The 72,089-nt window shown below is 38.6% G+C and overlaps 1 protein-coding gene across 1 annotated transcript; it reads left to right on the top strand.

Annotated features, from left to right (window-relative positions):
- The first annotated feature begins 42,796 nt into the window (after positions 1–42,796).
- On the top strand, positions 42,797–45,275 carry LOC104106576 (monolignol oxidoreductase AtBBE-like 15). The gene is made up of 2 exons (XM_009615150.4): positions 42,797–43,253; positions 43,853–45,275. Exons 1-2 carry the CDS (start codon positions 42,884–42,886, stop codon positions 45,142–45,144), a joined length of 1,662 nt encoding a protein of 553 aa, XP_009613445.1. The 5' UTR covers positions 42,797–42,883; the 3' UTR covers positions 45,145–45,275.
- Positions 45,276–72,089: the final 26,814 nt, after the last annotated feature.

Here is a 72,089-nt window from a genome sequence, read left to right as displayed (position 1 = left end):
AGAGTATAGTATACAGTTTGATTCTTTTGCAAGGTATGCTCCCCATATAGTGGCCGAGATGAGTGATAGGGTGCATCTGTCCGTGAACGGGTTGGGACCACATCTGATAAATGAGTGCACAACAGCCTCCTTGGTAGAGGGCATGGATATTTCCCGTATTCAGGCTTATGCCCAGACCCTAGAGGATCGTAAGCACCAGCAAAGGGCAGATAGGGAGCAGGATAGGGGCCAGCATAAGAGGGCGAGATTTGCAGGGTATTCTGATGAGTTCAGAGGCAGTATTAGGCCCCAATCTTCGAGGAGTTCGGCGCCACCTGTAGCTAGTGCTCCTCCAAAGTTTCAGAGGCCTCGGTATGATCGATTTACCTATTCTGGTTCAGGTCAGAGTTTGAGGGCATCAGGCTCACAATTTCATAGAGATACTAGTTAGACGAGACCCCCAACACCTCGTTGTGATCAGTGCGGCAAGGCTAACTTTGGACTGTGACGTCGAGGTTCCGATGCGTGCTATTCTTGCGGACAGCGTGGCCATATGATGCGGGATTGTCCTAACAGAGGAGGTGGTGGTATGGCTCAACCGACTGGATCTGTGTCTGGTTCTTCCTCATCAGTTCGATCTCCAGCACAAGGTTTTCAACAGTCGACAGGTCGTGGTAGAGGTAGAGGTTCAGTGCCGAGTTTGAGTGGTGCTCAAAATCGAACCTATGCTCTAATAGGTCGACAAGATCTCGAGTCATCTCCAGATGTTGTTACAGGTATATTGTCTGTGTTTTCTTATGATGTATATGCGCTAATTGATCCAGGATCTACTTTATCATATGTTACACCCTTTGTGGCTAATAAGTTTGGCATTGAACCTGAATTGATAAGTAAACCACTTGTGGTATCCACTCCGATAGGAGATTCTGTGATTGCTAGAAGGGTATATAAAGGTTGCACTGTGATAATTTGTAGTTGTCAAACCTCGGCAAATTTATTTGAGTTAGAAATGGTTGATTTCGATGTGATAATGGGAATGGACTGGTTGGCCTCATGCTATGCAAATGTTGACTGTCATACGAAGATGGTTAGGTTTCAGTTTCCTTGTGAACCCGCCATTGAATGGAAGGGGAACATTGCTACGCCGAAAGGTAGGTTTATTTCCTATCTTAAGGCAAGGAAGATGATCTCAAAAGGTTACATTTATCATCTTGTTCGCGTTAGGGATGCGGAGGCGAAGCCGCCTACTCTACAATTAATCCCCGTGGTCAATGAATTTCCAGATGTTTTCCCAGATGAACTCCCAGGCCTTCCTCCTGAAAGGGAGATTGAGTTTAGCATTGATGCATTGCCTGACACTCAACCGATCTCTATCCCTCCATACAGGATGGCCCCGGCAGAGTTGCGAGAGTTGAAGGCACAGTTGAAGGACTTGCTGGATAAGGGTTTCATTAGGCCTAGCACTTCACCTTGGGGTGCGCCAGTCTTGTTCGTGCGGAAGAAAGATGGGTCGTTAAGGATGTGTATCGATTATCGACAGTTGAATAAGTTTACAATAAAGAACAAGTATCCACTTCCAAGAATTGATGACCTGTTTGACCAACTCCAGGGTGCCAAGTATTTCTCCAAGATTGACTTGCGTTCAGGGTATCATCAGGTGAGGGTTAAGGAGAAGGATATTCCAAAGACGGCCTTCCGGACAAGATATGGGCATTTTGAGTTCTTGGTGATGTCGTTCGGGCTAACAAATGCCCCAGCAGCTTTTATGGATCTCATGAATAGTGTATTCAGGCCCTATCTTGATGTGTTCGTGATCGTATTCATTGATGACATTCTGGTGTATTCTCGTTCGGAGGCGGAACATGCGGGCCACTTGCGGATAGTATTACAGACCCTTCAGGATCATAAGTTATATGCTAAGCTCTCTAAATGTGAATTCTGGCTGAACTCAGTAGCATTCCTTGGCCATGTGATATCTGATGAGGGTATTAGTGTCGACACTCAGAAGATCGATGCAGTGAAGAATTGGCCGAGACCTACAACACCGTCAGAAGTCCGCAGCTTCCTGGGGCTAGCAGGATATTATAGGTGGTTTGTAGAAGGGTTTTCCTCTATATCAGCACCATTGACTAAGTTAACACAGAAAGCTACCAAGTTCCAGTGGTCTGATGCTTGTGAATATAGTTTTCAGGAGCTAAAGAATCGATTGACATCCGCGCCAGTGCTCACTCTCCCAGAAGGAACAGAAGGTTATGTGGTATATTGTGATGCCTCAGGTATAGGTTTGGGGTGCGTATTGATGCAACGTGGGAAGGTGATTGCTTATGCATCAAGACAATTGAAGAAGCATGAAAAGAATTACCCGACTCATGATTTGGAATTGGCTGCAGTAATATATGCTTTGAAGATATGGCGGCACTACTTATACGGCATCCATGTTGACATCTACACAGATCATAAGAGTTTACAATACATCTTCAAGCAGAAGGAGTTGAATTTGAGGCAGCGTAGGTGGCTTGAATTACTGAAAGACTACGATGTCGAGATATTGTACCATCCCGATAAAGCTAATGTTGAGGCAGACGCTCTCAGCCGTAAGTCAATGGGAAGCTTAATACATATTGAGGCAGGTAGACAAGGGTTGACCAAAGAGCTTCACCAGCTGGCCAATATGAGAATCAGATTATTGGACTCTGATGACGGAGGTGTTACTGTACAGAATACAGCAGAATCATCTTTGGTAGCCGAGGTAAAAGCATGGCAATATGAAGATCCTACCTTAGTAAGATTGAGAGAGGGAATTCAGCAGTGTAAGATTACAGCTTTCAAGATCGGAGGAGATGGGACACTGAGATACCAGGGCCGATTATGTGTACCTAGTGTGGCAGGGTTGCGAGAGAAGATTATGATTGAGATTCACCAGTCCCGATATTCTATCCATCCTGGCTCGACAAAGATGTATCATGACGTTAAGGAGCAGTATTGGTGGGATAACATGAAGAAGTCTATTGCAGAATTTGTAGCCCAGTGTCCTAATTGTCAACAAGTAAAGATCGAGCATCAGAAACCTAGTGGATTGATTCAGAATATAGAGATTCCGACCTGGAAATGGGAGGTGATTAATATGGACTTCATTATTGGATTACCTCGCTCTTATCATAAGTTTGACTCCATTTGGGTGATAGTTGATCGACTTACAAAATCTGCCCATTTTCTGGCAGTTAAGACAACTTACACGGCTGAAGATTATGCAAAGTTGTATATCAAGGAGATTGTTAGGCTTCATGGTGTGCCGGTATCTATTATATCAGACCGAGGAGCTCAATTTACGGCTAACTTTTGGAGGTCTTTTCAGAAGGGTTTAGGCACACAAGTAAATCTCAGCACTGCATTCCATCCGCAGACTGACGGACAGGCTGAACGTACCATCCAGACGCTTGAAGATATGCTACGAGCATGTGTTCTAGATTTCAAGGGGAATTGGGATGACCATCTGGCACTTATAGAATTTGCCTACAATAATAGCTACCATTCCAGTATTAAAATGGCCCCGTATGAGGCACTGTACGGGAGGAGATGTAGATCACCAGTTGGATGGTTCGAAGTCGGTGAGACAGAATTATATGGGCCAGATTTGATTCACCAAGCCATTGAGAAGGTGAAAGTGATACAAGAGCGACTGAGGACGGCACAAAGCAGGCAAAAGTCTTATTCCGACGTCCGACGCCGTGATCTGGAATTTGAGGTTGGTGATTGGGTTTTCCTGAAGATCTCGCCGATGAAGGGTGTTATGCGTTTTGGGAAGAAGGGTAAGTTGAGTCCGCGGTATATTGGGCCGTACAAAATTCTTCGACGAATTGGACAGGTTGCTTATGAGTTAGAATTGCCATCTGAATTGGAATTTGTCCACCCGGTATTCCATGTATCTATGTTGAGGAAATGTATTGGAGACCCTTCTCGGGTCGTCCCTATCAAAGATGTACAAGTTACAAAGGATCTATCATATGATGAAGTGCCAGTGGCTATATTAGATCGACAAGTCCGCAAGCTGAGAACAAAGGATGTAGCTTCCGTGAAAGTATTATGGAGGAACAAGAATATAGAAGAAATGACATGGGAAGCAGAAGAGGAGATGAAGTCTAAATACCCTTACCTATTCCAGAGTGAAGATAACGAGGATGCCGGGGGAAAGAAGGACGCATTATAAGGTGAAACGGCTCTATGAGGTAAGCAATAGCTTGTGAATACTCTTTTTTTTAATACAAAATGGTAATATGCAGATAATGTACATATCCATAATGCTTTGAATAGTCTTGTAAGGCCATAGGTTAGGTTTAACTGCTTGCAAGTTTGGCTAGTGTCCATTTTATAGAGGAAACTCAGCCGGAAATCTCCGTCGGAATCCACAATGAGTTAGATACCCCATAAACCCTTACATTCGAGGACGAATGTTCCTAAGGGGGAGAGGGTGTTACACCCCAAATTTGCATACCATAGATCACGCCGTAAGTTAGTCGACATAAATCCAAGAAGAGATTATCTTTGAGATGATAAGAAGTTAATCCTATTGGTCTTAAACGATACAAGGGTGTATAAGAGTGGTTAACAAGTATTTGAAGTTAAACGAATCAAGGATGTTGTAACCCGTATTTTCGGGTAACACTAGAGGTGATTAATTGTCCCAAGAGGTCTTGTTTTAATGTATTTGAATCATATAATATCCGCATCATAAGTCTTGAAGTCAAGCGAGTTATGAAACAAAAGTCGATAAAAGTTGTCGCAACCTAGGTTTATAATTTTACTTAAACTTTAGGTCAAATGTTACTGCATTTTTCTCCCAATTTGCTTGGAATTATGGGGTGATATACCTATCAAATTGAATATCTATGAGTCTAGTTTCCAACGCATTAAACCGTTCGTCGATACGATCTCGGAATAGAGAGATATTCGCATTTTCGCGAGAGTGCGCCAAGCTGCTCTCTATGGGGCCCACAAAGGCGGTTTAAGACATATGGACATATATAAGATACCTCAACCCCGTTTTAAGTCATTATTTTTCAGTATATTCAGACCTTATAACCCTAAAAACAGTCTCTCAAGGTTCTCTCATGATCCAAGACCCAAACAAAGGGCAAACAACACAAATCAAATGTCGGGAATCCCGTGGCGCTAGTAAGTTTCTTGTTCTTCTTGTTGTTGCTGATTTTTGTGTTGTTCCAGCTCGTGTGGGAGGTTGTTTTAAGTGTTTTATGTTCTGTAAATACACCTTAAAGTTTTTAATATCAACCCTAGGTGATTTCAAGTCTTCTAAAGTAATTCTAGTGCCGAAAAACCCGAATTAATTGCTAGTTTCGCTTCCTTGTTCTTGTGGCAGAATTGAAGGGATATTTCGTGGAAAATTAAGGTCAAATTGGAGTTGTTCTTTCTGTTTAAAGGTAAGGAACCTCTTACTCTATATATATTTAAGATTATCCAAGTTGCAGCTAAGTCGTTGAAGCTAGAACTTGTGAAATATATATATCGAAAGGCTTGGTAGTAATGTTGTTGGTTGGTGGACTGTTTTGGAGGCTCAATATGATTATTAATGATGTTGTTTGGGCTTTTTGGTGATTGTATTGACTTGTGGGAAGTCATATAAATAGGGGAGGTGCTGTCCGTTTCATCGTAAAATAGGTTGTGGTCGATACATAATAGTTACGACGCTTAAACGATAATGATAGTGTCATTTGTCTTATTGTAGACTAAGGAGTCGTGACATTTGCATAGCTTGAGGTTGGGCAGTATATACAAGGTATGTGAGGCTATCCCCTTCATTCTTTTGCACGACTCCGATTGTACATAATGTAATGAACGAGCTCCCAAAGATACTCTACTCTTAGAAGCTAGCAGTACTTACATTGCTGCCCTTCTTATGAAACGATTGATATTGATGTTACTTCTCTTATTCTTATATTATCAATGTTGTTGGTAGTTCCTGATTCTTATAAGATTCTTGATGAAGAGTTAATCCTAATAACGTGTACGAAGGATACCGACCTTACGTCACTCCGAAAGGTTCAAAATGTGATTCCAATGAGTCCAGCATGCATCATATATATGTATCTATTTTACTCTACCGAGCCGCGCTATAGTCGGCCGGGTATGGCACCTATTGTGCAACCACTGATCAGTTGGGTTTTACCGAGCTCCACGTGGCCGGGTACGATTCTACCGAGCCCTATGATGGCCGGGTACGTTTTACCGAGCCTATTATGGCCGGGTACGATATGATGATGGTGATGCCCACAAAGGCGTATGTTTTAAAAGTTTATGTATATATATGTATGTATCATGTATTTCATGTCAGTAGCCCTCAGAGGTACCCAGATGTCACAGGTTGTATATTCTCTATCCCTGTTTACATTACTGTTCTTACTTATGCTTTCTTGCCTCACATACTCAGTACTTTATTCGTACTGACGTCCTTTTTATTTGTGGACGCTGCATGTCGTGCTGCAGGTCCTGATAGACAGGTAGACGTAGCTCCCCCACCACAGTAGGCTGTCCAGTTCAGCGGTTATTGGCGAGATCCCTTCTCCGGACTTGCCGTGGTCTTGGTATGCATTTTTGTTATAGACATTATGGGTATGTCGGGGCCCTGTTCCGGCAATGTTGTAGCACTTATGTTCCTTTAGAGGCTCATAGACAGGTGTCGACTTATGTATGGTTTAGAATGCCTTTTCGGCTGATTTTTGTTGTATAGTCTTTCATGGCATCATGATAGCTCGTACCTTATATATAGTTTCTTGACAGTCTTGTCGTCCCATGTTATGTATGTTCATGACATTATCTTTCATTGTTGGATGTTCATGATCCATGTCTACTATTTATATTGATCTTGTCGGCCCTTAAAGATAATAAGGAAGGTTAGATAAAATGTACGTTGGTGCTCGGCAAGTATGGCCCGGGTGCTAGTCATGACCCTCCAGTTGGGTCGTGACATTAGTGGTCTAGAGGTTGCATTCGTGATGTGTGTTTTGGGAGTTGGAGATTTATTATTCACATTCCCACAATGTGTCTCGCGTTTGCGAGCTGTTTGAAGGACGACCTTTTCATTCGTGTATCACTTATTGCATTCGCATAGAGTTGGAGGAGGTTGGGTGGCTTGTTGGCTTTTGCATTCCCGAGATGGAGCTCGCGTTCGCGATGTATTGGCTCTTTGGCTTTCTCGACCACGATTCTCAGGCGTGATCACATAGGCTATTTTCTGGGGCAACAACATTTGTGCTTTGCGAACGCGAGGCTTATGCCGTATTCAGGAAGGGTACTTCTGAGAAGAATACATAAATGTTATATTTCGGAAGTTTTATCGATTCTTTCATATTTTGATCCTTAGACTTGGAGAAGGGAAATATTTCATGGGGATTTTAATAACGGGCAAGAGGGTAATTGATTCTATCTATCTGTGAGTATATTTCAAGAATCTACATGGTTTTCAGAAGGAAATTTGGGGTTTTTGTTTATACTTTAAGACAATATATTTTGGGGGGTTTTGACCATTGATTTGGACCCAGATTTGGAAACTAATTATATATTTGGAGTCGGCAGGTTATGGGTCATCGAATTTTGGTATTGGTTTAAGATTTCGGGCAAGCAAGCTCGGATTGACTTTTGTTTACTTTCTGGAATATCTTCAAAGATAGAAGCGTTATGGTTAGATATCATTTCATGTTGTATTGTTTGACTTCCTTGGATGATGTTTGGCTTGGATTTGCATGATTTGAGGGATAGAGCAAGGTTTTGATGATATTTGTGGTTGAATCTAGCACGAGAAGAGGTATGTCTCTTGGCTAACGTTGTTAAGAGGGAAACCCCTAGGATTTGACTTGATTGCTGGTGTATATGCGAGGTGGCAAGCGTATATACAGGTACCAAATTTATATCATGTCCGAGTTAAAATTGAGATACTTTATGTGTTGTTTTGATTATATCCTAATCTTTGATTCATGATTTGTTTGGCATATATGAATACGTTTTCTCTCTTATTCATGTTAGCGATCATGCCTAGGTTTATGGTTATTTATGAAGGCATGGGAACTTGTTCTTGATATGTTGAATTATTTGAATCATCCCTAGTCATATAGAAGTTCCATGAGCACATATCCACATGATTATTATTAAGTTCTCGTTCATCTTTTATCTATTAATACTTGGGCATATGCATATGTATTGTATTTTGATACTTGATTTAGACTGACATTGTGGCATTAAAGGAAAGGTCTTATGTTTGAAATATAGTTATGGCACAGGACATGATGAGCGAACATTTGACTATCTAGCTCCTTTTGCGCTTGGATTTGGTGCCATCCTTTTGGAGTTAGGTGATTACCCATGTTACTTTGGGCCCTGTGACCGTGGTTGATATTTGGTATTACATGGACTTTATATCTGGTATTAATGATACATGAATTTTGTATCGGATTGAAGTGATACATGGATTTTGTATTGGGGTACATGGATCTTGTACTAGTCATGGTAAAAGATAGAGTTTTGAGCATGCATAGAAATCATTGATTCATTTAGAATAATGCTAACTGTTTCATGTCACCTATATATTCTAGTTGGGAGCCTCGACTCCGTTGATTGAAGCATGCCATCATTAAATACCATATCTGACCAGCGTTATGATCATTTCTTGAATTGGAAAAGCATGCTTTATATCTTTCGGCTATCTGACATCTTTGATACCAGTTGTTCATGAGGTTATTTACTATTTCAATTTTAGGCTCTATTACATATATCTATTTTGTACGTATCTTGATGCCTATAGCCTCGCCACTACTTCTTCCAGGTTAGACTTGATACTTACTGGGTACTGCTTGTGGTGTACTCATAATACGTTTTTGTACATCTTTTTGTGTAGATCCTCAGGTGGGTCCTAGTTGAGCCTAGGCGATTGATCAGAGACTTAGGGTGAGCTGAACCTCACAGATTCGTTCTACAATTCCCGAGTCCCTGTCCTTATTTATTTCCTGTCAATTTTCTTTCTCATAGTCAGTTTTGATTATGTATTCAGACTTGTGCTTATTTAGTGGTTGCTCGTTTACTTGTGTCACCTAGTCCTTGGGGGTTGTACCGTTTTTGGTCGTGTTCGAATCATGTTATGTTTGTATCATATATTATATTTTTTTGAGATTATTCATGTCTTTATTTATGATAACTCTGATAATTAAAGGAATCTATATTATATTATGTTAATTGTGAGTTGGTTTGCTTAGCATGTACGGCTAGGCGCCATCATGGGATGAGGTGAGATTTTGGGTCATAACAAGTCAGTGTTAGAGCTATAGGTTTTATGGGCATCACATGTCATGCGCTGGTCTAGTAGAGTCATGTGGATCGGTACGCAAACATTTGTACTTATCTTCGAGAAGCTATAGGATATTAGGAAATTTCCTTTTCTTGATTCCTTATTATGCAATGTTATGTCGGCTTGATGCCCGTATCTTAAGTTCCTTCCTAATTGTTCATACATGATGTTGAGCAGTCGATATCAGTTGAGATCCGGCAATTTATGGTGATATTGCACCTGTGCTTTGAGATATTTTCCTCCTATGTTGAGGGCTGACTACTATCTTAGCATTATAGAGGGGTTTCCATCTATAGCCACCCAGTGTTGGAGTTACCCATGGCTTTGGGGCGTACATAGCATATTGTGATGCTTCACGTGTTGGTTTTATCAGGGTCTTAGTGCAGAGTGGTAGGGTGATTACTTACGTGCCGTGGCAATTGATGCGTCGTGAGGAGAACTATCTGGTTGAGCTACAAAGAAAGGTTCGACAAGAAGGGTTTGCTTGAGCTACAAAGGGGTTTGAATGCTTGATTATCATCTTGGTGCAGTATACGATCTTGAGTTTTGGATGTGCGAACAGATCTTTCGGTTGTTCATTAATGAAATAAATCAGATTCTTGCGGCCCGTGTAGGAGTGTAGACTTAGGAGAATCAATTGATGACATAGCGGTGGTGCTCATGTCAAGGTCATAGAAATATTTAGGGCTACACAGGTGGGCTATCTCCTGTGAGAAGGTTAGAGATTGTACAATTTCTTATGAGGTTGCTATGGAGAGTTTTACCTTCTATCTAATGGGATGTATGTACTATGATGTGAGTGTGGATCGCTTAAGATAGATGGGACGACTGTCACGAGGTTAAGTATGCATTTGGGCTGATAATTTAGGATGTGTTATGGTTAGTGCAACATGAGCTTATGAGAAATCTAGCTGAGTAATAGTGTGAGGTCATGTTGACTAAGGAGGAACAATCATTGTGATTTCTTCGATTATGTGATTGTTTATTAAAGCAAAGTGGGGGAGCCTACCATCGACGGTTAGATCACATGGGCATGAGTTATTATAGTTTTGTACTTCGGTGTGCTTGTGGATTAGTTATGGATTGAGGAGGAGGACTTCCAGATTGATTATGGCAGCGAATTTTCTGGAGGCGTGTTATATTTTTACCAAGTTGGTATCTAGTTATGGAATGGCTCAGGTTGGATAGCTCTTAATAGATGTAATGTGTAAAGGGAAAGGATTTGCTCAGTTGTTCTTTTGGAGTATTCATTTTCTATCGGAGCACTAGTCATTCAACATGTTTGGCTATGTGTTTGGGACAGGGCCGGAGTGGGTGACTCTCGAGGATGGTTTTAGTGAGTTCAAGGTTCAATATATGGTATCTAAGTATTTTCGAATTTTTTGTGTGACTAAGGATACAAGATTTGCATTGGATAGTGGAAGAGACTTGGGGGTATTTTTGTAACATTCCCGATTCTATAAGGTAATGTTTGAGAGATGGAAGAAATAACTTCAGATTCATAGAAGATCTTTTCAGAGCAGGTTTTTCGGTTTGAGGTACTATTGGGTGTATAAGAAAGAGTAATGTGGCTTACCAGTCTTAGGACGACGAGATTTCATGTTAGTATCACTTGGGATGAGTTTTGATTCAGGTCCATATTGTATTGGGAAAGAGTACTTCCGTGAAGGCGGGTCATAAGTGGTCTAAAGAAGTTGGGTCAATTGAGAAATGGCTTGGATTAGCATGGTAATAGAAATGATCATTTCCTTTGGTATAACAATGCTTTACAGATGTTTTGTGGCAATAACTTTCAGGTTTGGTAGTCTGCGTGACTTGGTTGATTAAGAGAGATTCATATCTGATGACTGAGTTATGTGCAAATGGATTCCAAAGAGTTGTGATGATTTGACAATGACTTGGGGTTGATGTCTTCAACGGGTTTAGGGAGGTTTTCGCGTGTTGTAATTTTCTTCTGAACTAAGTTAAGTGGAAGATGTTTGGTCGATATAGTGTGTGGATTATTTGTGATTCAGAGTTGATAAATGAGTTCTCATATTTTCATGTTGGGACATGATAGATGTAGTGAGTCGTGTGGGATTAAGATTGAATGGACAAGTTTGCGCTTCAATTGTTAAAGGAATGTCATGATTTCTAGATAGGATGAGGGATTTCAGATGCTTAAGGGAATGCTAACACTATCTTGTATCGCGAGAGTAGAGTGTGCCTTATTGAAGGCACATTGTGTTTTTATTTGTGGGTGTTGGTCTAGTAATATAGAGATTGAGTGTTTGGTAACCATTGATGTGCAGATTTTTCTACTTGATGCGGAAAATTTATAGGGTTTCTTCTTATAAGGTGATAGAGATTAGATTTTTTCATTATCGAGGTTTAGAGATTTCATCTTTGTGGAGGCATATTATTTCGTTGGATGCAGATGTTGAAACAATATTAAAGGCTAGACAACTTATTGTATGTGTCATTGATGAGGTCACAATGGATTTTGGGAGGTTATTTAACTACTTTGGGATGATCTGAATAGGGTAGGGGGACTATTGGTAGACCTAATGAGAATGAGTATTCTATACTGTATCGAATTTGCTTACTCAATGCAGCTTTTTCTATGGGTGTGACAGTTGGCCGAATGGGTGTTATTCTCCTCCTGATCTATTTCGTGTGTTACTCTCTTATGACATGATGGGTTGTGAGACGACTTGATTATTCATGTGCATGCCGTGGCCCTGTTTAGGCCTTGTGGAGATATAGCAACTAGATGGCTCTTGAGTTGCTGGCTTATTAATTTCACTGTAATTGTGCTTGACTTTTTGTAGTGCTCTATGCTATCCGCTTCCCATGGTCATGTTTATGCACAATATGTGTTTTTTGTTGATGCACATGTGTTTGGTGAGTATTTCCATGTGGAGCAGTATGATGATTGGATCGGGTTGCACATCGTAACTATGTTATGTTTGGATACAATTTCTGTTATTCCATATGTTTTGTTTCTACCTTGTAGGATGGATTCATAGCATTGCATTTTTGTGATTGTATTTGTCCGATTTATTGGATACTTGTCTAATTTGGTTTTGTCTCCATGATTGGCTACATTTAAGTTGTTGCTTGTTTGGTGTACGGACTGTGCTGTATGCAGTTCTAGTTGGAATTTTGTATAGCCTGTCAGTCGGGCAGTTTGTAGTGGTTGAGACAAGGTCATTTGACCTGGAATTAGTGCAATTGAATTTGATAAGGTGTGTTTGGAGGAAGAGTCTTATTAGTTAGCTCAAAATTTGGCAGTGGTTCTTGTCAGGCAAGAGAACTCCATGATTCGTTGATTTGATAGGTGGTTATAAGTTTCTACAGGTTTCTTTTATCATTAACAGTGTTGCGAATGTTTAGAACAAGGTTCTATCTAATATAAGTTAGATTACCGGTACCGGGTTTGGTAATGAACAACTATTGTGGTATAAATATATTGCTATGAATAGATGAGCTTTGGGGTACGTTGCATGGTTATATCTTGGGCGTACACTTTTGGTAGATACAACTCACCGGAGTTAACACAACTTATGTATGCAAGAATCGAATCTAAGAGGGAGTTCCAGATGGTCGAATCTTGTTCTAAGGATTGTAAGCTAAGGTGAAAGGAAGTATCTTTGGTCGGATTGCATTAATGGACTTATATTGATTGAAATAACTGATGGTAGGCTATAATCTTGTGTTTTAGTCGCTCATTGCACTCTAATTCACTGCACATTACTTGTGTTGAGCTTTAATTTATAGTATTTTGCACTTATTGCGTATTTTATGCCTTGTAGGAATGATTCCGAGTTATGTAGATATTGTGGAGCTAAATCAAATAATTGGAGCTTTGAAGTGTGAGTAAAAGCCCAAGAAATTAAGCTGGGATCATGTTCGGGGATTGAGGATCACTTCTGGACGTCAAAAATCAATGAAGAAGCAACACTCCGAGGAAATGCACTAATGCGACGCACCATGCGTATCACACTGCAACGCATCAGTGCAAATGTGCGTCAGAAAGTTGAGAAGTTCAGAGACTTATAATTTTTGGGTCTGACAGAAAAATACACTAATGCTAGGCATAGTGCGAAGCATCAGTAAAAAAATTTGTCAGACAAGCTAAGTTCAGAGAGTTTACAACCGAGAAAATTGCACAAATGCTACGCACCATGCATACCATACTGCTATGCATGAAAAGTAATAAGTTTGCAAGTTTCCTATTTCGGCTAGGAAAGGGAGGTTTCGTCTGGGCCCGACCCCACTTGGTATAAATACATGGAAAAATATTATTTTCTGGACTTTTGACACATATTCGAGGCTAAGGAGGAGTTGGAAAAACACGAGCACAAGGATTTCATCATTTTTTCCTCACTCAAGACCCGAGTTTGGATTGAATTTATGTTTTCCTATACTTTGATTAATTTTGTGATGAATTACTCCATGTCTATGGAGTAGTTCCATTTAGGGTTTGATGGATTTGGTGTATTGATAATTGCTTGTGGATTATAACTCTAGTTTTATGTATTGAAGTATTTTTGGATAATTTAATTGTTTCATCTATATTCACTTGTTCATGTAATCGAGAGAGGCATAACTTGTGATATATTTGCATTATATTGTTGGTTGAGTTCATTAATTCTTCTTAGTAATCGAAAGAGGCTAGTTGAATCATTGATTAAACCTAGTTAAGAGGATAATAGAGAGAGATTCTCCTAATGACCAACCCACTACGCATTCTTGCATATCTTCACAGAGCTTAAAGTGGTTCATTTCATGAGGTTCAGACTTAATCGAGAGAGCAATTTTCGCTAAAGGTGTGAACTAATAATTGAGTTAATTCGAGAGACTCACTTGAACATTAGAAGTGCATTATCTAGAGTTTGATCCCAAACAATTATCTTGCACCTATCCTATCAAAACCCTGTCTTCTCCCATTGATATCCGTCTTTGCTTATTCTTTATTTCGATTGTCATTAGTCAATAACTTAGATTCTTAGTTAATTTTAGTATTAATCATATAAATATCAATTGTTGATCCTCTTGGATAGCAATCAAGTTAGAAACTACGAGAATAATGTTTAACTCCAATCCCTATGGATACGATATTATACTATACTATCTTTGATTAGCGAGTACCAATTAAGTGTGTGTTTCGAGCTCGTCAAATTTTGGCGCCATTGCCGGGATTGGAAATAAATAGTGTTTGAAATATTTTATAGTGCTAATTCAGGAAAAAAAATTCTTTTTCTTTTATTTTTCTCTTTTTACATTTGGTGTTTTTTTAACTGTGCACAGGTTAGAGGTTAAGATTGGTGCATGACTCGAGCTTCTGAAAAAGAAGTACTACCATACGAGCCAGAGATTGAAAAACAACTACGACACCTGAGGAAGGAAAGAAAACTCACCGAGACAGTAGAAAAGGTTGGGCAATCCTTAACCAAAGGAACTATGGCTGGAAACAATGATGAAAATGTAGATTTGGCTGCAAGAGAGGCAGCCCAACAATGAGAAAAACCTGCACTGGATGTTGAGGAAGCAACTATTAGAGATGCACGGATTATCTATAAAGAAGAGAGGTCTTAGAGAATTGCTCAAAATCAACCCTTGGCTGCAGACCAGTTCGAAAATATAGCTCCCGGGCCTGGGTGATCACTTGACGATTATGCTAGACCGGTCCACAATCAGGGATTATCAAGTGTTAGACCATCTCCAATTGCAACCAACAATTTCGAGTTAATGCAAGGTTTGCTTCAAACCATTCAGAACTAACGTGTCTTCAAGGGAAAGATGAACGAAGATCCAAACACACATCTGATGGACTTCGAGGAGATTATGAACATCTTTTAGTACAATGGGGTATCACAAGATGCAGTGTACTTAAGGTCATTCCCCTTTTTACTCAAAGATGATGAAAAGCAGTGGCTTCGAAGCTTGACCACGAGATCGATTAGAACATGGGATGAGATGACCAGAAATTGTTTTGATAAATATTTCTCCTCAGCTAAAATGGGCAAGTTTAGAAGAGAAATCCATAACATCTTCTAGAAAGGGAGTGAAACTATTTTTGAAGCATGGGAGAGGAATGAAACTGTAAGGCCCCATAAAATTTTGCAAAGGAAAAATAATGTTTCGTGGTGCCGAATCGGTTTTTACCTGTTGAGGATTATAGAAATTCTCGCCGCGGCTCGGATTTTTAGGTCTAATAATGCACTGGAGAGTAAAGGAAAATTCTTGGCAAAAGAGGATATTTCTGCGGCCCACTATGCGGTCATAGAATCACTCTGTGGACTACATACTGGCCGCATAGTGAGGCAATGTGAGGCAGGGATGGGCCATTTTGGAGGTCAGGTTTGCGGCGCATTATGCAACCGCAGACCAGTTCAACTGTGCACTATGCGACTGCGGAATAGGTCTGCGGGCCGCATAATGGTCGTAGACCGAGTCAGTCATGCCCAGTTCCAGAGGCCAATTATGTGGCCTATTTTGCGGACCACACATCCATTATACGGTTGCATATGCGTCCGCAGATCCTATCCCAGGGCATCATTTTGGGGATTTTTAACTCGACCCTATTTCGTTAAAACATATGTCATAGTCCATTTTGAGCATAATTCTGGTATCTTTAGAGTGAGAAAGAGTTCTTAGAGTGGGGAAGTAACTTTCAACATAATATCCAACAATTCTTGCTCAATCCTTGAAGATGATCAGGAAAGTCCTCATCTTAAAGGTAAGAATCTATGTCCTAGCCCTTAATTTCGAAAATCTTCTAACAAGGAGATAATTAGAAAGACATTTATAAGGGTATGGAGGTTTTTTTCTTGCATGCATGTGCTATCAAAGAATGTGGGAAGGTTGTGAGCTAAAACTTGGTAGAGAATGGGTTGGGGAATGATGGAATCTTCACAAAAGGGCCTTAAAAATATTAATGCACACCTAGTGTTTGATAATGTGCTCAAATGAGCTTGAATCATGATCATCTTCCTAATTTTGGTCAACTTGATATATTTCTAAAATAGATCAAAGTGCTAAGAATTTCGGAACGTTTTAGAGTTTAAATAAAGCTCAATTGAGGTATGTTGGCTAAACCCCCTTCTTCTTAGAATCGAATCCCACGGTGTTCATGTAATTGGTGTAAGTCCTTGATCATTATTGAATTGGCTATTCCTAATGTGTTTGTGTTGAAGGATGTATGCTCAATATTTATTCTAAATACTTCATTATGTCATCTTGCCATTTGAGGATGTGTTAAAAATGTGGAATATGTGTTAAAAATGTTAAGACTTCAAGTCAAGGTCGAAATAAAGGTTGTTATGCCAAATTGTATGAAAAGTCTCTATGTGCCTAAGATTCCCAAACTGCTCATTTGTGAATTTAATATCTTGAATGGAAAGCCTTATTGTTGTTGATAATGATAATGATGTTTTAATGTGGAAAAGCGAACTAGAATTATGAAATATGGCCAAGTTCCAAGAATAACTTTATAATTATGTCTACTAGTGCCAATGAATCGAAAGGATGTGAAAGAAGTATGATGTGAGATGATTGACTGAAAAAGGTAATGTCTTGGGTGAGACAGCCAAGCCAATCGATATTGACTGTGCTGGAAATGATAATTGAAATTGTGGTTATGGTTGATGTCTCAAATGAGACGACCTAGCCGATCGGGTCGTGATCGGACTCCGTGTAAGAATACAGTGGTATTGTGAGTTATGGTATGTCGGCACTAAAGATCACCCAACCTAATAACATGGAAATTGGCTTGAAAACTTATGTGATCCTTAACTTGATGTTTTAGTATTATTTGAAGCTCTTATTGAATTCTTGATTGTTCCCCCTTGTATTATTATTCATTCTATTGAGATGGTGTTTAGTATTACATACTAGTACTATTTGACGGCACTAATGTCCCTTTTGCCGAGGGTGCTGCATCTTTAAATGGATAAAGGTAGTTCCATAGCAGGCAGTGTTGATCAGCGATAGTGGTACATCCTCTTCCCAGCAGACTTGGTGAGCCCCACTTCATCCCAGGGTCACGTATTGTATCGTTTTTTCATATTTTTATCACGTCTCGAGGTATAATCGGGTCCTTATTGTCGGCACTATCATAACACTCTTTTGTATCTTTTAGAGGCTCCGTAGACACTATGTGGGTTGTACATGGGTGCTAGAAAAGTCAAACAAATTATGTTGTGTTTTGATCGCTTGTTCCACTCTAACTATAAGAATATGTGTATTTTGAGACTTAAAAATAAAGTAACTAATGAAATGATTTAGTATTGTATGTATGAACTTCCTATTGTCTAATTAATGAAATCATGTCTTCTCTTGATCATGGGTGAGTTGGGTAGAAAGTATCTAACAGGCTTGCTCGACCAGGTTCACTCGGTTGAGCACCGGTCGCACTTCCCGAGGTTGGGGCGTGACATAAACCGAAATTGAACTCTGGATACAACTCCAGGACTTTTAGGATGGATTGACACCAGCCTCGCATAGAACATTGAACAATACAGCCGGAGGCCCCTTGATGAAGAAGACTGCAGAGGAGATAGTTACAATTCTTGATGAGTTATCTGAAGATGTAAATCAGTGGCCCTCTAGATATTGATGTTCACCAAGTTGATGCTAATACATCTATGCAGGTACAACTAGATGCTATGGCTAAAGAAATACGGAAGCTGACCTTAGCTACTATACAAAGTGAGCCTTAGGTAGTTTGTGATATATGTGGAAGAGGACACCCTAATCATGAGTGTCAAGACTCAACTAAGGAAGTGAATGCAGTGGGGAATTATAATTTTAATGCAATGGATCCGAAACACCCCAGTTTTTCATGGAGTTCACATGGGGGTACCACAAATGCATGGCAACAAAACAACCCCAGACTTCAGGGACAAGGAGATACGGGCTTTATGAATCAGCAGAGGCCGCAGTTTCAGCCTCAATAGCCCAATCAACATGGTCTAAAAGATTTAGTGAAGGCCTTCATTGTGAAAATTGATAAAAGATGTGAAGTACAAGGGGCATCAATTCGAAATTTAGAGAAGCAAGTGGGACAGATTGCAACGATATTATCTGAGAGGGTTCCAGGAACTCTCCCTGCTGATACTGAGAGAAATTCTGAAGAAACTGTGAATGATGTAACCTTGAAAAGTGGGCAAGTGTCGAAAGATCCCACCCCGATCCAAAAAGATGTGATACCTGTAAAAGAAAATGGGGAGCAGTTGAAAAGTGATGTGGATAAGAAGAAGAAAGGCCAGATGAAAGTTGAGAAAAATAAGAAGGGAGAAACTTCGAGAAGGGAGGAACATGATGAGAGCGAGCATATGCTTGCCTTACCTTTCCCTCAGAAGCTATATAGAGAAAAGCTTGAGAAACAATTTGAGAAATTTTTGGATGTGCTGAAACAGGTTCATGTAAACTTACCATTCACAGAAGTGCTCTCACAAATGCCGGCTTATGCCAAATTCTTGAAGGAGATCTTGACAAAGAAGAGGAAAATAGAGGAGACCTCAGTGATAAAGCTCACATAGCATTGCAGCAAAATATTGCAAAATAAACTCCCACAAAAGTGTGGAGATCCAGGGAGTTTTACTATACCTTACTCTTTAGAAACTATCAATTTTGATAAGTCCTTATGTGATTCTGGTGCCTCAATTAATCTAATGCCTCTATCTATTTATAGGATACTGGATAAGGAGATCGGAGAGATAAGGTTTGCACCAATATCTTTGGAGCTGGCAGACCAAACGACTCAAATACCCGAGGGGATAGTGGAAGATATCTTAGTTCGGGTGGATAAGTTCGTATTTCATGTAGATTTTATAGTTATAAAGATGAAGGAGAACAAGGAGGTCCCCTCATCCTAGGAAGACCATTCTTAGCAGCGGGAAGAGCAATATTAAATATACAAGAGAGAAAACTCATGCTTAGAGTGGGTGAGGAGACTGTAACTTTCAAGATGGATATGGAAAAGGGGGAACAAAAGCAAAAACCAGTTGCAAGTATTGAGTGGAAAGTGAAGGGCTCGAAAGAGAAGGCTGCAGTGAGTGAGAAAGATAAGTGTAGGATGTACCCAAAGAAATCTGAGAAGAAGTTGTCTACATGGATTTGTGCATTAGATCGGGTGCGAGGAATGGAGCCCGACTTCAACTCAGACCCCGGCTAGTTCAGAGAAGTTTCCTTTACCTTATGCTTTTTAATTATGTGTCATGAGGACATGCCACAACTTAAAGTGTGGGGTGGGAGATATTTGTATGTATTTATGTATATTATTTTTAGTTTTTCTTTTGTTAGTTGTAGGAGTTAGAGATAGAAACAAAATTGCAAAAATGCATAAATATTTGAAAATTTTTGATTTTTCCCGACGACGGATATCATTGACAGGTTTCTTGAAGGATTAAAGTCGAAGTAAAAAGACAAAAAGATTTTCTTTTATAGGTGGTGTAACAATTCCACCTTGATTTTTCTTTGTGCCGCGGTTCTTTTTCAAGGGTTTTGTTTGAACATGGTGTAGTTAATTTTTATTTTTGTTAGGATTAGGAAACCTTGTGCTATTATTTGAATTGCAAGAAATATCTCGACTTTATTATGCCTTGAGAATAGTGAGTACTTTAGGTCTGACGCTTAGGCTCAGTTTTTTACTCTTGTATAAGTATCTTAAATTGTATGATCCTAACTTTGCTTAACAGATTTGACTAGAGTGTCTTGATGAGTCTGATCCTGAGTGAGTTACGTGCCATATGTGTGTGAGGTTTTGGGTATTCTGTGCATTGTCGTTGATGTTTAGAAATTACCCCGTGTGTTTGCAAAGCGAAATAGTAGTTTTATTTAGTCTTGGAAGTGATATGGACGTTTCTTTGTTGATCTAGATATATGTTTTTACCCACCTAAGTGTTATGTATCTTAGTCAACCCCTTTGAGCCATAATCATGTTTATTTGGTAACCACATTACAAGCCTTACCCATTTGTGTGAATTGACCATGTATTTGAACCTTTTACCTCTTGTGAGCACTTGAATTTGTTATGAACTTTTGAGTGGAACTATTGAAATAAGGAGAAAGGTGCAATATTTTGAAAAAGGTAAGATCCACTTGAGTTGAATAAGAAAAGAAAATGGAAAATATAGTTGTATTGTTGTGCAAATATTCCTTGATAAGTGGTAATTCTTGATGTCATTGTGCTTAAATTTGTAGGGAGTTGATGTATATTTATGTGAAGGTGGAGTTGTGCTTTGACATAAGTGTGGGGTTTTGAAAGGTAAATTGTATGTAATAAAAGTGCTTAGGGAGGTGTGGTCACTCTTATATCCAAATGTATCCTACCCATCCCACATCCTACATTAAAACCTATTAAAGTCCTAGATCTTTGAGTGAATGAGCTCAATTAGTGGAGTAGTACACTACGGGCAAGCCTATAGTACGTCTTTTGTGGAATATGAATGTTTTTTCTGAGAGTGAGTGAATTCTTTCTATCTTGAGTTCCTAATTGTTCTTAAATTTTATTGTGTGTGGAACTACTCTTTATTGTTGTGTGAGGGGCACTTGATTCATTAAGGAAAGGTAATGTCGTTGACCTCTGTGTTAGATTAAGTGAGCGGGTTGTGAAAAATGTGTGGTGATTTTGAGTCTAATCTTGAGGCGAGGATGTTACGTAAGAGTGCGTAATCTGCTTTAATTATTCTTGAAGTGATGAGTTAGGAGAGTTGTTTAAAAAGGTCGTGTCTATATGAAGTGTAGTTTGATTGCTCGAGGACGAGCAATGGGTTAAGTGTGGGGTGTTGATGGTAGGATATAATCTCGTGTTATAGTCGCTTATATTACTCTAATTCAATGCATTTTACTTGTGTTGAGCTTTAATTGGTAGTATTTTGCACTTATTGCATATTTTATGCCTTGTAGGAATGATTTCAAGTTATGTAGATATTGTGGAGCTAAATCAAATAATTGGAGCTTTGAAGTCCGAGTAAAAGCCCAAGGGATTAAGCCAGGATCGTGTTCGGGGGTCGAGTATCACTTCTTGACGTCAAAAATCAAGGAGAAGAAACACTTTGAGGAAATGCACTAATGCAACGCACAATGCATAGAACAGTGCGACGCATCAGTACACATGTGCGTAAGAAAGTTGTGAAATTCAAAGACTTGTAATTTTTGGGTATGACAAAAAAATACACTAATGCTACGCATAGTGCATGGCATAGTGCATGGCAGTGCGTAGCATCAGTAAAAATATTTTGTCAAACAAGCTAAGTTCAGAGAGTTTGCAACAGAAATAATTGCACTAATGCTACGCACCCTGCGTAGCATAGTGCGGCGCATGAAAAGTAATTAGTTTGCAAATTTTCCTATTTTGGCTAGGAAATGGAGGTTTCGTCTGGGCCCGTCCCTACTTGGTATAAATACACGAAAAACATTATTTTTTGGACTTTTGACACATATTCGACCTAAGAAGGCTAAGGAGGAGTTGGAAGAACACGAGCACAAGGATTTTATCATTCCTTCCTCACTTAAGACCCAAGTTTGTATTGAATTTATGTTATCCTATACTTTGATTAATTTTTTGATTAATTACTCCATGTCTATGGAGTAGTTCCCTTTAGGTTTTGATGGATTTGGTGTATTGATGATTGTTTGTGGATTATAACTCTAGTTTTATGTATTGAAGCATTTTTGGATGATTTAATTGTTGCATCTATATTCACTTGTTCATGTAATCGAGAGAAGAATTACTTGTGATATTTTTGCATTATATGGTTGGTTGAGTTCATTAATTCTTCTTAGTAATCGAAAAGAGGCTAATTGAATCATTGATTAAACCTAGTTAGGAGGATAAAAGAGAGAGATTCTCCTAAAGACCAATCCACTACGCATTCTTGCATATCTTTACCGAGCTTATATTGGTTTATTTCATGAGGTTGAGACTTAATCGAGATAGCAGTTTCTGCTAAACGTGTGAATTAATAATTGAGTGAATTGGAAAGACTCACTTGAATATTAGAAGTGAATTATCTAGCGTAAGATCCCAAACAATTATCTTGTACCTATCCTATCAAAACTATGTCTTCTCCCATTGATATCCTTCTTTGCTTATTCCTTGATTTGATGTTTATTAGCAGTAGCTTATATTCTTAGTTAATTTTAGTATTAATCATATAAATCTCGACTGTTATTCCTCTTGGATAGCAATCAAGCTAGAAACTACGAGAATACTGTTTAACTCTAATCCATAAGGATACGATATAATACTATACTATCATTGATTAGAGCGCATCAATTAAGCATGTGTTTTAAGCTCGTCAGTGACATGGAATCGCTTATGGGTGTGTGCAGGATGAGCTTACGCAATCATTTGATAGCTTTGGAATGACTTCTGGCACGTTCGAGGATGAACATATGTGTAAGTAGGTGAGAATGTAAAGATCTGACCGGTTATTTTGAGATTTAACATCCCGTTCGGCGGTTTGAGATCTTTATTAGTTTCATATGATGTATTATGACTTGCATATATGGTTGATTTTGGTGTTCATGAGGTTCATGATTTATTTGGAAGAGTGATTCTCAGTTTGGAAGCTTTAAGTTGGTAGAGTTGACCAAGGTTTGACTTTTGAGTCAATGAGCTCGAAATTGGGATTTGATGGTGTCAAAAGGTTTGTATGGTAATTTTGGACTTGGGCTTATGTTCGAATCTGAATTTGGATGTTCCTAGAAGGTTTTGGCTCTATTTGTCGAAAATTGGCAATATGAAGAATTAGAGGGTTCATAAGTTTGACATGAAGTTGGCTTTGGTGTTATCGAACTTGGATTGTGGTTGTGGGACCCTGTATTGTTTCATTTAGTTAATCGAAACTTATGTGCAAAGTTTGGATGTAATCCAGAATGTCTATGTGTGATTCAAACGAGTTCGACGAAGTTTGAATGTTTGAAAGTTAAGAGAATGATTTTGATCTTCGATTTGTGGTTTTCATGTTATTTTCATCTTTTCGAGCCTTTGAATAATTTTGGATATACTATTTTGACTTGTTTGTATGATTGGACGGGTTCCCAAGGGGATTGAGTGTGCTTTGCGGTGGTTTCCGATCATTTTATGTGTTTTGGTACAGCCGAGTTGCTGATGTTTTGTAGTGCTTCACCATCGCGGAGCTACGCTCGTGATCGCGGCGAAGGATTTTGGCCTAGTTGGGCATTTGTGCTACGCTCGCAATCCATATGTTGCGATGTATGATTTTGGAGCCGAAGCTTTATTCTTCATATTCGAATGGTGTGTCTCGCATTCACGAATGGTTTGAAGGATGGCCTTCGTGTTTGCATCTCACATATCACATTTTCATAGAGTTAGAGTAGGCTGGGTGGATCGTTGGATTTCGCATTCGTAAGATGGAGCTCATGTTCGCGATGTATTTGTTCATTGGCTTTCACGATTGCAGGTCTAAGACGCAATCGCGTAGACTATTTTCTAGGGCAGCAGCATTTGTGCCTCACAAACGCGAGGCTTGTTCCGCGTTCGCAAAGGGTACTTCTGGCCAGAATACATAAATGTTATATTTCGGGATTTTAACACATTCTTTTATATTTTGAGCATTATACTTTGAGATGGGCGATTTTTCATGGGGAGTTTAATACAAGGCAAGAGGGTTAGTGATTTCTACCTATTTGTGATTATATTTCAAGAATGTACGTGGATTTCTATACCTAAAACATGGGATTTTGGAAGAAAAATTGGGGTTTTGAGCATCGATTTGGACCCGAATTCGAAAACTAATTATATAATTGGACTCGGCAGGTTATGGTTCATCGGATTTTGGTATTGGTTTCGGATTTCGGGCACGTAGGGCCGGGTTGACTTATGTTGACTTTCGGTAATTCTTTAAATATTGAACATTTATTGTTTGGGATTGCTTCCTATAGCATTGTTTGACCCCTTGGGTGATGTTTGGCTTGGATTTGCGTGATTGAAGGGCTAGAGCGAGGTTTTGACGCGATTTGTCAAAAACACTAGTCCGGGAAGAGGCAAGCCTCTTGGGTAACCTTGTTAATAGGGAAACCCCTAGGATTTGACTTGATTGCTATGTGTTTAAGGTATTAAGGGAGGTGTATATGCAAGGTGGCAAGTGTATATGCATGTACCAAAATTATGTCATGTCCGGGATAGAATTGAGATACTCTATGCCTTGTTTGGCTTATATGACTACGTTCGCTCACTTATTCATTTTAGAGATCATGCCTAGATTTATGATTAACTATGAAGGCATGGGAATTTGTTCTTGATATATTGAATCTCTTGAATCACCTGTAGTCATATAGAAATTCTATGATCACATATCCGTGTGATTATTATTAAGTATGTGTGCATCTTTTATTTGTTAATTTTTGGGCACATGCATATGTATTATATTTGGATACTTGATTTGGACAGAGAATGTGGCATGAAAGTCAATGTCATGTAGTTGAAATACAGTTATGGCACAATACACAATGAGCAAATATTTGATTATTAGTGAGCTATCAAGCTCCGTTTTGCACTTGGATTTGGTACCGTCCCTCCAGAGTCAAGTGATTACCCATGTTACTTTGGGTCATGTGAGCATGGTTGATACATGAATTATGTATCGGTCGATACATGAATTTTATATCGGGTTTCAGTGGTAGGTGGATTTTGTATCGGATCTAATTGATACATGGATTTTGTATCGAAGTACATAGATCTTGTACCAAAGGATAGAGTCTTGAGCATGCATACACATCCTTGATTTATTTGGAAGGATTCATTTAAATGATACATATTACATGTCACTAACATATGCTAGTTGGGATCCTCGACTCCGTTGATTGAAGCATGCCATCTTTAAATACCATATTTGAGCAGTGTTATGGTTATCTCTTTAATTGGAAAATCACGCTTTATATCTTTCAATTGTCTGACATCTTTCATACATGTTGTTCATGAGGTTATTTACTATTTTATTTTCAGACTCTGTTATTTATATCTGTGTTGTAAGTATCTTGATGTCAATAGTCTCGCCACTCCTTCTTCGAGATTAGACTTGATACTTACTGGGTACCAACTATGGTGTACTCACACTATGATTCTGCACATCTTTTTGTGCAGATCCTCAGGTGGGTTCTAGTGGAGCCTCTTACTTAGCCTAGGGTATTGCTAAGAGACTTAGGGTGAGCTTCACCTCACAGATTCATTTTGCAATGCTCGAGTCCCTGCCCTTATTTATCTCCTATATTTGTTTCTTTCTCATTGATAGTTTTGATTATGTATTCAGACTTGTACTTACTCAGTAGTTGACCGTGTACTTGTGTCACCTAGTTCTTGGGGGGTTGTACCATTTGTAGTCGTGTTCGGATCATATTATGTTTGTATCATATACTATATTGTTTTGAGATTATTCTTGTCACCACTTGAGGTGGGATTTTGGGTTGTGACAAGTAGTTATTTAGGTTCTAAAGGTCTCACGAGTCACGAGAAGGTCTAGTAGAGTCTTATGGATCGGTACGAAGACATCTGTACTTATCATCGAGAGGCTACAAGATGTTAGGAAATTCACCTTCCTTGATTCCTTATTATGCTACCTTATGTCAGCTTAAAGCCTATATCTTAAGTTCCCTCCAACTTATTTGTGATGTTGAGCACTCGATATCAGTTGAGATCCAGCAATTTATGGTGATGTCGCACATGCGGTGTGAGATATTTCCCCCCTATGTTGAGGGTTGACTACTATCGTTTCAATGTGGAGGAGTTTCCACTATAGCCGCCCAATGTTGGTGTTGCCGACGAGTTCAGCGTCTTACATGACATATTTGATGGTTTACATATTGGTTTTGGCATGACGTTAATGTAGAGTGGTCGGCTGATATTTTACGTGCCATGGTAGTTAAAGCCCCGTGACAAGAACTATCTTGTTCATGACTTGGAGTTTGACATTTGTTCAAATGGAAGAAAGGCATTTGGATTGTGAAAGTCCCAGCCTTGGTTTATGGGTGTGTGAGATTGGGCATAACTAAGAACAGTGGAGTTCTTGCTTGTGTGGTTGTGTGGATGTCTTCCTTTGATCACATCAGAGCTCTTCACTATGATGATCTTCGTTTGCTTATCCTTAGAGATGCGGTGGTGCAAGGTGGATCTAAGGAGGTGGTCCTTAGTATGTTGGTGTGTTGCGATTTCAGGGTCGAATTTGTGTTTCTCGTGTTGATGGTTCGATGGAGATGATCCTTGAAGAGGTTCTTAGTTTGAGGTATTTTGTTCATACGGATGACACAAAGACATATTGTGATTTGAGGTATCATTGTGGGTGGCAGAGGATTAAAGAGGACATTATTAGACATGTCTCGTAGTGTTTGATTGTTAGCTGGTCGAGAATGAGCACCAGAGATCGAGTGGCTTACTGTCGAAGGTTCCTATACCTACGTGGAAGTGAGGGGAGGAGGCCCATATCATTATGGACTTTGTGGTAAGGTAGCCACAACCTTGAGGAAGGTTGGTACGATTTGGGACATTATGGACAAATGACTAAGTCTGCTCATTATTTTTGGTGATGACTTCTTACATTTGGAAGGTTTTTGGATTTGACAAGAAGGGCTTGCTTGAGCTACAAAGGGAATATGAATGTGTGATTATCATCTTAATGCATTATACGATCTTGATTTTTGGATCTGTTGATGGATCTTTCGGTTGTTCATTATATTAATGAAATAAAACAGATTCTTGCGACCTGTGTACGAGTGTAGACTTGGGAGATTTGATTACATAGTGGTCGTGCTCATGTCAAGGTCTTAAAATGATTTGGGGCTACACAGGTGGGCTATCTCCTGTGAGAAGGTTAGAGATTGTACAATTTCTTATGAGGTTGTTGTGAAGAGTTTTACCTTCTATCAAATAGAGTGTATGTGATATGATGTGAGGCTGGATCGCTTGATATAGATGGCACGATTGTCACAAGGTTGAGTATGTATTTTGGCTGATAGTTTGGGATGTATTATGGTTAGTGAAACATGAGCTTATAAGAATTTCAGCTGAGTAACAGTGTAAGGTCATGTAACTAAGAAGGAACGGTCATTGTGACTTTTGGGTTATGTAATTGTGGATTAAAACCAAGTGGGGTAGCCTACCATTGATGGTTGGATCACATGGGCATGTGTTATTATAGTTCTGGACTTAGGTGCGCTTGTGGATTAGTTATGGCTTGAGGAGAAGGACTTCAAGAATTATTCTGGCAGGGAATTTGTTGAAGGCATGTTATATTTCACTTGGTTGTTATATGTAGGTTGTGGAATGGCTCAGGTTGCATGGTCCTTGATGGATGTAATGTGAAAAGGGAAAGGATTTGCTCTGTTGTTCTTTTTAAGTATTCATATGTTGTTGGATCACTAGTCATTCGGCATATTCGGCTATGTATTCAGGACTGGTTCAGAGTGGGTGACTCTCGAGGATGGTACTAGTAAGTTCAGGATTCAATATGTGGTATCTAAGGATTTTTGATTTGTTGTATGACTATGATACGATATTTGCATTGGATGGTGGCAGAGACTTAGGGGTATTTCTGTAACACTATCGTTTTTGCGAGGCAATGTTTGAGGATAGAATAAACCGCTTCATATTCATAGAAGATCTCTTCAGAGCAGGTACTTCGATTGGAGGTACTAATGGGTGTATAAGAGGGAATAAGGTGGCTTACGAATCTTAGAAAAAAATGAGATTTCATATTTGAATCACTTGGGATGAGTTTCCATCGAGGTCAATAGTGTACTGGGAAAGAGAAGTGATGTCGTGAAGGCGGGTCATGAGTAGTCCGAAAAAGTTGGGTCCGTTTAGAAGTGGCCTGGATTAGCATGTAATAGAGATGATTAGTTCCTTTGCTATAATAGGGATTTATAGATGTTTTGTGGCAATAACTTTCGGGTTTGGAAATCTACGTGACTTGGTTGATTTAGAGGGATTCAGCTTTGATGGCTAGGTTATGCACAAACGGATTCCAAAGAGTTGTGATGATTTGACCACGAATTGAGGTCGATTCCTTCTACGGGGTTTGGGGAGGTTGTCACGTTATGATTTTCTTCCGAATTGAGTTAAGTGGAAGATATCTGGTCGATAGAGTGTGTATCATATTCGTGATTTAGAGGTTATAAAGGGATTTTCGTATTTTTGTGTTGTGACATGACAGATGTGATGAGCCTCTTGGGATTGAAATTGAATGGACAATGTTGTGGTTTAGTTTTGAAAGTAATACCATATGTTCTAGGCAGCATGGGGGATTTTAGATGTTTAAGAGAATGCTAACACTATCTTGTATAAACTGAGTGGAGTGTGCATTGTGGAAGGCGCATTGTCTTTTGATTTGTGGATGCTGGGCTAGTACTATAGAAATCGTGTGGTTGGTAGCTATTGATGTGCAGATTTTTGCTACTTGACGCCAAAGATTTATGGGGGTGGTTCTCATGAGTTTATTATTTATGCGTGACGTACTAGACTTTTAAGTGGAGGAGATAGAGATGGTATGGAGATTTTTGCATTGTCGAGATTTAAATATTTGATCTTTGTGGATGCATATTATATCATTGGTTGCGGACGGTAAAAAAATATTAAGGGCTAGACAACTAAATCTACGTGTCATTGAAAGGTCACTGAGAGACTTTGTGAGGTTATCTATGTTACACCCCATATTTTCGTGCATGAGAGTACGCCGTAAGTCAATTGAAAGCTCATAAAGAGATCGTCTTTGAAAGTACATAAAGTAAGTTCATCATGTTACCTTGGAGGTTACAAATCTTTAAGATCATGGATAACAAGCACAGAGAGGGTTGAAAGGCTTAGAAGCTAAACAAATTGAAGAAAATATGTTTCGTCGAATGTCAACAAGTTGGAAATGTTATAACATGTACTTTTGGGGTGATAATAGGGTTCTTAACATGATAAGGAGTTTATGTTATGGGTTATTATATTCGTATGATAGTCGTGTATTACATTTTGAAGTCAAGCGAGTTGAGGAACAAAAGTTGACAAAGGTCATCACAAGTTACATTCATAAATATGCTGAAAATTAGGTCAAATGTAGCTGAGATTTTCTCCCAATATACTTTTAATTATGGGATGATCCACCTACCATACTGAAAATCTATGAGTCTGGTTTCTAACGCATTAAACTGTTCGTCAATACGAAATCGGTGTAGAGAGATATTTGCGGTTTTACGAGATTTTTATCTCGTTTTTGGGATGAGATTTGTTATCTATTCTTATCTCGTTTTTGGGATGAGATTTGTTTGTTTTCAACCTCCTTCCATCCTCACACTCTCCAAACCCTCACAAACAGTTCCTCTAGTACTCCAAACAAATTCCAAAACAATACACCATAATCCAATATCAAAGTTAGCCAAAGGTGAAGAATAACCCCTCTATGGTATTGTGATGTGAATAAGGATGATGGTGAGCTAAGTTAAGCTTGGGGTTCGAAATTTATCTACTTCCTAAGGTATCTTTAACATCCTTTTGATGGTTTGTAAGGTTAATTACATGCTAGTTGTGGTTTTGGAGTGAATGATTACAAGATAGCACTTGAAAGGGAAAGAGATATATATGTATATATATATATATATATATATATATATATATATATATATATATATATGTGTGTGTGGGGGGGGGGGGATGGAAATTGAGGAAAATAAATTAATTAGGATATGGTTTTTGTTGTTATGCATTTCTATATGTTTATCAAGTGAATTGACGAAAAAAACATATAAAGCTTAAGATTGGAAGCGAAGATTTGCTTAAGTCACTTCTATGGTGTTGTGTTGCCATTGAGGATTGTTGTAAGATAAATATAACTTGGATTTCCACTTGAATCCACTGTAGGAGGTAATTATATTGTGTTCTTACATGTTCTTAAGGTTATCTTGATGTTGATTAAGTTAAATAGATGGACTAGACATGAACTAGTGAATAAAATTGCTAATTGAGGATAGTTGGAGTTGTGGATTCTTTTCTTTATTATAAATATATGGTATAATACTGGAATAATTTATGAATGAATTCATTATCATGTTAATGATACTGTTAAGTTAAAGTAAGAAGTCTATAATGGGTGATATGGGGTATACGGGTTCCAATCGGAGCTTGCCGCTCGTCGTGAAGTAGTTGTGACTTGTTGCTGTTATATGGTGTCTTGTTATTGATACTTATACATTTACGTATTGTTTTGGTTGTTTTTGTTGGTATATGGTATTCGAGGAGGCCCTTGTTACAGGGGAGATTCTGCCAAATTTACATAAACGAGCTACTAGCTTAAGTTACGAACTTAGCCTTGGAAGATATTAAGGACTCAACGGGGTTAAGGTATGTTAAGGCTATCCCTTCTTTCTTTTTGGTATGATCCATATGATACAACGAAATGACCAAACACACAACTTTCACAAATGACTCTATTCTTAGAAGTACTAGGGTTGCCTATGTTCGTGCTTCCTAATATGTCCTATTATTATATCGTCTGTTCATGGGTCTCAGAAATTACCTAAGTTGATAAAGTTTATTTCGTTATATTAATCGAAGGCATATTGATCTTATGACATCCCAAGAGATCTTATTGACTTACTTCTTATGTATTGCATTTATTTATCCATGCACAATGACCCATGACCAGATGTTGCTATATACGCATATATTATATGTATATGGGGTATGGAGAAAGGTTACGGCGTTATATACGCACCACCACCTGATCAGTTGGTATACATTGATGATTTTGCCCATAGAGGCCCAGATGATATGATAGGATGCCCTCAGAGGCTTGATGATGTTATGTACGCATATACCTATGCATGAGATGACATTTATATGCATATACATGACATTTTAAATGTTTCATGATTCACAGAGCTATTCAGACTTACAGGTTGAGTCTTTTACAAAATGTTTCTTTCATGTCTTATATACTGTTTTTCATACCTTGCATACTCGGTACTTTATTTGTACTGACGTCTGTTTTGCCAGGAGACGCTGTGTTTCATGCTCGCAGGTCCCGATAGAGAGGTTGACATTCCTCCAAGTAGCCTATCATATCAGCGGAAGGTATTGGTGCACTCCACTTGCTCCGGAGTTGCCTATTTAGTCAGTATGCTTTGGACATGTATTGATTGGTATGGCGGGGCCCTGTCCCGGCCGTTATGATGTTTATGTACTCTTAGAGGATTGTAGATAGATATCATTTATATGGATGATTGTATGGCCTTGTTTGCCTATGTTTTGAGTATACAAATGACCATTTCGTTCTTATAAGCCCGTATGTCCCATATATAAGTTTGTATGCATGTTGGGTCATCCAATGTCAAGTATTGTCTTATGTTTAATTCTAATTATCTCATGACTGCCTTTTCGGCTTATTTACCCATGATAGTATGAGAAGAATGATACTTTACGTTGGTACTCGGTTGAGTTAGGCACTGGGTGCCGGTCGCGGCCCTTCGGTTTGGGTCGTGACAAAAGTGGTATCAGAGCAGTTCTGTCCTAGGGAGTCTACAAGCCGTGTCTAGTAGAGTCTTGTTTATGGGTGTGTTGTGCACCACACTTATAAGCAAGAAGATACATGGAATTTAGGACTGTCACTCTTTCTTTTTACTCTAGATCGTATGGCAGAGCTCAATTGTAAGAATTCAAAGTCCTAAATTCTGTTTTATTCGTAATAAACCGATACCTACATCAAGAAAGACAGTTGTTAAGAGATTGAATGTGGTTGTGGAGGAGTTGAGTTAGAGGAACTCGATTTTGTATGATGATTATGATGAGTAAATGTGAAGTCTTCAGCTGATCATGTGTGTACTAAGGCGTGTAAGCTTCTTTATAATGAACCCTATGGCATGAATATCTATCCACCCATAAGGTAAAAAACAATAAGAGAATCAGAAGGTAGATATAAGTTTCAACAAGTAAAAGAAGCAAGGTGAAGAAGGGTACGAGGTACCCAGTTAGTGAAGATTATCAGTATTTACAATTCGGGCAGAACAATATAAGCATTATGAGTTACTTTCAACAGTAACAGAGATATATACAATTGGCCACACCCATCTCAATTATGCTCTATGGGAGCTAACATATATAGTTTAAGAGAAGAATTGGATATCAGGATCTAGCTGGGGTTAGAGTAAACCAAAATAGTGGATGGATTGTTATCATTAGCTAACATTTCTGAAGGTGAAGAAGGGCACGAGGTACCCAATTACTGAAGATTATTAGTATTTACAATTCGGGCAGAAAAATATAAGCATTATGAGTTACTTTCAACAGTAATAGAGATATATACAATTGGCCACACCCATCTCAATTATGCCCTATGGGAGATAACATATATAGTTTAAGAGAAGAATGAGATATCAGGATCTAGCTGGGGTTAGAGTAAACCAAAATGGTGGATGAATTGTTATCATTAGCTAACATTTCCAAAGGACATTGCAAACGTGGTAAAAGATCTCCTTGTGAGACACCCAGATGGTCCACTTAAGAATAGCACAGTCTGATATGAATACTAGAATGTTCTGATATTTCAGAAGATAGGCAATGGAATTTTAGAAGGGATAAATATTTACCTTAGTATGACTTCCTCTCCTAGTAAAAAAAATAAAGAATGTTAGGCATCCCGAAGAGCCAGTGAGATGAAGCAAGGGGAGCTAAAAGTGAAAGAACATTTTGTTGAAGTTTTCACAAGAGGTGATAGGCCTTGAGACAATAAAGTTGTATAAGCCATAAAGTTATACTCTCATTTAGAGAAATGAATTGGTGACTCGAATATGATTACCAGAAGGCTAAGTTAGACCGCAGGAGTAATAGAAATCAGTATGGGCTAGTGAGCAAGATAAACTGAACATGAATTAGGTATCAGAAGATTTGATAGTAGTCGGCATCGTGAGAATTTCAGAGATAGAGTTACGACAATAATAGAATGGACAACAAAAGAATAACCTTTAAAGTTCATTCAAGAAGACGCTTCCCTAATGCAAGCATTGTGAATAGAGCCAAGCTTAAAGGACTAAGTGTGCCAGTTACACTACATGTCACCCTTGTGCATATGAAATTCAGTAAACCCTAGTACATAAGGGTTACCGTAAGGCGAGTAAGGGTCAATGATAATGTGAAAATATGCCAAATATGAAGAGGTAAAACATCTATAGGTAGATCGTCGTAGCACTAAATCTTAGTACCCCCTAAAGGGGGAAAGATGGTATGATGTGGTATTAAGTCGGAGTTAAGTGGTTCAGGTAACTATGGAATGGTAAAGGAAGAATGTGGTAAGAAAGTGAAAGGGATAATGTTGCATTTATTCAGATCCTACAAATAGGTGGTAACGGTAAATCAAAATATGACAGAATAACAGATTCTATAGTCAAGTGAAGGAAAATACAAGAGGTGACAGGCCTTGAGACAATAAAGTTGTATAAGCCATAAAGTTATACCCTCATTTTGAGAAATGGGTTGGTGACTCGAACGTGATTACCAGAAGGCTAAGTTACACCCCATGAGTAATATAAATCAGTGTGGGCTAATGAACAAGATAAACTGAACATGAATTAGGGATCGGAAGATTTGATAGTATTCGGCATCGTGAGAATTTCAAAGATAGAGTTCCGGCAATAATAGAATGGCCAACAAAAGAATAATTTTTAAAGTTCATTCAAGAAGACGCTTCCCTAAAGCAAGAATTGTGAATAGAGTCAAGCTTAAAGGACTAAGTGTGCCAGTTACACTACATGTCACCCTTGTGCATACGGAATTCAGTAATCCCTGGTACAGAAGGGTTACCGTAAGGCGAGTAAGGGTCAACGATGATGTGAAAATATACTAAATATGAAGAGGTAAAACATCTATAGGTAGATCATCGTAGCACTAAATCTTAGTACTCCCCTAAAGGGGGGAATATGGTTTGATGTGGTATTAAGTCGGAGTTAAGTGGTTCAGGTAACTACGGAATGGTAAAGGAAGAATTTGGTAAAAAGGCGTAAAGGATGAGGTTGCATTTATTCAGATCCTACAGATATGTCGCGACTCTAGAACATTATGCAAGCACGACGCCAGGGAGAGGCAGTAAGAGTTCCCGGCCAAGATGTTATTGATAAATAAGTGTGAATGGAGACTTGATACATCAGGATCCAGTGCAAGAGGTAAGTTAAGACAAAGGACATATCCCAAGAGAGATTACACAGAATATAGATATGAGAATGGACCAATAAGTAGTTAGTAGTTGGTTCAGGAAGAAACCTAGGTATGGCTAGACGAGAGGATACAAGCAAATCAGTAGATTGTGCAAGATAAACATAGTGAACCCCAACATAGTGAATTCAGTCTCGTAGATGTGACATCGTAATCTTTGAGAAATATTCAAGTAAGAGTTGGGGTAGTTAAAGGTATCGTATAAGTGTTACAAAAATAAAAGAGAGTGCCACTGGGAAGATAGTCAAAAATTTCAGTTCATATTCAACCCTACGAGCACAAGGGCGGAAAGGTAAGAAACTAGGGATAATTATAGGCGAGCAAGAACATCAAACATTCCGTCAGGTATATGATATAATAAGCTCATAGCTTTACAAGAGTCAGAGTGTCTCCCCTAAGTACTACAACGAAAGACTAGCTGAGGAAATAAGGAAGAAGACTTCAACCTAAGCATAGTAACCTGAAGAAGAAATGGTCTTGTAATAATAGTCTCACTACAATTTTGTATACACTCCACAAGAAAGTGACACCTATTGTGGCTTATGAACGAGAAAAAATCAAAGGTGATATTTGAGATCATATGAGTTATAGAAAATACCAGTATTCATGGGAAATAAGATAAGCCAAGTATTTATGGAACAAGTGGAAGAACGACCAGGAAAAGTAATTGCTTACATTTAAAGAAAACTGAGAAGGCACGAAAGGAAATCTATGTTTTTACCAAGTTAAAAGAAGATTGCGGGTCGTATAAATAGAAATGTGTAAGTCTCAAGATAAAGTATCATATAACGACAAGGTTTTAGGTAGATAGGAGTAAGGATAAGAAAAGGTGAGTGAGAAGGTGACGAGAATAGGTAAGTCCTCGGGATTAAACCCATCAAAACGAGAGAGCTGATGGATTTCGTAAGTTATAGAAAGCTTGTTACAACCTGGATGAACTCAGAAGAGTCTAATACTAGGATCAATTAGAAGAGATGAAATGCTGCCCTGTTAGTAGAATAAGGGTGTAATGTTGATAGATAAGAGGATGACATTTATGCCTTTGATTGAGTAATAATTTTAAGAAAAATGACTTCATGAATTGAACGGGATTAGAATATCTCCATAAGATGAATCACATTGGGATGCTATGAAATACGTTTATTGAAGTATAGTATCATTCCTAGGGGATCAAAAAAATCACTTCAAATGTTCCACGATGCAACGTGAGCCCTATTGACAATGTATTACGTAAGAGGTTTTAAGTTATCAGTGGTAGATTATGGATCAATATTAAGGTGAATCAACAGTGGATGGATAAAAGTTACAAAGTATGAGATGAGATTAGGCCGTCATTATTAAGATGAATGGTAATAAGTAAGCATTAAAGGACTTAGATTTATAGATATAGGATAAGCAACGAGAGAGTAACCTGGAGTTGTGTAGCAGACTTCGGTAATAATAAATCGAAGTAACATTTATGGTATAGTATGACCTACCTAGTTCTAGTAAAGGCATAAGCATACATAACTGAGGCTATGAAACATGATATAGCAATAGTTGTAATTTCGACAAAGTACCGAATGAATAACTTCAGTACAACTATAGATTCCCAGACGGACAGCTTGTCATAGTTCTGTATATGTTCACAAAGTGAGGCCTAGAGATCGGCTAAAAGTTGGAGGAAAATAGAGTTGCATAGGCACACATACAAGGTCAGGGTCGTACATGCTGCATGACAGAAGGTAAGAACAGTTACGAGATTGGATGAATTTCGATCACAAGTCATGGGGTGAGAAAGAGGCCTAAAGGGCGGAATGCCCTAGCCTTTAGATTTATTCACAGAATAATTGCCTAGATGAAAACGACAATATTAAAGTATTCGTAAGAGCTATAAATTATGAGACTGATAAGCGCATCAGCCAACATTCGAGAACGAATATTCCAAAGGGGGGAATGATGTTGCACCCCATATTTTTGTACGTGAGAGTACGTCGTAAGTCAATTGAAAGCAAAGAAATGATATCGCCTTTGAAAATACATATCATGTTACCTTGGAGGTTACAAATCATTAAGATCATGGATAACAAGCACAAAGAGGGTTGAAAGGCTTAGAAGCTAAACAAATTGAAGAAAATAGGTTTCGTCGAATGTCGACGAGTTGGGAATGTTATAACATGTACTTTTGGGGTGATACTAGGGTTCTTAACATGATAAGGAGGTTATGTTATGGGTTATTTTAGTCGTATGATAGTCATGTATTACATTTTGAAGTCCAGCGAGTTGTGGAACAAAAGTTGGCAAAGGTCATCACAAGTTACATTCATAAATGTGCTGAACATTAGATCAAATATAGCTGAGCTTTTCTCCCAATATACTTTGAATTATGGGATGATCCACCTACCAAATTGAAAATCTATGACTCTAGTTTCTATCGCATTAAACCGTTCGTCCATACACAATTGGTGTAGAGATATATCTGCAGTTTTACGAGACTACGAGGGTAGCCCCTATGGGACCCACTTGGTCGGTAGGCGACCTTCACCTATTCTTATCTCGTTTTCGGGATGAGATTTGTTCATTTTTAGACCTCCTTACATCCTCACACTCTCCAAACTCTCTCAAACAGTTCCCCAAATAATCCAAACAAATTCCAAAATAATACACCATAATCCAACATCAAAGTTAGCCAAAGGTGAAGAATAGCCCCCTATGGTGTTGTGATGTAAATAAGGATGATAGTGAGTTAAGTTAAGCTTGGGGTTCCAAATTTATCTACTGCCTAAGGTATGTTTAACGTACTTTTGATGGTGTTTAAGGTTAATTACATGTTAGTTGTGGTTTTGGAGTTAAAGATTACAAGATAGCACTTGAAAGGGAAAGAGATGTTGTTATCTTTTGTTGGGTTGTTTTAAGGCTATATATATATATTATCAAGTGAATTGATGAAAGAAATATATGAAGCTTGAGATTGGAAGTGAATATTAGATTAAGTCACTTCTATGGTATTGTGTTTCAATTGAGGGTTGTTGTAATCTAAATATAACTTGGATTTCGACTTGAATCCACTATAAGAGGTAATTATATTGTGTTCTTGTATATGTTTAAAGTTTTCTTGATGTTGATTAATTTAAATGCATGGACTAGACATGAACTTTGGGTTCAAATATACCCCTCATTTAAATGGAGGGACACGTGTCATCGTCCTGTTGGCCAATTCTAAATATCTCATATTTAATTTAAAAGACCCATTACCCATATTAGAAAAGCAATTTTCTAAAGCAATTATTTTTTTGTAAAAACTGGAAAAAACTGATTTATTTTTTACAAAAAACTGAAAAAAACGAAAATATTTTTTTTCTCCAGTTTTTACAAAAACAACTGCTTGATAAAAAATTAAAAAATATTTTCTAAAACAATATTTTTTGTAAAAACTTGAAACAAAACTGAAAAGCAATTTTCTAAAGCGTGTAAAAATTGGAAAAAATGAAAATGTTTAAATAAAAACTGAAAAAAATTATTTTTTTCAGTTTTTACAAAAATATTGCTTTAGAAAATTGCTTTTTAGTTTTTTTTTAGTTTTTACAAAAATAATTGTTTTAGAAATTATTTTTTAATTTTTTTAAAGCAATATTTTTCTAAAACCTAGAAAAAAATATTTTTGATTTTTTCAGTTTTTAATGAAACATTGCTTTAGAAAATTGCTTTTCAGTTTTGTTTTTTAGTTTTTACAAAAACATTATTTTAGAAAATATTTTTCAGCTTTTTTAAAGCAGGTTTTTTGTAAAAACTGAATAAAAAAAACTATTTTCGTTTTTTTCAGTTTTTCTAGTTTTTACAAAAATAATTGCTTTAGAAAATTACTTTTCGGGTATGGGTAATGGATCTTTTTAATTAATGGGTCTTTTTTAATAATTAAGAGACATTTAGAATTGGCCAACAGGACGATGACACGTGTCTCTCCGTTTAAATGAGGGGTATATTTGAACTCAAAGTATGACTATAGGGGTATAGATAACCCAATAGTATAACGAGGGGTATTTTTAGACCATTTTCGAAAGTACAGGAATATATTTGGACCTTTGCCGTAGTCCAAAAGTCAACTCGGATCATGATTACTCTAGTGCCCACTCATACGCCTGTCACCTAGCATGTGCGTCATCCCAATACACCTCATATAGCATGGTTCTCATGAATAATTACCCACAAAATCCAAGTTTAGATATGTTACTTACCTCAAAACGCATAAATCAATACTCCAAAAAGTCCTTACCACACGAATCAGCCTCTGAGCGACTCGAATCTAGTCAAAGCAACTTAATATCATCAATAAAAGACATCGAAAATAATTCCAAATGATAAAGCTAAGGTCTTGAATCAAATATGCAAAGTTAACCCAAAAAGTTAACCTCGGGCTCACACCCCGAAATCCGACAAATTTATAAATTCTGAACACTCATTTAAATACGATTCCAGCCATTCCAATTTCATCCAATTCTAACCACAAATCGACCCTTAAATTACCAAATCTCACTCTCCAGTAACATAGCCTAAAATCCCCAATTGTCACCTTAAATTCACATAAACTAGATGTAATAATCAATGGGTAATCAATATCTATCAACAAAATTAAATAATCTTTACCCACCTCTTCAATTGCATCAAAACGTCTCTCAAAAATCACCCTTAGCCGAGCTCCATAACTCCAAAAATGAGAAAAATAATGAAACCCTTGATTATAAAATCTGTCTAGCAAAACCACACCCGCGGTCAAATTGAGCGCACCTGCGATGTCGCATCTTCGGAATTTATTTCGTAGATGCAGAAACCACTAACTCCCCGCTCATCCGCTTATGTGGGCTCCTAGCCACTTCTGGTGACTCAATGCGCACCTGCGCCCAGCTGTCCGCATCTGCGGATTCCCTCAGAAACCTCAACCTTCGCTTCTTCGATCAAGTTGCCGCTTATGCAGCCTCGCACCTGCGGCCAATCCATCGCAGGTGTGAATGGATCAGGCATCAGAACTTGAACAATCCCTATAAGTCCAAACATGATCTATCAACCATCTGAAACACATCCGAGGGCCCCGGGACCCCATCAAAATATACCAACAAATCCTAAAACACAATACAAACATACTCGAAGCCTCAAATCACACAAAGCAATATCAAAATCACGAATCGTACCCCAATTCAAGCCTAATGAACTAATGAATTTTTAACTTTCAAAACTCATGCCGAACTTTATCAAATAAACTTCGAATGACCTCAAATTTTGCATGAAAGTCCCAAATGACACCACAGATCTATTCATACTCACGGAACGAAAATCCAAACCCGATATCAACAAAGTCAACTCCATGTCAAACTTCTCAACCTTCCAAACTTTTAACTTTTTAACTTTTGCCAAAAAATATCAAATCAACCTACATACCTCAAAATCAACATCCGGACATATGCCTAAGTTCAGAATCACCATACGAAGCTATCATAATCATCAAAACACCATTCTGGAGTCATCTACACAAAAGTCAAACTCCGGTCATCTCTTTCAACTTAAGCCTCCAACCTTAAGACTAAGTGTCACAATTCACTCTAAAACCTCCCCAAAATCAATCCAACCACCCCGGCAAGTCAAGTAACCACAAATAATATAGTAGAGGCAATAAATAGAGGAACAAGGCTACAATACACAAAAACGACCGGCCAGATCGTTACACCTTGAACGGTAAAAATATGAGGAAGGGAGGTGAAATATAAAAATAAAATAAAAAAGAGGAGAAAATAAAAAAGAAATATAAATTTTAAAAATAAAAGGCTAATTAGGCATTAAACACTCTCAGGTGGGCTATTTTAATGTCTTTTTCAGCCTTCATACGCTCTTTGGCGATTTATTACACACATTATGCCATATAAGCGATGAATGGATTTTATTATGATGGGGGATATAGTTTAGGATATTTTGGAAATATATGATAGTTTAAGTAGGCAACTGACAAAGGTTATATAGTTTAGGCGGATTTTAGGGTATTAACTCTTGAAACAAAAAAAAAATGAGGGAAGGGATTCCACGGGAGATGTTGAATTCTGCATTGAGGGTGTAAAGATTGTACAATTGTTTCATTAATGTCCACACCCCCCCCCCCCGCACACACCTCTACATGGTATGCCACGTTGAATTTTAATATGACATGTCATAATTCCAGCATACTCAATTTCCGGCCGTATTTATTTTTGGGTAGACTTTTATTTAGTTGGATAACTGTTCAAGCACAAAATGAAGATGAGTGACTTTATTAGGTTATTTTGTTAACTTGTGTAACCCCATTTGAGAATTAACTCCTATAAAAAGGCAAGTAAGGTTCCATTTCCCTCAAGTCTTCCCCTCCATCTTTATTGATCCCTCACGTATGAGATGCTTTTTAGTGGATTTTGTTTAATCTTCCATTTTTGTTTTCTTGTTTCTTTCCTTACTTTTTTCTCCAAGGAAAGTTTGCAAAAACGAAAAAAAAAAGAAGAAGAAAAATTTGAGAAACTGGTAAAGTACATAAAGTAGCTGTTGAATGTTGGATTCTGAAATGAGAATAATCGCCATATTCGTCTTTCGCTACCCTCTGTTCTTGCTAGATTGTTAAAAGTCTAGCACAATATTAGTTTCAAGGCAACAGTATTATATATCATTATCAAATATTTTCTACTCTCCTCACCCCCTTTTCCTGAGTCCCATATTTCCTTTCTCCCCCAAATACCCAACGTTTTAATGTCTCTATTTTCTTCAACAATTTAATAATTCTTCTAAAAATTCACACAAACCAAAAGGAATTAATGTGTTGCTTTATTTTTTTTACGCAAAACAATGTTAAAATTTTGTTCCATAACTATAAAGAAAATACTCTTTTTTTAGTTGAAAAAGAAAGTATTTTATCTACAACATGAAAATAAAGTAATCATTTTATTGAAATAAAAAAAAAATTCTATATCATGAAAAGAAAATACTTTTTTTTGTTGAAATGAAAGAAAATACTTATTTTATTGAAATGAAATAAAATACTTTTTCTATATCATGAAAAGAAAGTACTATTTTTTGTTAAAATAAAAAAAATACTTTTTTATATCATGAAAAAAAAAATCATTTGTAAAAATGAAAAAAATCTATCTATTAACATGAAAAGAAAGTACTATTAATAATATTTTTATTTAGGATTGGGTGGGGGTGGGTTGGTGGAGATGGGGAATAGGGTGGGGAAGATTGGAAAAGAGTTTTGGAAAATGTTTCCCTTCTCTTGATAGGGTAAACATTTTTCTCCAATTGGAGGAAAATATTTTCCAAAATATTTTAGCCAACCAAACATGGAAAAATTGGAAAACATTTTCCAAAAAATATTTTCATTCATACCAAATACACCCTAAAATGATGCCAATTAGAACAATAAAATGATAAACATGTTTTTTCCTAACGAGTGTCCAATGCCTGTATAAGGGTGGAGGGATTCTATCCATTCCATCACAATCTTTAGTGGTGATAAACATGTCTTAATTTGTTCCTTTATCTCTTTATCTATTTGTTTATTTGCTTAAAGTGAAATCCTCTTCCTGTTTGCTCTTTCTTTGAGTAGCAAGAAATGGTTGCTCTTACTTTAAGTCTGAGCTTCTGCATCTTGAACGCCATGCTTTGTTTTTTGTTCTTGTAGGTGTCTTGTCTCGTATGTACTGTCTGTAATTTGTATAAGATAAGTTCTGATTATTATACATAATTATGTATCTTTTCAAATCCTATTTGAATTGTGAGCTTCGTGGGACATTCCTAAACATCTTCAGAAGCACAGAAGCTCATATCTGGAAGTTTGATGGTATAATGCCTGCGTAAACACATTATATATCTAAGAGCCCGATATATACTAGTGCGACCCTCAAGTGTGTCGCATTCATGAATTTAATATGTTTTGATTATTTGTTGTATGTAAAACCATGGACTGAATGTGAAATGAGATGAAGAAATGAATTAAAAACAATATATATACACACACACATCCCCTTTTTTTCCTATTTCTTTTAATTCATTTCTTCCTCTTATATCACATTTAAACCATGATTTTTTATATATATATATTAGGTAATTACATGTAATCTTTTCGGTAAACAATATATTATCACATGTTAAAATTCATTAATCATATAAAAACAATATTTACGCTACCAGCGTATATAATACGAATTCATCTTCAATTACTTGGTAGCATTCATTCTTAAATCCTGATCACCTTGAAAACATTTTGAAACCTGACATTTGCATTATGTCATATAGAGTCACCATCCCTCATTAACTTTACTTCATCAATATATAAATACCATCACCCCCTCAAACTTTCATAACCAATCCAAAGCACAATGCTAAAGCATTCAAGAACCTCAACTATGACATCCTTAAACTCTGTTTTTCTTTCATTGTTAGTAGTCTTATTGCTATTTTCCTCAAATGTTCTTTCAGATAAAACCAACGAAAAGTTCTACCAATGTGTTTGCCAGAATTCTGATTACTGTGTCCCTTTTTCCACAGCTTTCGTCACCCCAACCAATGCTTCCTTCACCACAATCTTACAATCCACAGCACAAAATCTCAGATTGTTAGTTCCTTCTGTTCCTAAACCTCAGCTTATTTTTACACCAATGGTAGAATCCCATGTCCAAGCTGCTGTCATTTGCTCAAAACAGCTTGGTCTTCAGCTTAGAGTTAGAAGTGGAGGCCATGATTACGAAGGTACGTTAGATATTGGTAATATATGCAGAGGTAGGGGCAGAGCTAGAAGCCGAAGTACGGGTTCGACTGAATCTAGTAACTTCAGTGCAAACCCTATATTTTGTATTAAGAAAATTTACTAAATATATACAAAAATTAAATTCAAAACCCAATTATTAACAACTAATGTTGCAATCTTAGAATTTAGTACTCATAAAGTTTAAATTCTAGCTTCGATGCACCGTCTGGATTTGAAGCTTACTTATTCAATAAAGTTATTGGGTTCTAAATTAATAATTTGCATATATTTAATATATTTCTTAAGACAAATACAAGATTTAGATCAAAACTACTAGATTCGGTCGAACCAGTAACCTAAACACTAGCTCCCGCCCTAAATATATATAAAGTGGGATTATCCCACATAGAAAGGCGAAAATGAGTTTGAAGGTTTCATGCATAAATTAGAAGACTTGGAATTTTCACTTTTATTTAAACTTGAATCTAAATTAAGTTTTAAATTTAAACGAACCTGTCTTTCATGAAATAAGATGAAGATTTTGAATGACCTTCTTTTAACTCAATCTTCTTACTTTGTGTTATTCTATTTTTTAAAACAGGTCTCTCTTATATTTCCGAAATGGAGTCTCCTTTCATTATTCTTGATCTCTCAAAACTCCGAGGAATCGAAGTGAACATAGAGGACAACTTTGTTTGGGCTCAAGCTGGGGCAACCGTTGGTGAAGTATACTATAGGATTTCTGAAAAAAGCAAGACTCATGGATTTCCAGCTGGTCTGTGTACTAGTTTGGGAATTGGTGGACACATAACAGGTGGAGCATATGGTACTATGATGAGAAAATATGGGTTAGGAGCAGATAATGTTGTGGATGCTAGAATTGTTGATGCAAATGGTAGAATTCTTGATAGGCAGAGTATGGGGGAAGACTTGTTTTGGGCAATTAGAGGGGGTGGAGGAGCTAGTTTTGGGATAATACTTTCTTGGAAGTTAAGGTTAGTCCCTGTTCCATCAATTGTAACAGTTTTTACTGTCCCCAAAACACTAGAACAAAATGGGACAACGATTATTTACAAATGGCAACAAGTTTCTGACAAGATTGATGAAGATCTCTTCATTAGGGTGATCATGAATGTGGTTGACAAGAAAGATAAAAAAGGTGAAAAGACTATCCAAATGGCTTATAATTCATTGTTTCTTGGTAGAAGTGACAGACTTTTAGAAATAATGAATGAGAATTTTCCTGAACTGGGATTGACACAAAAAGATTGTACAGAAATGAGTTGGATTAAGTCCATTTTGTACATTGCTGGTTATCCAAGTAATACCCCACCAGAGGTACTCCTTCAAGGGAAATCTTTGTTCAAGAATTACTTCAAAGCAAAATCAGATTTTGTGAAAGAGCCAATTCCTGAAGATGGTCTTGAAGGGTTATGGAAAAGGCTATTGGAAGAAGACTCACCATTAATGATATGGAATCCATATGGTGGAATGATGGCTAAAATCTCAGAATCTGAAACCCCTTTTCCTCATAGAAAAGGTGTCATTTACATGGTTCAATACTTAACACTTTGGAATGACCCTGATAAAGAATTAGCCACAAAACACTTTGATTGGATTAGAAGACTTTATAATTACATGACCCCTTATGCTTCTATGTTCCCTAGACAAGCTTATGTGAATTATAGAGATCTTGATTTAGGGATGAATAAGAATGGGAGTTCTAGTTTTATACAAGCTAGTGTGTGGGGAAACAAGTATTTCAAGGACAATTTCAATAGGCTAGTCAAAGTGAAAACCAAGGTGGATCCGGAGAACTACTTCTTGCATGAACAGAGTATCCCAACACTTCCCATTTCAAGGAATGGTAAAGGGAAGAGTATGAATCAGTGAAGAAAGAGCTACTAGTTCTAATTAATTTAGCAAATAATACTTATTATGCATTTTAAGTTTTCATCTTCCAAAGTTGTGTAATGTTCAAATGGGTTGCCAAACCATATATAGTAACATCTAGTGTTTTTAGAGTCTTGGTGGGAAGAACCAGTTGCCTTTTGTTTATTTTGGAGTGTTACAATCTTTTATTTATAAGGGGTCTCTCAATTTGACAATATGATCAGTGACCTGGTTTGTATGGATGCCATAAATTCTTGAACTGAATTGTATGTGCAGTTCGACGTACTATGCACTCGCTATATCCTGAATTCGAAGAAAAATATGTCCACGTTATATGCAGTCTTACTTTACGTTTAACCAAAATATCTGCATTTTTGGCAATCAATGTAAATAAACATGATAAGTATATATAGAGGTGGCAAAATGATTAAAAGAAAACAGTTATCCACCCATATTATTCATTAAAAAATGGGCTGGATAATGAACTTTTTAAAAATGGGACGAATATGGATGAGAACCATATAATCCACTTAGAAAATGGTTAACCAAATGGATAACTAATGTATTTAACTTTTACATTTGTAAAGCCTCAAATTGGGGGTTCTTCAAGTTCGGAAGACTATGAATTCTCCCACAAATGATCATATTCAAGAAGACATGGATAATATGGATATCTATATTATCCGCCGGATAATCCGTTTTTTATCCATCTAAAATACGAGTCAGGTCGGATAATTCATCCGAGTTTTGAATTACCCATTTTGACCTGTTCATATCTAATCCGACCCGACCGTTTGCCACCCCTATGTATATATATTAAAATGATTGATATGCTTTTATTTAAGTAGGTACTCAATAAACATATCTGTACGTAGTCAATAAACATATCTATAGTTATTGATATAGAGTTTGAATAATCTTGTTTAGTAGAAGTCTCATTGGAAGGCGTCACTTGAAGTAATGGATAAGAAATTTGAAAACCCCAGTATGTACTTGATTAGTTTAATTCTTAAAATCTTAAATCACTCTCCAAATGTTTCTAGACACTTTTACACTCTGTATCAACAGACCTAATTGTATCTAAAATGAGCCAACGTTCTTAGATCTTACCCGACCTAGTCACTATTGTATATATTTTGAAATCTTTCTCTTCCTTTGTTGTGATGACATGATAGATCATTTTGAGATTTAGCCTCTATTTTCGTATTTTGAGATCTCGATTAGCTTTGTTTAGCATTTTTCGATTTACATGCGCAGTCCGTATCTTATTCCGAAAAATCTTTATGTGAAAAATTGAAGAAAATGTGAATTATAGCCTGTAAAATAACTTGAGTTGACTACGGTCAACATTTTATATAAACGGACCCGGATCAGTATTTTGACGGTCCCAGTGCGCCCGTATCGTGATTTGGGACTTGGGTGTATGCCCGTAATTTAATTTGAAAGCCCCTAACTTGTTTCATCTTGCCAAAATCTAGCATTTTTGAAAGTTGGAAATTATTAAGTTTGACCGAAAGTTAACTTCTTTACTAACGGGTTCGAATTTTGATGTTAAAAATTGGAATAGTTTCGTATTGCTATTTGAAATTTGTCTGCAAAATTTGGTTCAATTCGTAATTTATTTGACATGATTCAGATGCTTAAACGTGATTCTAGTGGTCTTGAGTTTCACTTTGAAAGTTCATTCGTTTTGAGGATTGATTCATAGATTTAGATATTATTTTGGTGATTTGATCGTGCGAGCAAGTTCGTATGATGTTATTACACTTATGTGCATTTTTGGTTTGGAGCCCGAGGGGCTCGGGTGAGTTTCGGATAGGCTACGGATTGATTTTGGACTTTGGAGATAGTTGATGCCTTCTCTGTTGCTGGTGTGGTCTGCAGATCTCGCATTTGCGAGGTCTGGCTCGCAATTGCGAGCCTCGCTTTTGTGAACAAGTGTTCGCATTTGTGAGCATGGGCTGGACTGGGTAGCCTCGCATTTGCTAGGAAAAAGTTCGCATTTGCGAATGAATAGTGGTCGTTTTTGCGATGAAAGAATCGCATTTGCGACTCGGTGTGTTCCTGGATAATCTTCGCATTTGGGAAGGATTGGTCCATATTTGCAAAGGCTGGGATTTCGCATTTGCGAACCAAATGTCACATTTGGGACTCCTGGGGCACTGAGACAAGGTTTGCATTTGCGACCCTTGTTTCGCAAATGCAGTATTCGCAATTGCAAACAAGGCATCGCAATTGCGACATCCACGGGTGGATAAAAGAGGGGGAAAATGGGACTTAGCTGATTACTCACAATCTCTCAACCCTAAATATCCTAGAGGCGATTTTTCAAGAGACCTTTCTTCCTAAATTTGTTGGTAAGTGACTTTAATCCATTTCTTTTCAATTACCTATTACATTTTATGAGGTTTCAACATCAAACTTAGGATTTCCATGGTAGAAATTAGGGATTTGGGTAGAATTTGAGATTTTTATAAAATTGAGATTTAGACCTCGATTTGGGGTCGGATTTAGAAACAAATCACATAACCGGACTCGGGGTGAATGGGTAATTATGTTTTGGTCCGAATCTCGATTTTGACCAAGCGAGCACGAGGTTGACTTTTGTTGACTTTTTCAGAAATGATCTAAATTGAACCTCTTTCATTGGTGGGTTATTTCTAAAGCTTATTTTGAATCATTTGGTCAATATTTTACTAGATTTAGTTAGTTTGGAGGCTTGTTCAAAAGGCAAGGCCGTGGTTTGTTGATTGCTTGAGTTGCAGAGTGAGGTAAGTATTGGGTCTAACCTTGATTTGAGGGAATTAGGGACCCTTAAACTTCATGTTATATGCATTATGTGTGAAATGACGTATATGCGTCGTTGTGTTACTTGCTTCCATTCTTTCGTTACTTCATTATATATCTTGTTATACGTATTAATTGCTACATGCTTATTTGACTTTCATGACATACTTGTTACTTGTCATCTAGTTATACTTGTATTAAATTGCCAGTCCCTTATATAATTCCATGCTTAATTGCTACTTGTCTCTAATTGCTTTTCTTGCATATCTAGATTGTCCTATGTCTTGCTTGTCTTATGGTTTTGTAATATTTTTTACCTTCAATTATGTAGTTTCATTTGTATGAGTCGTTAAAGGGATAGATATCGTGAAGTTGGTAAAGTTGAGACATCCGAGTTATTCGAGATTCTTTGATTATTATGTCATTCTCCATTACTTCGTACAATTACTCTCTTGATTTAGAACTTCTTGTAAATTTTGGTTGTTGAATTGCTATTATTGATTGAAATTATTTGGGGAGCGGGTTTCACGCCGCAACGGATATTTGAAAGATAATGAACTGAAATGGCGGAATAAGGACGGATTATGATATTAACAGATGATGATATGGTGGGATCGGGTTGCGCAACGCAACGGATTGTATAAGGTTATAATTGTTTGTGACTGTTGGATTTGCCAAGGTAATTGAGATGAGTTTATATGACTAGTTATTCTGGACGCCCTGTTAGTTAGATTTTGAGTTCGTTATCATGAATTAACTGCTTTGTTTCTATTCTTGTCCTTTCTGTTATTATTATTGCATACAGGTTAGTGTAAGTGACCTTCCTTAGCCTCATCGCTACTTCGTCGGGGTTAGACTCGGCACTTACAGAGTTCATGTGGTCAGTTGTACCCATACTACACTCTGCACTTCTTGTGCAGATACCAGAGTTGGTCTTAGCGGCGTTCAGTAAATTTTCTCGGATCCACCTACCAGTGGAGACTTAAGGTATAGCTGCACGGCGTTTGCAGCCCTGAAGTCTCCCTCTACTTCATTTTAGCTATTTATTCTGATTTAGAGAGTTATGTTTTATTTCAGACCATTATCTTTAGTACTCTAGATGCTAATTTATTCGTGACACCAGTTCCGGGATTTGTATTTGGATTTCGTTACTTATTAGTTTATTTCCTTATTTCAAATTATTCAGCTTTATCATTGTCATTCAATTTGAAAATTGTTAAAAATGGTTAATAGATATAGCTAACGTTATCTTGCCTAGCAAGTGAAATGTTAGGCGTCATTCGTGACAAGTTGGTATCAGAGCACTAGGTTGCCTAGGTCTCACGAGTCATGAGCAAGCTTAGTAGAGTATGGAGGATCGGTACGGAGACGTCTGTACTTATCTCCCAAAGGCTATGGAGTTTTAGGAAAAAAATCACTTTTTTCTTTCTCTACCCGTTATGGTCACTATGAATTTCTCGTGATGTCTTTTGGGTTAACCAACGCCCCAGCAGCATTTATGCACTTGATGAATAGTGTATTTCATGTGTATCTTGATTCATTCATCGTAGTATTTATTGATGATATCCTGGTGTACTCATACTCACGTATCTAGGAGGAGCATGCACATCACTTGGGTATTGTATTACAGAGGCTAAGAGAGGAGAAACTTTATGCCAAATTCTCTAAGTGTGAGTTTTGTCTTAGTTCAGTGGCATTCTTGGAACACATAGTGTCTAGTGAAAGAATTAAGGTGGATCCAAAGAAGATAGAGGTAGTTTCGAGTTGGCTCAGGCCATCTTCATCTACTGAGATTCGGAGTTTCCTCGGCTTGGCCGGTTATTATCGTCGCTTTGTGGAGGGTTTCTCATCTATTGCATCGCCTATGACTAAATTGACCTAGAAGGGTGCTCCATTCAGGTGGTCGGATGAGTGTGAAGAGAGCTTTCAGAAGCTCAATACTGCCTTGACCACAGCTTCAGTTGTATTTTTGCCTTCAGCTTCAGGATCTTATAAAGTGTATTGTAATGCTTCTCGAATTGGTATTGGGTGTGTCTTAATGCAGGAGGGTAGAATGATTGCTTACGCTTCACGTCAGTTGAAGCCACATGAAAAGAACTACCTTGTTCATGATTTGGAGTTGGCACCTATTGTTCATGCATTGAAGATTTAGAGGCACTATCTTTACGGTGTGTCTTGCAAGGTATTTACAGATCATCGGAGCCTTCAACACTTATTCAAACAGAAGGATCTAAATTTGAGGCAGCGAAGATGGTTGGAACTGCTAAAGGATTATGATATTACTATTTTGTATCATCCCGGGAAGGCCAATGTGGTGGATGATGCCTTGAGTAGAAAGGCGGTGAGTATGGGTAGCCTTGCATTTATTCCTGTTGGTGAAAGGCTAATTGCAGTTCGTGAGATTATATGTTTCGGAGCCCAGTCGGGTTCTAGCCTGTGTGATTTCTCAGTCTTCCTTATATGACCGCATCAGAGAGTGCCAGTATGATGATCCCCATTTTCTTGTTCCGAAGGTCACATTTAAGCATGGTGATGCCAAAAATGTTACTATTGGAGATGATGTGATGTTGAGGATGCAGGGTCGGATTTGTGTACCAAATATAGATGGGCTACGAGAATTGATTCTTGAGGAGGCCCACAGTTTGTGGTATTCCATTCATCCGAGTGTCGCTAAGATATATCAAGACTTGAGACAGCACTATTGGTGGAGAAAAATGAAGAAAGATATAGTCGGGTTTGTAGCTTGGTGCTTAAATTGTCAGCAGGTGAAGTACAAGCATCAGAGACTGGGCGGATTGCTTGAGAGACTTGAAATTCCAGAATGGAAGTGGGAGCGTATTACCATGGACATCGTAGTTGGACTTCCACGGACATTGAAGAAGTTTGATGTTGTTTGGGTGACTGTTGATCTGTTGACCAAGTCCGCGCATTTTATTCCAGTCGGTACTACTTATTCTTCGGAGCGGTTGGCTGAGATTTATATCTGTGAGATTGTTCAGTTTCACGGTGTGCCAGTGTCCATCATTTCATATCGGGGCACGCAGTTTAAATCACAGTTTTGGAGAGCAGTACAACGAGAATTAGGTACACATGTTCGGCTAAGTACAACATTTCACCCTCAGACGGACGGCCAAGCTGAGCGCACTATTCAAATATTGGAAGATATGCTATGTGCTTGTGTTATAGATTTTGGAGGTTCTTGGGATCAGTTTCTGCCACTTGCAGAGTTTGCTTACAATAACAACTACCAATCGAGCATTCAGATGGCTCTATACGAGGCTTTATATGGGAGACGGTTTCGCTCTCCAGTGGGTTGGTTTGAGCCGTGTGAGTCTAGGCTATTGGGTACTAATTTAGTTCAGGATGCTTTGGAAAAGGTTAAATTGCTTCAGGAACGACTTCGCACGGCGTAGTCTAAACAGAATTGTTATGCCAACCGGAAGGTTCGCGATATTGCTTACATGGTAGGAGAGAAGGTACTACTCCGAGTTTCGCCTATGAAGGGTGTTATGAGTTTTGGGAAGAAGGGAAATTTGAGTCCTAGGTATATTGGACCTTTTGAAATACTTAAGAAGATTGGAGAGGTGGCTTATTGTAATGACCCGACCGGTCATTTCGAGAGTTATAGCCCCGTTTCTCCCATTTCTGCTTCTTTTGTGCTTTTCAGCTATATTATGATGTATCGAGTTAGTTGTTTCAAGTCCGGAGTAGTTTCGAAATGGGTTGAGACACTTAGTCTCTAAAGTATAAGCTTAAGTTGTAAAAAGTCAACCGGATGTTGACTTATGAGTAAACGACCTCGGATATGGATTTTTATGGTTCTGTTAGCTTCGTTAGGTGATTTTGGACTTAGAAGCGCATCCGGAATGTGATTTGGAGGTCCATGGTAGAATTAAGCTTGAATTGGCGAAATTGAAAATTTGGCAATTTTTGGTCGGAAGTGGAAAATTTGATATCGGGGTCGGAATGGAATTCCAGATGTTGGAGTAGGTTCGTAGTGTCATTTGTGAGCTGTGCAAAATTTTAGGTCATTCGGACGTGGTTTGATAGGTTTCGGCATCGTTGGTGAATTTTGGAAGTTTAGAAGTTCTTAGGCTTGAATTTGAGGTTGATTTGGGGTTTTGATGTTGTTTTGGGTGTTCCGGAGGTTCGACTAAGTTCGGGTAGTGATATATGAGTTGTTGGAATTATTGGTTGAGGTCCCGAGGAGCTCGGGATGAATTTGGATGGCTAACGGGAAGTTTGGAAGTTGGAAAATGTAGCTGGAGCTGCTGTTCTGGTGTGTCCGCACCTGCGGATTTGGGAACCGCAAGTGCGAGCTTTGCAGGTGCGGGCTTGAGGCGCAGGTGCACAGAGGAACCGCAGGTGCGGCTTGGTCTCCGCATCTGCGATGACCGCAGGTGCGGTAACGTGACCGCAGAAGTGAAGCCAGGCGAGTTAATGAAAATTCGCAAAAGCGGAAATTATCCGTATATACGGAAGCGCAAATGTGCATATGGGGTCGCAGGTGCGGAACCCCTGGGCAGAACCCATATATATCACACTTCGCGAATTTTTGCTATTTTTCCACCATTGTTGAACGAGTTTTGAGCTTAGGGCAGTGGTTTTCAAGGGAGAATCACGAGACATCAGTGAGGTAAGTCGCTTGGGTTTATTTACACGCATTTATGATGTTTTTCCACTGATTAACCATGAAATTAGTAGGGGTTTAGGGTGAAATTGAGGGGGGTTAGGGCTTGAGTTTTGGAGAGTTTTAGGTAGGGATTTGAGGGACCAACGGAGTCCGATTTTGATAAATTTTATATGGTTAGACTCGGGCGAGGATGAGGGTTTTGATTCTGCCATTGTTGACTGGTTCCAAGACGTGGGCTCGGGGGCCGGGTTTTGGCTGGTTTCGGATTTTTGGCATATTTTGTAGTTTTTATTGTGGAATTCGATTCGTTAGCTTATGTTGATGGTATTAATCTGATTATGGTTAGATTTGGAGCTTTTGGAGACTGAGTCCAGAGACGAGGGCATCCCGGAGTAGGATTGTACATTGTTAAGGTAAGTAACAGTTTTAACTCTGGCTTTGAGGGTATAAACCTGGAGATTTGATATCACATGATTGTTTGGAGGTGATACCCACGCTAGGTGACGGGCGTGTGGGTTTGCACCGCGAGGGATTGAGACTTGGTCCGTCCCGTGAGGCCTCGTAGCCATCATCTGTGTCTATGTAGTTACTTGTTGTTGAACTTGTCTACCTTCATGTTAGAGATCATGCTTAGGGTTTATTCATGCTCACATTATTTGTACTCAGTCATAGAAATTATTGTACATGTTTACCTCAGTCTCTCTTAATTTGCTGATATGTTGTGATACTTGATGTGGGTTGTGTCCCCTTATTGTTGGTGCATTGTGAGGCTAGAGAGGTACATGACTGAGTGAGGCCAAGGGCCTATTGTGAGGTATTTGATTGAGGCACGTGAGTTGTCCGTGCGGATCCAGGTATTGATACCATAGCGCGTGAGTTATCCGCGTAGCATGTGAGTTGACTGTGCGGATCCAGGGATTGATATTATGGCACGTGAGTTGTCCGTGCAACACGTGAGTTGTCCGTGCTTAGCGCTTGGGCTTTGGGGGCCCCTCCGGAGTCTGTGCACACCCCTAGTGAGTGCAGGTACCTATTGAGTGTTGAGTGATGGAGTGACATTGCTGTGAGGATTCATTACTTTTGTTGTTGCTGCATTTTACCCGTTAATTTCTTTGTAGCATTTATTGAGTTGATGGAATTTACCTGTTTATTTCTGTTTATTTTAAATTGTGATAAAGAAATAATTGAATTGTTCTACTTAGCTCGTCACTACTACTCAGTTCCTTAGTTATTTCTGTTACTTGTTGAGGTGGTTGTACTCATGCTACACCCTGCACTTTATGTACAGATCCAGGTGTGTTTGATCATGGAGGTCGTTGAGTTCGAGCGCGCTCGAGTATCGGAGACTACGAGGTAGTTGCCGGCGTCCGCAGGCCCTTTACTCTCCTTCTATATTCCTTTCTATCTTGTATTGATATTTAGACACAGGTTGTATTAGCTTGATTATCTAGATGCTCATGACTTAGTGACACCCCGATGTCGGGCTTTCCTTTTCAGCACTTTTGTTTTTATTTGAACTCTTTTATGAAGGGTTTTATGCTAAATAGCCTTGAAATTATCTTTGAAATAAAAAATATTGTTGTTTTGGAATGATTTGGCTTACCTAGTTCTATGATAGGCGCCATCACGACAGGTTAGGTTTTTGGGTCGTGCCACTTATGAACTTGCATTTCCGCCTAATCTATTGGGTGTTCATCCAGTATTTCATGTATCTATGCTTCGGATGTATGTCAGAGATCTGTTTCATGTTTTGGATTTCAGTATAGTGCAGTTAGATGGTAATTTGACTTATGATGTGGAGTCAGCGGCCATTTTGGACAGGCAGATTTGGAAGTTGAGATCAAAGAACATAGCTTCAGTGAATGTACAGTGGAGAGGCCAGCCAGTCGGAGAAGTTACTTGGGAGACTGAGCAGGAGATACGTAAAAAATATCCTTACCTATTTGAGGTTCCAAGTATAATTCTAAACCCGTTCGAGGACGAACGTTTATTTAAGAGAGAGAGAATGTAACGACCCAGTTGATCGTTTTGAGTATTACAGGCTTGTTCCCCTATTTACTGCTCAATTTATGCCTTACAGTTATTATATGACTTTCCGGGATAATTGTTTCGGGTCCGGTGAAGTCTTGGAATGAATTGGAACACTTAGTTCCAAGGTTTAAAACTTAAGTTAAAAGGTTGATTGGATGTCGACCTATGTATAAACGACCCCAGAATAGAGTTTTGATGATTCCAATAGCTCTGTATGGTTATTATGGACTTAGGAGCGTGTCCGTAAAATTATTTGGAAGCATGTAGCTAAATTAGGCTTGAAATGGCGAAAATAGGAAATTTAAGTCTGAAAGTTTGACCAGGGAGTTGACTTATTGATATCGGGGTAGGAATCTAGCTCTCAATGTTTTCATAGGTCTGTTATGTTATTTATGACTTGTGTGCAAATTTTGAGGTCAATCGAACTTGATTTAATAGGTTTCGACATCGAATATAGAAGTTGGAATTTCTTAGTTTCATTAGGCTTGAACTGGGTATAATTCGTGTTTTTAGCGTTGTTTGATGTGATTTGAGGCTTCGACTAAGTTCGTATGATGTTTTAGGACTTGTTGGTGTATTTGGTTGAGGTCTCGGGGGGCTCGGGTGAGTTTCAGATGGTTAACAGTTCAAATTTGGACTTAGAACAATTAAACAGTTCTGCTGCCTACTGATGCAATCGCACCTGCGGAAATTGGCTCGCAGGTGCGAGCTCGCAGAAGCAGGCCTGGCATCGCAGAAGCGTGGGGTCCGCATAAGCGGACGAATCCTCAAAAAAGCGCAATCGTAGAAACGACAAAATGGTTGCAGATGCGGTCTAGGCTAAGGGGGACTAGATCGCAGAAGCGAGTCCGCAGAAGCGAAGACAATTGCAGAAGCGATTGCTTCTTCGCAAAAGTGGAACCGCAGATGCGATTAAAAGTTACGCAGAAGCGGAACCTCTGGACAGTGTACAAAAATAGAGGGTTCCGACATTTTTGTCATTTTGGGCATTTGCAACACGTGTTTGGGCGATCTTTTAGAGAGAATTCACGGGAAATCTTGAGGTAAGTCACTTGTGATCATTGCTAGTCAATAATATTGGATTATCATTGAGTATTTCGACTAGATTACGTGTTTTTGAGGTGAAATTAGAGAATTTGGGACTAGGGGTTTCAAAATAAGAATTTAAGATTCAGAGGTCGAGTTGATGTCAGAATTTTATAAATTTGATATGGTTGGACTCGTGGTTGAATGTGAGTTCATATTTTGTAATTTTTGTCAGGTTACGAGATGTGGGCCCCACCAATAATTTTTGAGTTAAAATTCGGATTTTGTTGGAAAAGCAGTATTTTCATATGGAATTAATTCCAATAATTTGTATTGACTGAATCGAATTAATTGTGACTAGATTCGAGGCTTCGGAGGCCGATTCGCGAGGCAAGGGTATAGCGGAGTAAAGAATTACACGGTTTGAGGTACGTAATATTTCTAAACTTCGTTCTGACGGTATGAATCACTGAATCTTGTGTTATATCAATTGTTGGAGGTGACACACATGCTAGGTGACGAACATGTGGGCGGGCACCATAGAAATTGTGACTTAAATAAATTCTGTGGAGTTGTAAAATTAAAGAATCATATTAAAGATCATGTTTAGGCTACGTGCTGATATTTTGGGACCCATAGGGTCGTGTTGCTATTGAATTTAATTGTTTAAAAATATACATTTCATACTTAGTCATGTTCATCCACTGTGAGGATATTGAAGGGATCGAGTTACGTGCCGCAGCAGACCATATTGGCTTTATATATATTATTATATTGATCGGGGTTGCAGTTGCAGCAGGCCTTATAGGCTTTATTATTATATGGATAGGGGCTGCCCGCTTGCAACATGCCATATTGGCTTTATATCACGCTTGGGTTGAAGGAGCCCCTCCGGAGGTCTGCACCCCCCATAGTGAGCGTAGATGATTTATATTCGGGATGGACTTCCCATGGCATGGACTTGCCTTACTTATTTATATTTGTGATGAATTTCCCTGGACATGGATTTTTTCTGAATAATTATAATTTGGGGATAAATTTACCCCTGGGCTGGATGGGCCATATACAGTACTGAGTGACTGAGTAATTTGTGATCGTGAGTACACGAGGTTTTCCCACTGAGATTTCATATTCCTCATATCATTCAGTATTGATCTATTTTACTTCGTACTGAGGTTAACTTTTGAATTTGAAAGCATGCCTACTATCACGATCCAAAACTCACACCTGTCTGATAGCGCCTATTTCAATACTAGGCAAGCCGACAACATCAATACCCGGTGTCACTGAGTATATGAGCATCTAAATGATAACCAGTATGACTGCTAAAATCACTGTCTAAAAATTTAGAGCAGTGCAAAACTAAAAGGGAAGAGAGTCAAGGTCTGCGGACGTCAAGCAGCTACCTCAATAATCTCCAACAGATAACTCCGAGAACTAGCAGTCGCCGTATCCGGAAGCACCTAGATCTGCACACGAGGTGCAGGGTATAGTATGAGTAAAATCAACTCAGCAAGTAACAATACTAAATAAATAACTGAAAGTAGTGACGAGCTTCACAGCTAAGTCCAATTACAGTAATTTTCAACATAATAAGGTAGGCATGCTTTCAAGTTCAACATTTATGGCCAAAACAGTAATTTCATGTCAAGTACTGAAACATAAGATAATAACTCTCAAAAATTGCCAAACACAATGATATATGACAGCTGAAGTGCAACATAATGAAATCAAGTGCATCTTCTCAGGACTACAGTCACTCAGCCATTCCATTCACTCAGCACTCAACACTCGCACTCAGTATGTACCTGCGCTCACTGGGGGTGTGTACAGACTCCGGAGGGGCTCCTACAGCCCAAGCGCTATAATCTGCACGGACAACTCACATGTTGTATGGACAACTCACGTGCTATAGTATCAATATCAGGATCCGTACGGACAACTCACATGTTGCACGGACAACTCACGTGCTATAGTATAATATCTGGATCCAAACTGACAACTCACGTGCTGCACGGACAACACACGTGCTATAGTATAATATATGGATCCGCATGGACAACTCACGTGTTGCACGGACAACTCACGTGCTATAGTATAATATATATAGATCTGCACGGACAACTCACGTGCTATAGTATATTATCTCACAATCAGGCCCTCGGTCTCCCTCAGTCATAAATCTCTGTAGTCTCTCCGGCTCTCAAAAATCATGAAAATCATCCCAAACAACAATGATACGATGCACCAATAATGGATAATAGAGACTGAGATAAAATAAACAAGTAAACTGTGACTGAGTACAAAACAACAATTTAGCAGATAGTTCAACATGTACACGACCTATGTGGGTCCCTACAGTGCCAACACATAATCTAAACATGATTTGTGGTTCAATTTCTCTACTACATGAAGAATGTACAGATAACAATAGATTATTCAACTACACAGTTCCATGGAATTTGACCAAGTCACAATTCCTACGGTGCATGCCCACACGCTCGTCACCTAGCATGTGTGTCACCTCAAAACCGATCACATAACACATAATCTGGGGTTTCATACCCTCAGGACCAAATTTAAAATTGTTACTTACCTCAAATCGTGTAATTATTTATTCTGAAATGCCTTTGCCTGTTGAATCGGCCTCCAAATGCCTCGAATCTAGCCACAAATAATTTGATTATAAGTAAATAAAAATTATAGGAATTAATTCCATAAGAAAATACAAATTTTCCATCAAAATTCGAAATTTCACCCAAAACTCGCATGTGGGGCACACGTCTCGGAATCTGATGAAACTCACAAAATAAGAAAACCCATTTAATTACGAGTCCAACCATACTAGTTTCACTCAAATCCGACTCCGAATCGACATCGAAATCTCAAAAATTTGTTTTATGAAATTTCTAATATTTTTCCCAAATTTTCATCTCAAAACACTAATTACATGATGAAAATAATGATATATTCGTGTATATTGACCAAATTCGAGTTATAATCACTTACCCCAATATTTTTCCTTGAATATCTCTCAAATATCGCCTCTCCCCAAGCTCCAATTGTCAAAAATAGAAAATGGGACGAAGTCCCCTTTTTATAACTTTAATTTTCTGTCTAGGCGTGCCCTCGCTCCCCGGTCTCTTCCCATGGTTGCTACTCCCGGTTTCAAACGCGTGCTCTCGGGCGCTACCCCCGGTTGAAAACGCGTGCTCTCGGTCGCTACCCCCGGTTGCAAATGCGTGCCCCCGGTCGCTCCCCCTGGTCGGTGCTCCCGATTGCGAGCGCGTGCCCCCGGTCACGAACGCGTGCGCCCACTCGTTGCCCCCAGTCATGAACGCATGACCCGGGGCAGTCGTCGCTACCCCCGATCGCTGCCCCTGATCACAAACGGATGAAGGAAACCAGATACAGACATCAGGAAAATTCCAGCAGTTGTTTAAGTCCAAATTTCGATCCGTTAACCATCTGAAACTCACCCGAGGCCCTCGGGACCTCAACCAAATATACCAACAAGTCCTAAAATATCATACGAACTTAGTCGAAACCTCAAATCACATCAAACAATGCTACACGAATCATACCCCAATTCAAACTTAATGAAACTTAAGAATTTCCAACTTCTACATTTGATGCCGAAACCAATCAAATCAATTCCGATTGACCTCAAATTGTGCACACAAGTCATAAATGACATAACGGAGCTATGAAAATTTTAAGAACTGGATTCCAACTCCGATATCAAAAAGTCAACTCCCTGGTCAAACATCCCAAAAATTCAACTTTCGTCATTTCAAGCTTACCTCCACTACGGACTTCCAAATAATTTTTCGGACACCCTCCTAAGTCCAAAATCATCATATGGAGCTATTAGAATCATCAAAACTCTATTCCGGTGTCGTTTACACATAATCCGACATCCGGTCACTATTTCAACTTAAACTTTAAACTTTGGAACTAAGTGTTCCAATTCATTCCAAAACCTCACCGGACCCAAACTAATCACCCCGACAAGACACATAACAAATGTAAAGCATATATTGAGCAGTAAATGGGGGAACGAGGTTATAATACTCAAAAGGACCGGCTGGGTCATTACATTCTCCCCTCTTAAACAAACGTTCGTCCTCGAACGGGTTTAGAATTATACCTGGAGTCTCAAATAGGTGTGGATATTTGCTCCGCATCTCTCGCTCAGTCTCCCAAGTAGCTTCTCAGACTGGTTGGCCTCTCTACTGCACTTTCACTGAAGCTATGTTCTTTGATCTCAACTTTTGAATCTGCCAATCTAAAATGGCCACCAGCTCCACATCATAAGTCGAATGACTTAAGCATATTTCATGTCCATAAGCCACCTCTCCAATCTTCTTAAGCACCTAAAACGGCCCAATATATCGAGGGCTCAACTTGCCCTTCTTCTCGAACCTCAACACACTTTTCATGGGTGAAATCTTGAGCAGATTCTTCTCCCCAACCATGTAAGCAACATCACAGACCTTCCAGTCGGCATAACTCTGCTATCTAGACTGCGCCGAGCGAAGCCGCTCCTGAATCAATTTAACCTTCTCTAAAGCATCCTGAACCAAATAAGTAACCAATAGCCTAGTCTCACCCAGCTCAAACCAACCCACCAGAGACCAACAACGTCTCCCATATAATGCCTCATACGAAGCCATCTGAATGCTCGATTGGTAGCTATTATTGTAAGCAAACTCTGCCAGTGGCAGGAATTGATCCCAAGAACCCCCAAAATCAATGACATAAGCGCGTAGCATATCCTCCAATATCTGAATAGTGCGCTCGGACTGTCCGTCCGTCTGAGGGTGAAATATTGTACTTAGCTGAATTTGTGTACCTAATTCTCACTGCACTACTCTCCAAAACTGTGATGTGAACTGTGTGCCACGATCTGAAATGATGGACACTGGCACACCGTGTAGGTGAACAACCTCGCAGATATAAATCTCAGCCAACCGCTCCGAAGAATAAGTAGTCCCAACTGGAATAAAATGCGCGGAGTTGGTCAACCGATCTACCATCACCCAAACAATATCAAACTTTCTCAAAGTCCGTGGGAGCCCAACTACGAAGTACATGGTAATACACTCCCACTTCCACTCCGGAATTTCAAGTCTCTGAAGAAATCCGCCTGGTCTCTGATACTCGTACTTCACCTGTTGATAATTTAAACACCGAGCTACAAACCAAACTATATCTTTCTTCATTCGTCTCCGCCAATAGTGCTGCCTCAAATCCTGATACATTTTCGCGGCACCTGGATGAATGGAGTACCGCTAACTGTGAGCCTCCTGGAGAATCAACTCACGCAAACCATCTACATTAGGCACACATAGCCTACCTTGCATCCGTAATACACCGTCATCCCCAATAGTGACTTCCTTGGCAACACCGTGCAGAATCGTGTCCTTAAGGACAAGCAGATGAGGGTCATCATACTGACATTCTCTGATACGATCATAAAGAAAAGATTGAGAAACCACACTAGCCAAAACTCAGCTCGGATCGGAAATATCCAATCTGACAAACTGGTTGGCCAAGGCCTGAACATCCAACGCTAAAGGCCTCTCTGCTACCGGTAAGTATGCTAAGCTGCCCAAACTCTCCGCCCTATGACTCAAGGCATCGTCCACCACATTAGCCTTTCCGGGATGATAAAGAATGGTGATATCATAATCCTTAAGCAACTCCAACCACATCTTATGCCGCAAATTAAGATCCTTCTGTTTAAACAAATTTTGTAGACTCTGGTGATCAGTATAAACCTCACAATGGACACCGTACAAATAATGTCGCCAAATCTTCAAGGCATGAACAATAGCTGCTAACTCAAGGATGTGGACCGGATAATTCTTCTCATGTACCTTTAATTGTCTGGACGCATAGGCAATCACCCTACTATCTTGCATCAGCACTGCGCTGAGACAAATACGCAACGCATCACAATACACAGTATAAGACCCTGAACCTGTAGGCAACACCAATACTAGGGTTGTAGTCAAAGCTATCTTAAGCTTCTGAAAGCTCTCTTCACACTCATCCGACCACTTGAACGGAGCACCTTTCTAGGTCAATTTAGTCATAGGCGCCGCAATAGACGAGAAACCCTCCATGAAGCGACGACAATAACCAGCCAAGCCGAGAAAACTCTGAATCTTGGTAGCTGAAAATGTCCTGGGCCAACTCTGAACTGCCTCTATCTTCTTCGGATCCAACTTAATTCCTTTAGTGGACACTATATGTCCCAAGAATGCCACCGAACTAAGCCAGAACTCACACTTAGAGAATTTGGCATAAAGTCTCTCATCTCTTAGCCTCTGTAATACAATACCCAAGTGTTGTACATGCTCCTTCTAGCTATGTGAGTACACTAGGATATCATCAATAAATACTATGACAAATAAATCAAGATATGGTGGAAATACACTATTCATCAAGTGCATAAATGTTGTTGTGGCATTGGTCAACCCAAAAGACATCACGATAAATTCATAGTGGCCATAACGAGTCCTGAATACCATCTTTAGAAAATCCGAATCCCGAATTTTCAACTGGTGATACCCTGATCACAAATCAATTTTGGAGAATAAAATCGCTCCCTGAAGTTGGTCAAATAAATCATCAATACGCGGCAAAGGATATTTGTTTTTGATTGTAACTTTGTTCAATTCTCTGTAATCGATGCACATCCACATAGTACTATCTTTCTTTTTCACAAACAAAACGGTGCACCCCAAGGTGATATACTAGGCATAATAAACCCCTTATCAAAAAGTTCCTGAAATTGCTCTTTCAATTCTTTTAACTCAGCCGGTGTCATATGATATGGAGGGATAGAAATGGGATGAGTGCCCAACACCAAGTCAATACTGAAATCAATATCCTTGTTGGTTGGCATACCCGGCAGGTCTGCAGGAAATACATCCGGAAAGTCTCGCACTGCCGGTACTGAATCAATAGTAGGAGTATCTGCATCAACATCTCTCACAAAGGTCAAATATAACAAACACCACTTCCCAACCATATGTTGGGCCTTCAAATAAGAAATTACCCTACTGGGAACATAATCTAGAGAACTTCTCCATTCAACCTTCGGCAAACCCGGCATCGCTAAAGTTACGGTTTTTGCGTGACATTCCAGAATAGCATGACATGGAGACAACCAATCCATACCCAAGATTACATCGAAATCAACCATAATAAACAATAAGAGATCAGCTCTAGTATCTAGTCCCCCAATAGTTACCACACATGGACGATACACACGGTCCACAATAATAGTATTGCCCACCGACGTAGATACATGAACAGGTGAAACCAAGGACTCACGGGGCATATCCAGATAATGAGTAAACTACGATGATACATACAAATAAGTAGAAATAGGGTCAAATAATATAGAAGCTTCCCTATGGCACACTGAGACAATAATTGTAATCACTGCATCTGAAGCAACAGCATCTGGCCTGGCAGGAAAAGCATAGAATCATGCCTGACAGCCACCTGATCGGCCTCCCCCTCTTGGGCGACCCCTAACTAGTTGAGCCCCACCCCGAACTGGCTGGGCGGGTGGTGTAACTGCTGGTGCTAGTGTCGTTGGCCGAGAACTCTCCTATGGAGCCCCACTCAACAAACTAGGACAATTTCACTTGAATGACCAAATTCCCCACACTCGAAACAACCCCTCCTCTGACGGAACTGCTTCCCCTGATAACCCGAGGAATTACCTGTATAAGCCTGAGTGGATGAGGCATGGTGAGAACTCTACGCTGGTAGTGCACTGAATGAAGATTGTCCTGAGTGAGCACTGTAAGAACCGTGGCTAGTTGATGCACCACGGTGAGCTGGACGAGTCATCTGAGAGGGCCTATAAGGGCGACCCCTTCTATGGTAGGACTGTCCCCCCGAAGGTATCCCACCAAAACCACCCGAACCTCGAGGCCTCTTGGCATCCCTATCACTACGCTCCTAGCTACGGACCACCTCTATCTTCCGAGCAATGCTAACCACCTCGTCAAAAGTGGCACCAGATACCCTCTCCCTAGTCATAAGCAACCGCAGCTGAAACGTGAGGCCATCAATGAGCCTCCTAGTCCTTTCCCTATCGGAGGAAACCAACCAAACTTCATGATGAGCCAACTCAGAAAATCTCATCTCGTACTGCGTCACAGACATGCCATCGTGACATAACTGCTCAAACTGTCAGCACAGCTCCTCTCTATAAGACTGCGGTACAAACTTCTCCAAAAAGAGAACGGAGAATTCCTGCCATGTAAGTGGTGCTGTACTGATCGGCATGCGCCGCTCATAAGCCTCCCACCATCTGAAGGCAGCCCCAGAAAACTGAAAAGTAGTGAACGAGACCTCACTGATCTCCAGAATACCCGTTGTCTGAAGCATCCGCTGGCACTTATCCAGAAAATCCTTAGCATCCTAAGAATCAGCACCGCTAAATGATGGAGCTCGAAGCCTCTCGAATCTCTCAAGTCTCCTCTGCTCATCATCTGTCATAACAGGGACTACAGGGGCCTGAGCAGCTGCAACTGGCTGGACTGGTAGTGCCATGGTATATAAAGTCCCTGCACTACCTGATCTTGAGTACGAGCAACAGGGGTATGGTTACCTCCCCCGTCCTGAGAAGTGGCAGGTACGGCCTGAGCCTAAACCACCTGAGCAAGACTAGTGTAAACTGTCAATATATGTGCTAGTGTCTCTTGAAGGCTTGGAATCATAATAGGTGCAGCTGGTTCCTGAGCTGGTCCTGTCGGCTCAGCTATATCTAGAATATGCTCCTAAGCTGGAGCAACTGGTGGTGCTACAGGTGCTGCTCCAACTGTTGTACGAGTTGCACCTCTACCTCTACCTCGGCCTCGGACTCTACCACGGCCCCAGCCTCTTGCGGCCCTAACTGGTGGCACTGGTGTATGACCATCTAACCCGGTAGTACGTATCCTCACCATCTGTGAGAGAATAGAATAACAAATATTTAGTTTCTGGAATTAACAAATTCGCATGATAGAATACAAGAAGATGAAATTTTCCTAAGGGTTCGACAGCCTCTCAAAGATAAGTACAGACGTCTCCGTACCGATCCATAAAATTCTACTAAATTTGCTCATGACTCGTGAGACCTATGTAACCTAGGCTCTGATACCAACTTGTCAGGACCTAAAAATTACACTTGTCATGATGGCACCTATTTCAATTCTATGCAAGACGACAACATCAATAACCCACATTTCTCTTTTAAATACTAAAAACATAATAATGAAGTTTAAGAGAAAATTCAACAAATACTGGATATAAATACACTCCCAAAACCCGGTGTCACTGCGTATATGAGCATCTAAATGATAACCAGTATGACTGCTAAAAATACTGTCTAAAAATTTAGAACAGTATAAAATTGAAAGAGAAGAGAGTCAAGGTCTACGGACGTCAAGCAGCTACCTCGATAATCTCCAACAGATAACTCCGAGAACTAGCAGTCGCCATATCCGGAAGCACCTGGATCTGTACACGAGGTGCAGGGTGTAGTATAAGTACAACCAACCCAGCAAGTAATAATACTAAATAAAGAACTGAAAGTAGTGACGAGCTTCACAGTTGAGCCCAATTTCTGTAATTTCCAACATAATAAGGTAGGCATGCTTTCAAGTTTAACATTTAAGGCCAAAACAGTAATTTTATGTCAAGTTCAACTGAAACATAAGATAATATCTCTCAGAAATTTCCAAAAAAAGTGATATATGACAGCTGAAGTACAACAGTAATGAAATCAAATGCATCCTGTCAGGACCACAGTCACTCAGCCATTCCATTCATTCAGCACTCAGCACTCAACACTCACACTCAGTAGGTACATGCACTCACTGGGGGTGTGTACAGACTCCAGAGGGGCTCCTACAGCCCAAACGCTATGATCCGCACGGACAACTCACATGCTATAGTATCAATATCTGGATCTGCACAGACAACTCACGTGTTGCACAGACAACTCACATGTTTCACGGACAACTCACGTGCTATAGTATAGTATATGGATCTGCACGGACAACTCACGTGCTATAGTATAATATATGGATCCGCACTAACAACTCATGTGCTGCACTAACAACTCATATGCTATAGTATAATATCTCACAATCAGGCCCTCGGCCTCACTCAGTCATAAATCTCTCTAGTCTCTCGGGCTCTCAAAAATCATGAAAATCATCCCGCACAACAATGATATGATGCACCAATAATGGACAATAGAGAGTGAGATAAAATAAACAAGTAAACTGTGACTGAGTACAAAACAACAATTTAGCAGATAGTTCAACATGTACACGACCTCTGTGGGTCCCTACAGTGCCAACACATAATCTAAACATGATTTGTGGTTCAATTTCTCTACTACATGGAGAATGTACAGATAACAACAGATTATTCAACTACACAGTTCCATAGAATTTGACCAAGTCACAATTTCTATGGTGCACGCCCACACGCCAGTCACCTAGCATGTGCGTCACCTCAAAATCAATCACATAACACATAATCCGAGGTTTCATACCCTCAAGACCAAATTTAGAACTGTTACTTCCCTCAAACCGTGTAATTCTTTATTCTGCAATGTCTTTGCCTCACGAATCGGCCTCCAAATGCCTCGAATCTAGCCACAAATAATATGATTCAGTAAATAAAAATTGTAGGAATTAATTCCATTAGCAAATACAAATTTTCCATCAAAATTTGAAATTTCACCCAAAACTCGCCCCTGGGGCCCACGTCTCGGAATCCAACAAAACTCATAAAATCCGACAACCCATTCAATTACGATTCCAACCACACTAGTTTCACTCAAATTCAACTCCGAATCGATATCGAAATCGCAAAAACTCATTTTATGAAATATCTACAATTTTCCCCAAATTTCCATCTCAAAACACTAATTAAATGATGAAAACAATTATATATTCGTGTATAATGACCAAATCCGAGTTATAATCACTTACCCCGATGTTTTTCCTTGAAAATCACTCAAAGGTCGCCTCTCCCCAAGCTCCAATTGTCAAAAATGGAAAATGGGACGAAGTCCCCTTTTTATAACTTAAAGTTTCTGTCCAGGCGTGCCCCCGGTCGCGAAGGTGTTCCCCGGTCGTTGCCCCTGATCACGAGCGTGTGCCCACGGTCGCTGCTCCTGATCATGAGCACGTGCCCTCAGTCGCTGCCCCCGATCGCGAGCACGTGCCCCGTTCGCTGCCCCCGGTCGTTGCCCCTGGTCGCGAACGAGTGCCCCCGGTCGCTGCCCCCGATCGCGAACGGATGAAGGAAACTAGATACAGGCATCAGGAAAATTCCAGCAGTTGTTTAAGTCCAAACTTCGATCTGTTAACCATTTGAAACTCACCCGAGGCCCTCGGGACCTCAACCAAATACACCAACAAGTCCTAAAACATCATACAAACTTAGTCTAAACCTCAAATCACATCAAACAATGCCAAAACCATGAATCATACCCCAATTCGAGCTTAATGAAACTTAATAATTTCCAACATCTATATTCGATGCTGAAACCAATCAAATCAATTCTGATTTACCTCAAATTTTGCACACAGTCATAAATGACATAATGGAGCTATAAAAATATTCAGAACTGGATTCCAACCCGAATATCAAAAAGTCAACTCCCCGGTCTAACTTCCCAAAAATTCAACTTTCGCCATTTCATGCCTAATTCCACTACGGACTTCCAAATAATTTTACGGACACACTCCTAAGTCCAAAATAACCATATGAAGCTATTGGAATCATCAAAACTCTATTCCTAAGTTGACATCCGGTCACTATTTTAATTTAAACTTTAAATCTTGGAACTAAGTGTTTCAATTCATTCCAAAATCTCACCGGACCCGAACTAATCACCCCAGAAAGTCACATAATAACTGTAAAGCATAAATTGAGCAGTAAATGGGGGAACGGGATTGTAATACTCAAAACGACTAGCCGAGTCGTTACACCTACATTTCTGTACTGTTATTTCTATACTAGATTGTACCTGCTGAGCTCGTCGCTACTTTCAGCCCAAAGGTTAGTCTTGTTACTTATTGAGTTGGTTGTACTCATACTTCACTCTGCACCTCGTGTTTAGATCCAGGTGCTTTCGGACACGGCGACTATTAGATCTCAGAGTATTATCAATTGGAGACTATCAAGGTAGCTGCTTGGTGTCCGCTGACCTTGACTCTCTTCTTTTCAGTTATTGTACTGTTCTATATTTTCAGATAGGGATTTTATCACTCAGATTTTGTTATCATTTAGATGCTCATGTACTCAGTGACACCGAGTTTTGGGAGTGATTTGTATTTGTAATTGTGAGGTTTTTCTATTGAATTCAAATATTATGTTTTCAAACTTAAAAGATATTGTATTTATTGAGGTTGTCGACTTACCTAGTATTGAGATAGGTGTCATTACGACTATTGTATTTTGGGTCATGACAATTACCCTCCCTACTCAAGTTTCAATTTAATTACATGGTCATATACAATTTACCAATTATATACAAATAAGTTTTATATGAGTATCCCTTTATATTAGGAATTGAATAAGGAATATCAGTTATTTCCTTATCCCTTTATACTTGCCCTCTCTTTCTCTCTCTCTCTCTCTTCGTCTCTCTTCTCTCCTTCTCTGTTTTTCCCCCATTTTTTCTTCATTTGATATTCTCTATTTTTTATGCTTTCTTATTGTATAGAGTTTTAATAGAATTCATCAATGGATTTCAATCGTTTTAAATTAGTAATTTCCTTTCATGTTGCACAATTGGTGTTCAAATTCAAATTGTCAATCAATAAATTTTGAATGTGTTTGACTATCCACCATTGACAACCATTAAAAAGCTTTGAAACTTTGAAATCGAATTTGGATTTTCAAAAACTATTATTTATTTGGATTGGGTGTTGTTGCAAACAATTGGGAATATTGTTTGGAGTTTATATCTCAATTTTGAGGGTGTTTTGGTGAAGATTAGACTTGATTTTGGCTGAATTTCAGAAGAAGAACACATGACATACAATATACTTACGAAATTGTAGTAAAGTTGTATTATAATTGTATTCTGTTGTAGTTATATATATTTTTTATTATTTGAATGTTATATGAAAGTTAAAAAATAGTTGTATAATATATGAATCGTTGTATAAAATTTGTATTTAAGTTATCAATACTATCTTTTTGCATAAAGTTGTTGATATGTATCAAAATTGTATTAAGAGAGTAAGTTTTGATTGGAATTTTAGAGAGGAAGAAGCACACACCACAGACAAAATATATACAAAAGACATATTATATAAAAATTATATTTAAGTTGTATGATATTGTAGTTGTATTTAACTGGCAGAAATAATGTATGAAAGTTGTAGATAAGTTGTAAATAAGTTGTATAATATATAATTAGTTGTATGAAATTTATTTTTACTATGTATTTTGTTATAGATATATCAATTTGTATTACATTTGTACGAAATTTATTTTTAAATTTGTATGTTATTGTACCATATATGGTTCTTCCAAATACAATCTACAATTGCTGCTTGAGATTTATAATAGTTCTATAATTACTGAAGCAAAGAAAGAAGTGACTTTCTCATATATAAGGTCAGAATTTATATGTGGTTCAACATAACCTGGATGTATATCAGTATATATTTGCTAGCCTAATGTATACAACTGATTTGAGCCATACATCTATATTATTCGTATATGCTATGTAGATTTATACAATACTATGACCTCTCCAAATTACAATTCAAAAGGTTCCTGAAAGCAAAACTAATTATTTGATTCTCACTATTGTGGGCACTTTACAAGTTTCTTGAAACCATGGACACACTCAAAAGCACGATAGTCAAAGAGCAGACTGCGAAGTTCTGCACCTGAAACAACCCTCAGATTAATTAGAGCAACGGGAAACGTAAAATGCTTTAGCACACAGTAATGCAATAACACACCAATTTCGTCCTTGACATTTGCTTACATATATTTATCGTTGTCTTCTTGTGAATGAAGGTGGTAATTGTAATTTCTAGGTCTATTTTCAACTCCCAAGTCATCGCCATAAAGAAAAAAAAGGAGATAAATTAAGGAGAAAAAACTTTAATTCTTAATTTGATGGGAATAGTATTTGCTCTAAAATTTGCGTGATTGAAGTTTGAATTCTGAGTACCCAGAATAACAACAGAGTGTATCCCAAGTGAGATTATAGGTGCAAGAATGAGCAGTTCCCCCCTAAAACCACGAACTGCTCATTTCGTTCCTCAAGCCATATATATATTGTGCGGTTGTGCCATCTTCCACCGATTCCATATCTACAATTTCATTCATAAATTTTATTAAGAGAGAGACGGTGAGAGAGAGTGATGAAGAAAGAAGGGAACATTGATGAGAGAGGCGACAGTGAATAGGGAAAGAGGAGAGGAGAGAAAATAGGAAAAGGGTGTAATTAAATCCCCTAATTTAAGGCACTAATAATTGATTGTATATAATTTGTAAGTAAGCCTTGTTTAGGGAAGGTAATATACAAAATTAGGACAATTTCGGTAAATAAATTTTAAATATTGTGTAGGAAGGAAACAATTCCAAAACCCAAAAGGAGAAAGTTTCCAATGAAAATTTTGTTTGTTCAATAGTCAAAAAGAATAAATATAAAACTATATGATATAATGTCAGTTGTACATCAATTGATATGTCGTCCTTTAACAAGCTAATATTTAATTGATTCATACACACAGTACATAGAAGTAAAACGGAATTGAAGATTCTTTTTATTACCCAAAACAAAACCAATAAATAATCAAATTAATAAAGACCAGCATTAATTTTTGTTTTAATTAAGAAGGTTATTAATGTAATCGTATTAGGTTCCATGAAAGTATCAACTTTTTCCTTAGGCAACTTAATTATTAGTTACAAATAAATTTCTAGTATTAAAATAAGAAACGAGGAATAAATTTCTATTTCGTGAATCATCAAACGTAAGAAATTAAAGTGATTAGAAATGGTTACTCTTGGTTCAATATTTTTTGCCCAATATTTTCTTCCTTTCTTAGTCAGCTCTATATATCATCGTAAACTTGATGATGCCAATGCCAATTTCTATAGCTGCCTCTCCCTTGTTCATACTATATCGTCAAAAAATTACCAATCTATACTCGAATCTTCGATACATAATGCTAGGTTCAACAATCCCAATGTTCCGAAACCTTACTTGGTAATCGTGCCAGAAAATAAAGAACAAGTGCGAGCAGCCATGATTTGTTGCAAAACTTCTGGATTTGAGACTAGGGTTAGAAGTGGTGGACATGATTATGAAGGTATTTCTTACATTTCTTACAAACCATATTTCTAAGTTGACCTATCGAACCTTAGAAGGATCGACATTGATGTGCAAGGAAAGACTGCTTGGGTGGAAGCTGGAGCAACATTAGGGGAACTTTACTACAACATTGCAAACAAAAGCAAAACCCTAGCTTTACCAGCTGGAACTTTCCCTTCTGTAGGTGTTGGAGGTCATATTAGTGGTGGTGGACAAAGGCCATTGATGAGGAAATACGGTCTTGCAGCAGATAACGTGCTAGATGCAACGATCCTGAATGTTAATGGTACGATTCTTGATCGTAGTGGCATGGGCGAATACCTATTTTGGGTTATTCGGGGTGGTGGTGCAGCTAGTTTCGGGGTGGTTCTATCTTGAAAGTTACAATTAGTCGAAATTCCCCCAGTTGTTACTTTCTTCACCATAGCTCGAACTCAGGAAAAAGGTGCAACAAATCTTGTTAGAAAATGGCAAAAGCTAGTAATTGAATTCCCTAAAGAGCTTTTCCTAAGAATAAATATAAACCCTTAAAAGAACTCTTTAGGGCAACCGTCGATAGAGGCTACATTTAAATCATTATATTTAGGGACAAGACGCCAACGTCGAAGATTAATGAGAAGGAAGTTCCCGAAATTGAAATTAAAGTCAAGGGATTGTGAAGAAATGAGCTGGATTGATACAACAATAAGGATAGATCATTACATGAATGGATCAACAATTCAAGATTTGTTAGAAAGGAAAGACAAGAGACCAACATTTTACAAAGTCAAGTCAGACTATGTAACAAAGCCTCTATCAAAAAAAGCATTAGAAGGGTTATGAAATGTGTTCAATTCAGGATTTGTACTTATGATATTCACCCCTCATGGTAGAAAAGTGAGTGAAATATTAGAGGATGCAACTCCATTTTCACATAAAAAGGGATATTTATATAACATACAATATTTTACAATGTGGCTTAAACCAAACCAAACTGTAGAACAGACAAAATTGGATTGGATTAATGGGATTTATGATTACATGGGGGAGTTTGTTTCTAAGCCAAGAACAGCTTATCTAAATAGCAGAGATTTGGATTTGGTAAAAACA

This window comes from Nicotiana tomentosiformis, chromosome 2 (assembly GCF_000390325.3).
Source record: "Nicotiana tomentosiformis chromosome 2, ASM39032v3, whole genome shotgun sequence".
Lineage (NCBI taxonomy): Eukaryota > Viridiplantae > Streptophyta > Magnoliopsida > Solanales > Solanaceae > Nicotiana > Nicotiana tomentosiformis.
The sequence above is the reverse complement of the archived record's forward strand: the minus strand, read 5'-3'. Positions and strand labels throughout refer to the sequence as shown.

Excerpts from the sequence above, each read along its gene's own strand:
- LOC104106576 (XM_009615150.4), top strand. The coding sequence starts at position 42,884 with ATGCTAAAGCATTCAAGAACCTCAACTATGACATCCTTAAACTCTGTT. Across the intron at positions 43,254-43,852 it reads TGGAGGCCATGATTACGAAG|GTCTCTCTTATATTTCCGAA; the intron begins GTACGTTAGATA and ends TTTTTAAAACAG.